Source organism: Haliotis rufescens, unplaced genomic scaffold (genome assembly GCF_023055435.1).
Source record: "Haliotis rufescens isolate VD_foot unplaced genomic scaffold, xgHalRufe1.0.p SCAF_61, whole genome shotgun sequence".
Lineage (NCBI taxonomy): Eukaryota > Metazoa > Mollusca > Gastropoda > Lepetellida > Haliotidae > Haliotis > Haliotis rufescens.
This window is the reverse complement of record NW_025964346.1, coordinates 834,851-906,939: the sequence shown is the minus strand read 5'-3', so window position 1 is coordinate 906,939 and position 72,089 is coordinate 834,851. Positions and strand designations below refer to the sequence as shown.

Below are 72,089 nucleotides of genomic sequence, written 5' to 3'. Positions count from 1 at the left end.
GTAGAACACGCATGTGCAACGGATGTGCAGCGCGTGCAACCTTTTGACCACGCGTGGAAGAGCTGAAGTTTGTCTTCCAATGTTTTCTTCCCAGTTGCTATAACGTTTCAGTCAAGGTCTAGTTATACATCATACTTGGTTAAAATCCGTGTTTATCGCTGACGACTTCCCGCTGTCTATATTATAGTGAACTTGACACGTCATGGTGAACTTTAATATTCATATCATTAAAATATGTCAAATTGCAAATAAAACTGTAATATAACTTATTAATATATACAATTTGTGGAAAATTCCACGTTGGGAAATGTCCTATACTCCTGGGAAATATATTTTGTCAGTGAGTGAGTTTACATGATACGTCACCATGGTAACAAGGGAAATGTGTCAGCTACAATGACCACCATAACTCCTGTTGACACTCTCACAATGTTCTAAATCCATCTGCCACACCTAGCGTGAATGTGCGTCATGCATGTGTTAATAAACCATCTAACAGAAATGAGCCATGTAATCATTGGCTCCGGGCAAATACCTAGCTGTATACTCGCACGCAAAAGAAACGCAAGTGGTTTTAAGCAAATAGATCACAAACACGGAACCATAAATTCATACGAGTTTTAACATGTAGTGAAGCCTGATGGTGTTATCAATATTTTTGGTTGCATTTTTGAAGCCCCGAGTAAAAACGCAACATAAAAAACGAATCGCCAAAACGCACCATTTCAATGAATATGTGGGCATTATGCACCCATTTCCCGCGAAATCGAAAATGCACGAACTGTCACGAACTGTTGTGGGTATAAAACTGTGGCCGATTCTTGGACCTACCACTCCTTGGTCAACAATGCCACGCCTTACTCAAATTCAGAGAAACCAGGCTATCGGACGTTTGGAAGCTGGAGAGTCTGTCCAAGATGTTGCCCGTCATTTCAACGTTAACATAACCACAATTTACCGACTCCTGCATCGATACAATGCTACACAGACCACAGATGACCTTCCTCGGAGCGGTCGTCCTAGGGTTACCACACCTCGACAAGATCGGCAGATTACCCGTCAACACCAGCGACATCTGTTCCTAACTGCAAGTGAAAGTGCTCGACAGACCATAGGAACACATAATCGACACATTAGCCGGGACACTGTGATCCGACGTCTCCGTTCCAACAACCTCAGATGTCGCCGACCAGCACGTCGTCCTGTTCTCCAACCACGGCATCGACAAGCACGACTTCAGTGGACACAGGGTCGTCGCATTTGGCGTCATCGTGAGTGGAGGATATCTTCTCTGATGAAAGTCGCTTTTGTGTCTCCCATGCAGACGGAAGAGTAAGAATTTGGCGGCGTCGAGGTGATCGTTTCGCTGACAGAAACGTTGTGGAAAGGGATCCATTGGGTGGACCTAGCGTCATGATATGGGCAGGGATTGGACTTAATGCGAGACTTGGACCCATGTGCTTTCTGAATGTTGGTCAAGGTCGGGTACACGGCGTCACTGCTCAGCGGTATATCGACCAAGTGATCAGACCCCACGTTGTTCAATTCTTTGCACAACATCAACAACACATTTTCCAGCAGGACAACGCTCGTCCCCATGTTGCCAGAGCTACCATGGCCTTTCTGCAACAACACAACATCTGTGTTCTACCGTGGCCAGCCCTCAGCCCTGATCTGAACCCCATCGAACACTTGTGGGATGAGGTTCAAAGGCGTCTGCACAATGTGCGCCCAGTCCCTACAACTGCCGATGAACTACGCACAGCTGCTCTGGATGTGTGCAGGAGGATCCCTAGGGCCTTCACAAATCGTCTGATCCACTCAATGTACAGGAGATGTGTGGCAGTGATCAATGCTAATGGTGGTCATACCAGGTATTGACTGACATTTTGGTTATTGACCCGAAACTATGTAAGCCCTTAACATTTGGATTTTTTTTATGTCATCTGCCTTTTAATCCATTAAACTGTCTTCAGTCAAATTTTTGTCAATCTTGCCCTTTTAGTATTTCTTGTCTTTACTGTTGAAAATAAAAAAACATGTATACTGCATACTCGACTTGCATTTCTTTTGCGTGTGAGTATATTTTTGTAGCCATAAAATATTCTCGTTGCTTGTGGATACACTGTTCACATATTAAAAAACAACAACTTATGACATGAATTGGTGCCTTGGTGTATATCAGGAACGAGTGTTGTTTATTACCACGCCATCCCGGTCACAGTTGTTTACTTCTGTTGGAGGTGAGATCAAAAGGCGCCGCCCAGCATGTATCAGACAACAGAGAAGTGTCGTCCGTTTCGCTTTGGACAACCACCCTGCCGGAAGGAGTCATCTAATAGGTGCGCAACAAAACTGTGTCCGGTCTACCATGGGTTTTGATGCGGTGTCAGTATCGAATGGTTTTTATGATAGTTGTGTAATTTGGTATTTCACGGATATTCTCACAATTTTCACGTCCATTATCTGTATCTTCTCAATCCCGATTGTCAAATCTCTCCCACGTTTGAAATTCGAGGCGATCGTGGCCATTGCGTTTATTTTCTACGTTGCCGAGCTACAGCTATGGGGAACAACTCACTAGACACTTCCCTCTCAAAAATAACGTCGTCCATCAAGTTGCGCGCTCGTTCAAATCTCAAGAAATGACGTCAAGATAGAACAATGTTGTATCGTGAAATAAACCACGCTTCGTTCTTCATTGTTCTTTGAGTATTTTTATTTTATTTTAAAGACCATTGACTATATATTTCTCCTCTCACTTTCCAATTTAATTAAGTTTAAAAAAGATTCAGTTTTTCCAAACTGTTCTGAAAAACGTTAACATAACCACAAGGTTATGAGTCAGTGGACTGTTACCCTGTGAGATCTATCACGAGTTTGATGCCTTCTCGATCCATGTTCAGTCAATTCCAATATCCTCCACCAGTTATTAGAAACAGTTAAAACACATTTCCACTCTCCTTTAATCCCACCCTCCGTGTACGCTAAATGTAAAACATATACTTAGTTAGATCTGTATGTAATCCAATCAATAATATAAAAATATATAATGTTCAATCATAACATAGTCCTGGGTGTGGGGAATTGTCTCTCCATTGGTAAATAACGGTAGGCAGTTGTCCTAGTTGAAATTGTTCGTGGAAAATACTACAACAAGTTGAAACAATAAAGTCACGTTACAAGAATTACTTATATCGGTAAGACAGTCTTGAATATTAACAGAATTTGACAAATATGTTTCTTTTAACGAGTTCATCTAGTTTTCTATATACCTTTCTGTACCAGCGAGTATACGAACTAATCCTTTATGTGGTACATTTAATTTCAAGTGTGGCTTGCTACTATCGTATGAATGTGTTACAATTTGTTGAAATATGTTACCTAGTAAAACGTATCTTACATTTATCTTTCCTTGCAGCGCTTTAGTATTGTTGTCGAACCTCGGTTATCCAGCACTTGCGTTTTCTCAAATGTTGTCCGGATAAACAGATTTCCGGATATCTGAATCCCACGTCAGTTATCTCCCCTACTCAACTTCTACGGAGGCACAAAACTGTCATATAATACATAAGATTATTCGAGTATTATGCACCATAAAAACCTACATTGTATCCTTTCAGAGCATTCAGGTAAATTTGAAATTTGCAATTAAACATCACTAGACTTGATAATTTAAGATTTAAATTGTGCTGCCTGTTCTGCTAGGTGTTGTTTAATTATACAGGGATTAACATTACCGTGTGTATTTCATCGTGAACTAATACCCCCTTCACATGCGCCTCTATACATATGTGTGTGTATATGTGCATACGTGTGTAAAAATACATACGTGAGTATACTTGTCATGTGAACGCGTTTACTCATGTCTGAGCACATTTGCATCATGTCTGGAGCAGGTGCAAATGTAAATATAAATTTAAATATGTTGTAATGTGAACGTTTATTTCAACGTAGGAGGATGATCCAATTAATATCTGTTCTTTTGCCAACACCAAACAAATTGTCAACAGTTGCCAACTTTTATGCGTATATACAGAGTTGAGCGGACGTTTTTTTCTTATGGTTTCAAGGAGTCAAAACTTTGTGTTCAAATTAAATCAAACACATGTTGCATCACGCGAAAGTTTTTTGTGAAGTAACTCTCTTCTCATTCAACTTTTATTGGAAAACAACCTGTTTTGTGTTGGGAGTTGTAAACAGACTGACGAATATGTGCCTTACACAATTTACAGACTTTATTTACACATCGAAGTTGATTGTCATGTGAACGCATAGTGAATTTACATATAGACACGTATGTATAGTTACATATGTGCACAATTACTTAATTTAGTAAATGTTGTGCATGTGAACGGGGTATAAGTCGGAAGTAGCAGTCAGCTGTGCAGACATTTTCTCTTATATAGTTTGATGTTGAATTGTCCAGCATGTTGTATGACAAACAAGTTAGCCAGACACAATAAGAAGTAAGAAAGTTGACACACTTGATATGGGGGCTAGTTGACTGAACGTCCATGGATGTTGCACTGGATCTGTCATCCGTTCACTCGTCCCGGACTAAAGTTAGCTGTTCCACACATCAATGATCAATCTCCATTAAAAACCCAAGCATTGACTAAATAATTACCCAGAGATGAGAACACGCCAAATGAGAACCACTTATTGCTATACCAGACGCCATCGTTCGGCACGCACATTATTTGGAGGGACAAGAACGGGTATGTCACTAATTACACCGTCAGCAAGACCCTGGCGACCAGGGGATGACGACAACCACCGCTGATAGGTGATGAGCTTTGGGACATTGACAACCTAAAGCTGTCACATTAGTTATTGTTACGTCATATGCAATTACGACCTTCAGGGATATTAATTACACTTGCGCAACAGTTACTTAGAAGGGGAATATCTGTTTTGAGCACATAAACTTAATGAGACGTACACGTATTTGTTTTGCGCTTAGGATTACACACGATTAGGGGAAGTGCATTTACACTTGTACTTTGAGTCAACAGAACTGTACACGAAGCTTCTCCTTTTGGATATCAATGTTACGGCCTCGTGCGTATTAAACGTCATGAATGTGTTTATTAAAGAAACATCTACATGTATGTCTCTAATCTTTGAAAGGCATTTAGAAGTGATACACACAAGGAAGAGAAGTTATGGATGTCAATTTCTTTATAACGAGGAACACAACGTTTCGGAGTATACTTGTATGCTTACTCCTTCACCATGTCCTTATGGAGAGAGAGAAAGAGGGAGAGAGAGAAAGGGAGAGAGAGAAAGAGGGAGAGAGAGAGAGGGGGGGAGAGATAGAGAGGGGAGAGAGAGTGGAGAGAGAGAGGGGAGAGAGAGAGGGAGAGAGAGAGAGGGGGAGAGAGAGGGAGAGAGAGAGGGGGAGAGAGAGAGAGAAAGAGAGAGAGTGAGGGAGAGAGAGGGGGGGGAAAGAGAGAGAGGAGAGGGAGGGTGAGAGAGGGGGAGAGAGAGAGAGAGAGAGAGAGAGGGAGAGAGAGAGGGAGAGAGAGAGAGGGGGAGAGAGAGAGAGAGAGAGAGAGGGGAGAGAGAGAGGGAGAGAGAGAGAGGGGGAGAGAGAGAGAGAGGGAGAGAGAGAGAGAGAGTAACTACGGTTATAACGAACTTAAAGGGAGAATATTGAAATAATCTAATATACCGAGATGTCAATCTGCTTAAACTGTTTAACAAACGATGACTCAATGCATACCCTGCAACAAATACTTGTATGATATAATATGATATAATTTACACCACCGTTATCCATTTGGCAGTTAATTAGAGATTGAATATTCTCTGGCGTCCAAGTTTCATAGGTTTGAAGTCTGTCATCCCCTATAAAGTTATCTCTGGACAGTCACTTTGACAACGTATAAAATTCTCTAAGAGTCAATCATTCCAACACCTCAGCGTTGTACAGTGAATATGTTTGCATGGCATCAGCAATCTCTGACCACACTGTATATTATATTTTAGTATTGTTAAAAATGAGCTTTCATATATCTGCATATTGTATTTTATATTGTACAACAGGGGTTTCAGCATGTTTTTACCACAAGAGCCATTTCTTTTGTACAACCGTTGGTTTTCAGAGAGTAATATTATGTGACCTTTTTAAATGTTTGGTATTACAACATATATTTGTAACTCGATGGTTGGGCCAAGTAGTTTCCGTCGAGTATGTTGGTATTTTGATCGGCAGATTTTGGTGGGCGTTCGGGGTAACATTTGTCATTCTGAACTCTTTACGCCATTTCAACATGGCTGATCACATTTCATCAACGTCCATGCACATAATAAGACTGAACTTATCCCGCCATGTAGATCTATTTTTATAAAAGATTATTTATGGCTGATGAATAGGTTAATGGAAAGCCCAAAGACCTCTTTTCAAGTGAAAATAAGGATTTCGGTTTGTCATAACTTCATAATTGCTATTTGATTAAGTGCAAACATACACAGTGTATTAAGCACATATATAACTGACTGCAAGGGTCGCCCATGTAATGTTCACGTTAAGGGGCGGTACGTCGACGGTTCTGGGTGTATTTTAATCCTACATTAAATAATTTCAGAATGTGACGTCACACCTATACTACCATTCGCCCAGTCTTCTTCTCCCTATCGATGAATGTTTATGTGCGAAAAAAACGACAAACCAATCAGAATGCGCCTTTAAGGAATTCGGTCAAAGGATCCCTAATTGAATTATTTTTATTTTTTTATTTTACACATGTCTGGCAACTAAAATATACCCAAGATACCCTAAATGTGTTCAATCATATTGTATGATGCCGTAAGTCCTGATATGTTTTAATAGCATATGGAATATGTATGATTTATTGGGGAAAAATACGTAAATCATTGCACAAAGGGGTGGCAATTCTTTTAGCTCTGCCCGTCAGCCCTCAGACAGACACCTGTCGTTTAATGGCCACGAGAGTCGCACGAGTCGCTATTCGGCTTGTCCCGGAATCACACGAGTTGGTCACGAATGTTTTATGTCATGCACGATGTATTTTTCAAACCAATACAATAGAGCTCCGCACAGCAAAACCGACAACAAAGCGCTGCGCGGAATATCTCGCTTCGCGTCTGTTTTTATTAGAGACAAATTGAAGAGAAAGCTTGTGTGTTTCTCATACGGATGAGTTACAAAGTATTAATCGCCAACTTAATTAGATTAGAAGCCAGTGTTTATCAAAGCGTATGTTGCGTTCCGTAACATTCGGGAAACTCAGCCGATTTTGTCTGGTCGGATTACAATCGTGACTATGTCGTGACAGATTCTGCTGTATCGGATCAAAATCGTAACAATGTCCTGTGTTGTCTGGGCGGTGTCCTGTGGATCGGGACGCTGTCGGGATGAACGGGCAAAATTTTGAGAAATTGTAGATTGACGTTTCTTGTCGATTGAGTCCAGATTGCGTCCAGATCTTGCGGAATGTGAACCGTCTTTGGCGGGAGAATCGGGACGCTGTTGGGAGAATCGGGACGCTGTCGGGGCAGATTTGGTCGTTTTTTACCATGCAGAAGATACAAATCGGATTGAGAATGGCAGAATCGGGACGAGTTCGGCTAGAAACGGCTGAATTAGGACGCTTCCTGAACAATATCTAATCGTTGTCGTGATTAAATATATGTTTTTACAAATTTCCCGCCACGAATTACAGGTTCTTGATCAGACTTTTGACAAATTTTAATCGGGATGTTCCTATCAAGAACGGCAGTAAAAATCCTGAATGTGTTACTGAGACCGAACGGGATCGAGAGTTTAAGCTCGCTGACTTGGTTGATGCATGTCAATCACTGGATTGTCTGGTCCAGTCTCGATTATTTACAGACCGCCGTCATTTAGCTGGAATATTGTTGATCGTAGCGTCAAACAACAAACAAACCAAACCTCCATGTCCAGCTTAAGATGGGTCAGCCGTTGGTCAAAATGTTGATCCCTCTGAAATGAGTGTTTCACGGATGTTACCCGCGTGGCGGACGATTCCACACATAGACCTGCCCAGCGCGCACGAGTTGCTTCACGCAGTGTCCATGCGTGTGAGGGAATGAACTTCTTGCGTTATATTGTCATTATTCAATACTATTATTAAAAATGAACACATATATAATATTGGCGAAATCTTACCAATACATAAGGGACGAGGAAAAAGTAAAAGTGATCCATCAGACTACAGGTGCATAATACTAACTTCAGTCCTAAGTAAGCTTTTCGAAAGAATGCTTCTCAACAGAATCGAAAAATGGACATCCCACAATATAGCCTTTCCCTAACCACTACCGTTTGGATTTAGGGAAAAGGTTGGTGCGGCGGTTCTCACTCTTCTAGAAAGTATTTACTATTTTAACGAAAATACTTTATCAGTTTATTGTGCTTTTCTCGATAACGAGAGAGCCTCTGATCGTGTTTGACTTTATCAATTATCCAAATTTGGTATCAATGGTAAAGTATGTAGAAATCTACGTTTATCTTACAATTCTATGAACTCATGTGTTAGCTTTGCCGGCTTCAAATCTGATGTTTTCCCTGTTAAACAGGGTGTAGGCCAGGGTCGTGTCATATCAGCATGGCTCTTTACTCTTTATATAAACGATTTGCTTCATGAACTAAGCAATTCCGGTTGTGGACTATGTCTCCCATGGGGACGATGCCCAGGAATACTGTTAGCAGACGACACGACCTTGATCAGCTGTAACACAACAGGTCTTGAAATGCTCCTGAACGTTGCAGAAAAGTATGCCAACAAGTGGCAGTTGAAATACAATGTGATGAAAAGTGCCGTCCTAACGTTTGGATGTAGAAACAAAACAGTGTCGCCTGAACATCCGTATATTGGTAAGATAAATTTACCGGTTCAAAGGGCAAATGTCTATGCGGGAGTATACATAAGTACTGCTAAAACTTCGGTAGAAAGAACGAGGTTAGTATGAGAAAAACTTTGAAAATTGACAAACGTAAACCATGATTCTGGCCTGAACTTTGATGGACTTATTCCGCTCTCGCCTCTGGCAACGAGAGGTATTACCCTGTGGCTTATAGAGAAACTATCCTTGAAGGAGTATGAAATGCTCGAAACAAGTCACCGTTATTGTTGTAAGAAAATCTAGGGTTTAATTAACCGTATGCCTAAAGAAACAGTGAGAGACAATTAGTGTAATATCCGTACAAGGACACATTGATCAACCAACTCTTTTGGTCCTCGCTAAACTATGTAATGCAGAATGAATGTATATGTTCAAGCAAATGTTTCTAGTCCGTCGTGGACAGTTTAGATATATAGCTATTTATAGCATGCTATGTCTTGTCTCCAAAAATGATTGGTCAGACGAAGTTAAATGATTGCATAATGTATTCAAACTTCAAGAAACGATTGTGGTCACAGCTGATGAAAGACAGAATTATAAAAAAAACGAAACACAGTTATTAAACAATTCGCTTCTGAGCAGATTATCTCCATCCAGATATTTCACAATAGGATCTGGGCGAGAAAATAGGTTATTGAAACTTGCTATAGATGGACCAGAATATTTTACTACTTCAGCTAGACGAGTTTCTATCTATCTATCCCGCTGCAACTGTTCAGCAGTCTGTCGCTGAGACAACACCAATTAATCTTCAAAGCTGACTACGCGGCCTAATTCCGTGTGAACATGTCCATGAAAATCCTCCCCAACACATCTCTTGCCCAACAACGGTAAGTTTGACGGTGAGCCATTAATCTATTGTACAAAACACGATGTTTAACTTCTCCGGTAATGGGGCAGACGTTATCAAACAATCATCCGTCAATCTGACATTACAGCATGTCATCGCGCCATCGACAGTGTTACACAAGTGTGCCGCAACATGGAGTGATTCAACCACGTCTTGAGGGTCATTGCCGATGGCTGTCCTTCTCAAGACATAGTTCACTGAACGTTTGCTTACATGACGTGTTAGGGTTGATTTACATCTTAATGACGACTTAATGATCGAATTTATATAATATTGAATAATTACACCATGGCTACATGAAGGTCAAGGGAACACATTTGTCGGATTCTGTTGTCAACCATCACTTGGTTGTCCTCACTCCAGCTTGATAACGGTGTAAGAATCTGCATCCAAACGTTGCTATAGACAATAAGCCAGAAGTTGTTCTCCATAAATTTGTACGTTTTCTTATTTGCTCATCAACTTCAAGAATGTCAATCAAACCAGGCAGTTATTTCTTGAAATTTTATTGTCTGAGAATAGGTTTGCAGTATTTAAGGTATCGATATTTTGATATGTAGAAAGTCAAGTAGGTTTTCTAGATAGACACAGCAATATCATTCACTTCGCCCTGGCATGTGGTAGAAGAAAAGATGTTTGAATAAATTCCGGATTAATGTGTAAATGTGTGACGATGATGATGTAGCTACAGCTGCAATCCGTCATGTGACGGCGGCCTGAAGACTACCAAGTCTGGACCAGTGGTTGATATCATGAGCATGGAACTACACCGTCGGGCATGGCCTCAAATAGAACGCTGGTAGAATAGACGTCTACCCCGAGGGGGCTTGTGAGAACAAGTAAATATAGGAAAAACTACTTGTGGTTGACAGCATGAGCAAAGGTTGACGTCAGTTACAGCAAGTGTCGCATTGTGGCCACTCGATACTCATTACAGACAGCTCTGAAGATAACCCTGCCCAAGGGGAACAACCCTTGTCAGGAGTAAACTGGTCCCACTGTTGATTTGCGCACAGCACTTTTAGCCAGCAGATATGGTACACATCGGCATCAGATCCGGATGTAGGTTTGTATGCATGGCGTCCCCAGTTACAAAATCTAATCAGTATGGAGACATGTCTGCTCTTGGATAGTATTATTTTGGCAATCCAAATAATAAACAACTTCTCTTTTGATGTAAATATATGTATGTAAATTTATTGTACCTAATAATGTCGATATATTTAATTTAATATCATAAATACAAATAGGACATTTTGGAGCTGAATAGTCACATGTTGTCCTCGTACAAGGGCATTGAAAACTGTTCATTGCCATGTCACATAAGGCGACAAGGTGGCGCAGCAATCACGACTCTGCATCTCCTCGGCACTGACTGGATAAGTGTACGAATTCTGTCCTGCGGAATTCTGCGCCGTTCTGCTTGTAACGCGTTGGCCAATTGTGGGAGTGCCTGCAGTCTTTCCTCACGTTGACGTACACGTCGATCGAGTTCATCCCAGAGGTGTTCGATTGAGTTCTGGAGATCTCGACGGCCAGGGCAAACCGTTGATGTTGACATTATGAAGGTAGTCTACCATGACGGTGCGGTGGAGCGTTGTCCTGTTGAAACAGCTCCCTCTGGCGGTCAATGATTTGAAGAAGGTGAGGTTAAAGAATTTGATACATGTATGGATTTGCTGTCAAATTTATCTGAACCACAACCAAGTCAGATCTCCTGGTGTAGGATAGATATGCAAAACGCTTATTTCGACGACGATAAATACTTTGTCTTCCTTCTCGCCGATGAAGATGAAATCGTGCTTCATCACTAAAACACACTCGTCTCCAGTTTCTCAAACTCCAAGGCTGTAAGGTATGGCACCAACGCAAGCATCGCTGTCGATGGAAAACAGTGACTATAACTGGTCTTCTGGTTCGGATTCCAGCCTCGCGAAGACTTTTCCTGACAGTCTGGTCCGATATCCTTCTCAAAACAGGGATGAATCCTGCGGTATCCGTTGTTGTGGCATTGCAATGACATAAGTGGAACAGTCGAATGTATCGATCCTGTGCAGGGGTGGTAACTCTTGGTCGGCCGGTTCTCGAACGGTCTGCAGTGGAAGTGAACTGTGTGTATCGGTCCCAAAGGCGGCAAATGTTGCTGTGGTGGACGTTGAAGTGGCATGCAACAGAAGACTGCGATTCCCCTCTTTTGATACGTCCTGTGGCGATGTTCCGATCGGCAGCGCTGAGTCTCGACATTTTCGAACTTGAACAATGCTGACAATTGAATGACAAATTATTGGCTTATGCTTGCCTTTTAATAGCGACTACCACGAGTTACGAATGCCATAACTTGCACGTGCATTTTGCTTTACTGTTTTCCTCCATGACATGTTTAAACAAGTGTGAAAAAATGCCGTTTAAGACATTGCAAATCGACAATGGCTGCGTTTTGATGCACCGTTTGTCGAATATCAGGCCAGCAACATTTTCCAATAACATATATCCAAATGATATAACGGATTTTTTGTGTAGTCAGGTTCAATGAAATGCATAGTTCTTGTGCGTTTCTTTTCTTTTTGGAAGAGTGTACGTAATGTAATATCTGAAACGTGCAAATTAACATCGAGGATACAATCGTTATACTCTATGGGACTGTCGTCACACAAAGTCACACAACATATGTGGTTATATAACAAATCAACGCATCTTTGTCGTGGACATCGTTACACAGTTATATTGACACACCCAACTGTCTCGATACAGTTATATTGACACACCCAGCTGTCTCGATACAGTTTTATTGACATACCCAGCTGTCTCGATACAGTTATATTGACACACCCAGCTGTCTCGATACAGTTTTATTGACATACCCAACTGTCTCGATACAGTTATATTGACACACCCAGCTGTCTCGATACAGTTGTATTGACACACCCAACTGTCTCGATACAGTTATATTGACACACCCAGCTGTCTCGATACAGTTATATTGACATACCCAGCTGTCTCGATACAGTTATATTGACACACCCTGCTGTCTCGATACAGTTATATTGACATACCCGGCTGTCTCGATACAATTATATTGACACACCCAGCTGTCTCGATACAGTTATATTGACACACCCAGCTGTCTCGATACAGTTTTATTGACATACCAAACTGTCTCGATACAGTTATATTGACACACCAAGCTGTCTCGATACAGTTATATTGACACACCCAACTGTCTCGATACAGTTATATTGACACACCCAGCTGTCTCGACACAGTTATATTGACACACCCGGCTGTCTCGACACAGTTATATTGACATACCCAACTGTCTCGATACAGTTATATTGACACACCCAGCTGTCTCGATACAGTTATATTGACACACCCAACTGTCTCGATACAGTTATATTGACACACCCAGCTGTCTCGATACAGTTATATTGACACACCCAGCTGTCTCGATACAGTTATATTGACACACCCAACTGTCTCGATACAGTTATATTGACACACCCAGCTGTCTCGATACAGTTATATTGACACACCCAGCTGTCTCGATACAGTTATATTGACACACCAAGCTGTCTCGACACAGTTATATTGACATACCCGGCTGTCTCGACACATTTAATTTTATCACGACGCATCTTAAAGAAACAGATGTAAATCCACATATTTTAAGATTTATCCTTCTTATACTTATACTTTGCGATGATTCGGTACATATTGACCGTTTGTGGAATATGTCCAAATACAGGCGAACCACTATAACTTGCTGTGTCTTGAAGTCTGGTGTGTGTTGAAGTCTGGTGTGTGTTGAAGTCTGGTGTGTGTTGAAGTCTGGTGTGTGTTGAAGTCTGGTGTGTGTTGAAGTCTGTTGTATGTTGAAGTATGATTTGTCATGAAAGAGTGAGTGAGTGAGTTTGGTTTTACGCCGATTTTAGCAATGTTCCAGCAATATCACGGCGGGGGACACCAGAAATGGGCTTCACACATTGTACCTATGTCGGGAATCGAACCCGGGTCTTCGGCGTGACGAGCGAACGCTTTAACCACTAGGCTACCCGACCGCCCCGTGTCATGAAAGAACAAATACATTCAGCAACATGTGAACTACAGGTGTATTTCAACTGTACGTCCCGGTGTCGTTGACTGCGCATTTAAGAATGCTTGTGTGAAGCCGTTTGTTTATAATAATCTACACTTGAACCATGTGACCTTGTCGAATGAAGGTCATAGTACCGATGCTATCACCTGGTCAGGAATCGGTTATCTACACGTGATAAGGTGAAAAAACTTCTTTCGCCGCTTTTAGCAACATTCCAGCAATAACACGGCAGGGTCACCAGAAATGATATCTGATAGAGTTGCATTGTTGCCGATTAAGGCCTAAAAAACATTCCTTCACAACGAGGAGTGTCGTCCCCGAGCAACAAGGTCACGTGACGGTCCATCCTTGTGATGTATGTCAGCTGTAATCTCCGCTTCATACAGCTGCAGCTGCAACATGCTGCCACAAGTGTCCACTCCTGCTTTGAACATGAATGAAAACATGATAAATCAGGAATGCGACATTGTAACACGCACGCCGTGCTGTGGTCGTATTGTGTCGACGGCGGGAGGCATACACATATTATATCATAAACCGGGCTGAAATAATCGTGCTGCCGTTGATGTTGTTGCGTAAGGGCGGGACATCAACAACTACATTCAGAAGTGTCCACGTTGTGTAGTAGAACCAGGCGTCCTAACGCTTAGTCTCTGAAAATATATTATTTTGATAAAAACATATAGCTCTATTTAAATTAAAAAGGAGCCCCAATGAGATGGGAAAGCCAGAGACGAATAACATCTGCATTAATTATCCATTAAAAAGCACATTCTAATATTAATCAAACAAAGGTTTAAATGACAGGCATATTCATTGGCCCTCTCGCCAAACTTTGTCCTCTCTCCATGACGTCTCATCAGATTGCTGCTGTCATCACCTCATGTGGCCTATTTTCTTACAGACATATTTTGATATTATTTATCACTTTGTTATTTGGAAGTCAGATTAACAAATTGCAAAATTTATCTGGAACACAAATAAAACTATCAAGGAATTTGAATTTGTCAGCTGAAGTCGTCTTATAAAATGACATCATATGTGTTGTACAAAACTCATGGAACTATATTTCCTAAACGACTAAGGTCTGACAGTGACTTATCGCCAAGTGCAACCAGAACGATACAAAGAAGCCTATTTCCTGACGGTATATAACATCTCTAGCTGGGGTTAGTATAAATTATGAATATTGGACACAGAATCCTGTACCAGGTCAGTCAAAAGAAAGAAACCCTTGTGTTTTACAATGAAGCCTTAATCATAGTTATGATGGAACATGGGCTGCCATGTGTGTTTGAAAACGTTAGGACCCTCAGTCAGATCAAGATGCAGGCAATGAAATACCAGTATTTACTAAAAAATATTCATAAGGAGCCTTTCGCCATGCAGTGGCCTCAAGGCAGGTGTAGCTAGACTTGCCTATTGAAGATTATAGACTGCGTCCACTGTGCTTGCTAATTATGAATTGACAGACGAAAATGTAAGAACAGATTTCTGATCACTTCGGCCAGACGTATATCAGGACCACAGTATGGACCTGTCTAGCGACGTGATCACTGGTCAAGGTGATGGTCCTTCGTCCAGGCGTACATCAGGACCCCAGTATGGGTCTGTCTAGCGACGTGATCACTGGTCAAGGTGATGGTCCTTCGTCCAGGCGTACATCAGGACCCCAGTATGGGTCTGTCTAGCGACGTGATCACTGGTCAAGGTGATGGTCCTTCGTCCAGGCGTACATCAGGACCCCAGTATGGGTCTGTCTAGCGACGTGATCACTGGTCAAGGTGATGGTCCTTCGTCCAGGCGTACATCAGGACCCCAGTATGGACCTGTCTAGCGACGTGATCACTTGTCAGATAGCGTGTAATCTACGGCGGGGACGTTGTCCAAAATATCAACCACTGGTTTGTCTCGCCAGTTCTTGATTCTGTACAGGTCGCCGTGACTGAATACTGTTTAACGCAGCGTACAATAGAACCTAAACGAAACACACACCAGTATGAAAACCAATACTTGCGCTCGTTCCTCACAGATCGCGACCAGGTCCTGGTATACCACACACCTGTCATCGCCTGCAAAGCATAAACATACGGAGAGTTGAACGATCCAATCAGACGTTCATGACAAGATGGTTCAATCTGCTGACAAACCTAAAGAAATCCGACACAAGATTCTAAATTTCTTATCTTTAATAAAGTTTCATCCATCAGAAGATTTTGTTTCTCCCTGTGTCCAAACCCCCCCCCCCCCCCCCCCCCCCCCCACACACACACACACTCACCCCCTCACCCCCTCACCCAACACACTTTCCACGAGTGCAGATTTAATGCCTCACTCGTTTCTGACAATGTGTAAGTATTCCTTGTTCTTGTGTTACCTCCGGCAGGTGGCGCTTTCGTCGGGATGTACATTTCCCATTTGCATTTTATCACCAGGAAAAGATTATATTATATTTCCTCTGGGGCAGTCGGGCTCCTCCGTCCTGGCACACATCACTCCAACATACCACAGACGGAATATGTGTCACCACAGTGTGTGTTAGTTCATGGTAATGGGGGTCAGTGGACACTCTTAACTCACTCACTAACTCTCAGGTTTAACGAAAGTATTCAGATGTATTTTTGATTATTCATCTCGGTGATTTTTTTCTGAACGGGAAATAGTTCAACTTCTTTATTATGAGAAACATAACATTTCGGTGTATGTGTTTTCTCCTTCAACGGGTGAATTCACCTGATGTAGAAGTAAGCATATACATGTACTCCGAAACGTTTCTCATAATAAAGAAGTTGACATCCATAAATTCTCTCTTTTATGTATCACTTCTAAATGTAATTCAAAGACTCGCCCAGTTGTTCAACGTGACGAACGGCTGAAAACAGTGGTAAAAGTTCTCCCTCGACACACCGAACACCTGGAAAACAGTGGTAGAAGTTCTCCCTCGACACGCCAAACACCTAGGAAACAGTGGTTGAAGTTCTCCCTCGACACGCCAAAACCTGGAAAACAGTGGTTGAAGTTCTCCCTCGACACGCCAATCACCTGGAAAACAGTGGTTGAAGTTCTCCCTCGACACGCCAAACACCTGGAAAACAGTGGTTGAAGTTCTCCCTCGACACGCCAAACACCTGGAAAACAGTGGTTAAAGTTCTCCCTCGACACGCCAAACACCTAGGAAACAGTGGTTGAAGTTCTCCCTCGACACGCCGAACACCTAGGAAACAGTGGTTGAAGTTCTCCCTCGACACGCCGAACACCTAGGAAACAGTGGTTGAAGTTCTCCCTCGACACGCCGAACACCTGGAAAACAGTGGTAAAAGTTCTCCCTCGACACACCGAACACCTGGAAAACAGTGGTAGAAGTTCCCCCTCGACACGCCGAACACCCGGAAAACAGTGGTTGAAGTTCCCCCTCGACATCCCGTAGTTCAAGGGTCATAATTCTGTAATTCTGTGGTATCTGGGGTCGACCAAATTGGACCCTGCACGACTAATTGGCGCAAGCCCGGACGCTATATACACCGTTCTTGGCAAAGATTACGCCGCTTATTCCAGCAATATCACGGCAGGGGACATCAGAAATAAGCTTCACTCATTGTACCTATGTTGGGATTCGAACCCAGGTCTTCGGCGTGAACGCTTTAACCACTAGGCTACCCCACCGCCCCTTCTGAAATATTGTTAAAAGGCGTAAAAACCATTAAAACAAACAATGTAATGCTTGTGTTGTTTTTTTTGTTTGTGTTTTTGTTGTTTAACACCGCACTCAGCAATACTCCAGCTATATGACGGCGGTGTGTAAATAATCGAGTCTGGACCAGACAATCCATTGATTGACATTATGAGCATCGATCCACGCAATTGGGATACGATAATATGCATCAACCAAGTCAGCGAGCCTGACCACCCGATCCAGTTAGTCGCCCCTTACAAGCACAGTCACCTTTTACAGCAAGCATGGGTTGCTGAAGGCCTATTCTACCCCGGATCTTCACTGTATGTTTTCTGCCTGGGGAATATAGGATATTGTTTAGGACAAGGGGTCCTCCAACATCGCTAGTCTCTCATTAATCTTTCATTTCCCAACTCGACGGATGAACCTAAGCCGATGATACAACGATATCCAGTAAGCCGATGCTACAACGATATCCAGTAAGCCGATGATACAACGATATCCAGTAAGCCGATGCTACAACGATATCCAGTAAGCCGATGATACAACGATATCCAGTAAGCTGATGATACAACGATATCCAGTAAGCCGATGATACAACGATATCCAGTAAGACGATGATACAACGATATCCATTACGGGTGAAACAAACCAGCCTCGGCCAGGACTGAGCTGTCAGTTTGACACAAATATTTGTACGACGCAATTCGTGTTATAGAATTGTTTTTGTTCAGACTAGCTATTTTTTCAATATTGGTTTTAAAGAATCTGGTATCACGGCTTGAGCTCCACAGACAGGTTTGCTGACGTTGCAGCAAACTCGATAAACAAGTAATGAAGTAAACAAGTTTTGTGTGAAAACATAGTTTAAATACTTTGTAAAATATCACAATAACAAGTTCATATGTTGTTGTTTTCTAAATTCGCTAACCATTCGGTAAAACTTAATAATTTTACTTAACATAGTCCATGATATTGATTAATAAAATAGTGTATCAAACATTTTATATTTATTGTTCACAAATTCGATACACAACGCGGGAAACGAATATTTTATTTGCAGATTATTTTGATTACACTCCCGCAATTAACTGTCTTTATTTACCTGCCATGCAAGGTGCACAGTCGGATATCAAGATATTCAGTGGCACCTTAAATAATCGTCCATGATTCAATTCTTTTTTTAAGTCGTTAAGTACACAGATACATATACATAAGAAAAAAAAGAAGTAGAAAAAATATTTTAATTATGTGTCACATGTTGGTTGTGTACACATTAGACATAAAAACTTGCATAAAATGCATACATAAAAGGCCTATGAGACACAATGAACAATGAAAAACATTATATATATATCATAGAATTATAACTTACAAGATTACAATTTTAAATAATATAATGTTGCCTACGTGCAAACATTTTTGAAATAAGTGCGGCAAGAGGTTTTATATACGTGTTACAGTTCATTAAGAACACTGTCTGCTCCACAGGAGAGAATGAAATAAATATAGGATCAGACTTTATAATTCTCAAACATAAATCATATCTTAAGTCAGAATATAATGGACAGTTATTGAGAAAATGTATCTCATCTTCTACAGCTTTGTTATTACATAATTTACAAATTCTATCCTGTAAAGGCGTGATAGGTTCAGCAAATCTACCAAATTCAACTTGTAAGGGTAATGTGCCGCAGCGTAACTTGCTTAAGATACTACGATGAGAACTGTTCATAATACATGTAACATAGGATTCAGCAGACAGCGAGTGTTTGAATAATCGATATGTACGAAGCTTATTTCCATTTTGTAAACCTCTATCATTCCACAATTCTGAATACCAATTATGCTCATCTAACGGTAATAACTTATATTTTAAACGGGTAGAATCTAATTTGGTTAAATGCAGACCATCAGAGACAGTTAGATCTAAAGTATTAAGCAAAGCCAAAACATTGTTTACCCAGGATTTACGGAATTTTGTAGACCATTTTCTAATCCAACAAAGAAGTCGATTGGGATCGACCGCTTGAATTCGCCGCCAAAAACGAAACGTTTCAATATGCTGTTTTGTAAGTGGGCTCGTCCACCCCATTTCGCCACAGACTGATAAATTAGGAGTTTGGTTATTAACCGCAAGGAAGAAACGAGCAGCTCTGTTTTGAACAGAATTAATACAGCTGAATTGCTTGAGGCCCCAGATAGCCGAACCGTACGAAAGTATAGGCTGAGCAAGATTATCATACAGTTTATTAAAAACTGAAAATGATATACCACCCGGTAACTTATATTTACAGATAAGAGCACCAAGAGCTCTATTTGCTGATGTTGCCAATTCCTTAACAGAATAAGTGATATCCTAATGCTCATGAAGCCAAAATACTAAATATTTCCAGGCGTTAATAATGTCAGTGTGAGAAGAGCCAATAGTAAAGATAAATTCCGATCTTTAAACAGATGGGGGCCTGAAATGAACAACCTTACTTTTTTTCACATTTACTTTTAAACGCCATTGTGCTGCCCAGCGAGAGATAGTCTAACATGCGCTGTAAGAAATTTCGTCTGGAGCAATCAAAGCTACGTCGTCCGCGTAGAGTAAAATACTTAACATATTATCGTCCACCTGAATACCACATTTAAGTTTATTAATTTCCTCTGCGAGATCGTTAATAAATACCGAAAACAATGTCGGAGATAACACACATCCTTGTCTAACTCCAGAGTGAATGAGTGAGTATGGTTTTACGCCGCTTTTAGCAATATTCCAGCAATATCACGGCGGGGGACACCAGAAATGGGCTTCACACATGTCGGGAATCGAACCCGGGTCTTCGGCGTGACGAGCGAACGCTTTAACCACGAGGCTACCCGACTCCCCCCACCCCCCCCCCCCCCCCCCGACATTAAAGAAATACCTCGATAACTTAACGGATCGCGTGGATTGGTATCTGTTTTTTTAATCGGGTTAAAAATGCAAGTGCGCCAAGTTTCTGGACATGTATTGTTTTCAAAGCAAAAAGTAAAAATACTTAAAAGAATGTTGGTGCAAGTGCTGTTCCTGAGCGCCTCAACTGGGAGTAGGTCAAGGCCGACTGCCTTTCCACGTTTTGCACGTGCAATAGCTCGCTCGGGTTCCGCACGTGTAATTGGAAGATCCAGGTCAGTAGTATCAAGTATCCAGTCATTTATAACCCTGTTGTTTGCGATCTCATTTTAAACCGAACTCAAATGGTTATCATCCAAATCCAAGGAAGAGCTCTCCACAAATAAGGACAAATAATCGCTTTGCCATTTATTCAAAACCGTGGTTTTCTAAAAATAATACACTACCGTCGCAATACCAAACCTACCTATAGTCTTCCACAATCTACGCGCGTTGCCTTGATTATAATTGTCCAATAAACGTTGCTGTTCAGCTTATTGATACGAACGTTTATGTCCACTAGAATTGTGTCAAAATATTTATGTTCCTGAGCAAAATTGTGCTTCAAAACTTTCTTTCGGACAGATGTACATTTAAGATAGCATTTTTCAGTTTCGCATGCTTTGTCCCATTGCTGTTAGAGCTCTAAACACCAGTGAGGTTGACGAACCGATTAAGATTTGTAAATAGATTTTTTTCAGAAGTGAAAGCAACACTGTCTAATTCTGAATACATAATCGACCAGAGAATATGTAAATTATGTAACCTAAATAAGATAGAAGATGAGAAACACTCCCTTTTGTACTGTCCAAATTATCAGAACGAAAGGCAGATACTTCTTCGAACACTAGACCTCCAAATCTGCCAAAATGATAATAAAATCCTAGCAAATATCCTGAACCCCTGTCCTGAAAGTGCAAAATATGTTTCACAAACTATCTCCGACATGTTTATTAAAAGAACCTCTCTTATAGACAACATCAAGATATGACCTTATGATTAGTATGTCTTATCTGTACAGTATCACCATCATTAAATTAAGTACACGCTGCCAGCCACCTCATGATATATATATATATAAATGTTTATACACTATGAATGAAATAATATGTAATATTTATATATATAATGTACATTATGTATATATACCTCTCATGTTGATAGTTATATTTAATCTATATGCAGTTAGTTTGTACCCTGCCCTACGAGGGTGTTCCGTACAATAAAAAATTCTTGATTCTTGAATTCTAAATGATACAAAATCTTCATAACCTGTATTACTTCACGGGTAGTAGCATAGGGTCAGCAGCGCGTGTAATCTGTGTGTGAAAGCTTGACAACCCATTGCTCTGAACAACGCTATCAACCCCAACCCCCCCCCCCCCCTCCCTTGATCCCGCAGGGACACACGGCCGCCTTGCCTCTGTGTCTCTCACCCCCTCAGTCTGTGTAGACGGTCAGGCCGATTGTCCACGTTTTCACCCGAGGCGAAACAACAGCGCCACAATTAGTGTGAAGAAACTCAACAACAACGGCCAGTACTTGCGGAAAGGTCGCAATCGACTTTCGTTATGGCGAAACATTCTCCTAAATAATCTCTTATACACTTTACAGTGAAGATCACACACAGAGGCTGAACTTCCGTCAGTCAAGCGAGTAGCAAGCGCCAGCCAATCATAGTTCGTGGAAGATCCACGTGACATTGTGAATAAACATCCTATGTAAGGCGGTTATATTTAGCACACACACACAGGTAGCTGGCACTTAGCGAGGTAAAATGACGGCCATAAGGAGAGGGACAGTTGACGGTGCGGGCACATAAATGTTTGACAGACGGGTGAGAAGTCATCAAGATACATATCCCTCCATTGGGACTGAGATCAGTGGGACAGTCAGCGACCTGGGAGTACCGCGAGGTAGCTACAAGTTGGACTGACGACATTGTCAGCGGTTCATTGATCAGCGACAAGCCGGACATACCTGAGCGAGATGTTGTGAGAGTGAGAGTGAGATTGTGTCACTTATCAAGTATACGGACGATCAGACCCACTCATGATGAGTATATTCGGTTGGAGGAAGAGTTTGGCGATCAGCGAGTCGGACCCGACTTACAAGGTACGGTATCTGGGGAACGTTCAAACGGCCATGATGAAAGGCGACGGTTGTGTGGACAAGCCCGTGTCAATAATATGGAACAACTACATGCGGAGTTCCCACCCTGGCCTCGAGATGAAGCTCGTCGTCACAGGCTCCGGACTCAAGGCGTACACGAAGGAGCAAGGACTCACGGAGTACCGAGCACACAGGATCTCGTACTGCATCGCTCATCCTCAGTACCCGAGGGTGTTCGTCTGGGTGTACAGACACGAGGGGAAGAAGATGAAAATGGAGCTGCGTTGTCATGCTGTGCTGTGTAAAACTGAACTGAAGGCTAAGTCCATGGCACTCCAGCTTCACGAAAAACTCTCCTTCGCCCTTAAAGAGTTTCAGAGAGACAAAGTTCGGAAACAGAACTCCCGACTTGTGTTGCAAAGAACCAATTCCCTGCCCAAAGCGGGATCTGTTCTCCCTTTGAGGAAACAGATGTTAAGCACAGCTACAAACTTCAAACCCCCCGTGAGTAAGTCAAACACCGCTCCCAAACTTGGCGCTATAACGGAGGACTTCGAGGAGTGTGAACACGAGGAGTTTTGTGTGTGTGAGGACTTGGGGGAGTGCGACGAGAACGACAACCTGGAGAGTGCCAGTGAGATGGTGGCGGCGTTGACGCTCCACTCCGACACAGCCTCCCTCCATACACTCAACCCCGAGTGCCTTACAGACCGCATCATTGACGTCGAGATCGGCAACGACATCGACGAACTTCGTCAGAATGAGGAAATTAAATTATGTCACGGAAACACGGACTCCGATGAAGAAAGTGCGGAGTCTGGGTTTCACGACCAGGATCAGGACCCGAGGGAGGGGTTGGGACTTGTGGAGGAGGGGGAGGGAAGCGTCTGTGAGCTACCCTGTGGGGACACGCCAGAAGACGATGGGGATAGCACCAACTTATAATGGATACAGAGGTAAGCAATCAGGATTTATATCTTGTGCTCCTTCTGAACGAAACACTTATGTCACATCGCAGATATGTCACCAAATATTTTAATACCCACTGCTCATATCAGGGCTAGTTGCACGGTGATTACAGGAAGGTTGCACGGTCATTTCATGGAAGTTGCACGGTCGTTAATGGAAATTGCACGGTCGTTAATGGAAATTGCACGGTCGTTAATGGAAGTTGCACGGTCGTTTCATGGAAGTTACACGGTCGTTTCATGGAAGTTGCACGGTCGTTTCATGGAAGTTGCACGGTTGTTACGTGGAAGTGCACGGACACATACATTGTAGCTGCTGTCAATGGCCTTGTGAATGGATGCTCACAATGTTGACCACTGTCCTGACTCCATGACACGCAGACCGATGTGGACACAAAGGCGGTGACGTCCCCTGCCGTTCAGCTGCAGGTCCTACAGTGAATGTGACTTACAAGACACAGTGACTTACAATAACTGCCCCCTCCCCCCCCCCCCCCCCCCTCCCACTCCTAGCTCCACACCCTATCCCCCTGGACAACGGGCGCGGTTCCCGAGTTGTGTGTGTGACCTGTGTTTTCATCTTGCTCGGATGATGGGATAGGTGCTCATACTATCAACCACCGGTTGGATTACGACCCCTGTGATGCGGTTGATGTATTGCCGACTGGGACGTACAGGAACATTCCTAGACTTTACTTCCGTGTTGACACTGCTCTTTACTAATCAAATAATATCGACATCGGTAGCATAGCTGTAATTTATCACACCGCAATCGCCATGTAATTATATCTGTAAATAAACAAGTCGAATGTGATACTACTTGTAATATTTGAAATATGTTTAGGCATCTACACTGCCTAAGTCGGCACATGTATTCAGTTTCAATTCAGTAACAATTTCCTTGTAACCAGGCAAGACTTAGATTAGTCATGATTATATATATCGTGTTAAACATGAATGATTTGTGAATGTGTCAACAGAGATAGCGACCTTCCCACATTCAACAGTAGTTTAGGCCTGATTGCCGGTGAATCATATCAATACGGTGTTGTTGCATGTGTTGTGTAGCTGTCTATTGAAATAGAAATGGCTATTTCCTGATGAATAGTCATTTCCCGCAAAGGTCTTTATCTGCTTGTTGCAATATTCAGGATTTATACTTCCTCAACCGGATAATTGTATGGCACCCTCTTTGCACTTGCAATCTGTCTGAGTAACTGTATACAGACTAATGTAAGCTGAGACCTTTGGCAGCTCTCTCATTGCACAGGGGGAGTTAGATTTATGGTTTGATGCGAGGCTAAGCGTTGTAAGAGAGCCGTCTTTGGGGCGATGTATTGTGAACAAGATTGGTGGTGCACGCTCACCTTCACGTGGAACGGGCTGTGGCAATGGTGGCGTGCGATAAGTGCCGATATTTGCTTCTGTGCTAGTCACGTGATACTGCGAGTATCGTATCGGCAGGTCATGTATCGATGTTAAAGTATGTGTAAGGGTAGCTTGTAAATTGTAGTAATATTTATTGTGAGACTTTTTTCTGCTCGTATGTGACATTGTGTCAAGACAATGTTTATCAAAGTGCTCAGTCTACTTATTGTTGCCACTGTTGACTACTGTTCACAGCCTTTGATGGTGGATATGTTTCCTGAACGTGCCGTGTGTCGACCTGTCATATTTCCTGTATCGTCCTGTCATATTTCCTGTATCGTATCACGGCCTTATAATGAAGATACATCGTATCAAGGCATTACAATGAAGATACATCGTATCAAGGCCTTACAATGAATATATATCGTATCACGGCCTTAAAATGAAGATATATCGTATCACGGCCTTACAATGAAGATGTTCCGTATCACGGCCTTAAAATGAATGTATATCGTATCACGGCCTTACAATCCAGATACATGTTGGTATATGTTGCCCATGCTATCAACCACTGGTTTACTCGACCAAGACTCGATCGTCCACTGCCGCCGTAGTAAAGCTGACAAAAAATGCTTCCTGCTGACAAAAATATTGATTCACCCACACATAAACAATTACTGATTTTGTGAAATAGTTTGTATAAATGTATAAAATCATAGCCGCCATATTATGTCTTTCAGTGTAAACGTATTTGTGCTCGACCTGTAGATGCAGCCACGCATTTTCTGGTAGTCATCCTGTGGGTAAATAGTGCTTGTGTGGGGCTGGATGTTAAACAAATACATCAGCTGAGCGATCCTAGACCGTTTCCTTTCATACACTCCGCCCCATCATGGCTACAGTGTGTGGAGGCCATATCTGGTGCCCCCCGCCGCGACACTGCCGCGATATTGCTTACAAGCGGCGTAAAACAACACTCACTCACTAATATACTCCGCCGCGCACTTGTTTCTACCTACATAAACACGTACGACCCAGTCGTCTTTCACCACCGTTCACAGTTTAGAGTTACATCCCCTTGGAGTGCCAGGATCTTATATTTATAGGATCGCGTGTTCGAATCCTATTTTATCTCTGATTCTGTCCTTGGTTTGTCTGCACCATGATTGTGGGTTTCACTAAAGTGGTACATGTCTAAGGTCTGCTTTCCCGTCATATAAAGTTGACGCGCTGTGGTGTGACTGAAACATGGCGCTGTGCAGAGTTGCGTCCCTTGCGCACGCCATAAACCTATGATTGCGGGTTCGAATCCCGGTTCGCCCCGATTATGTTTCTAGGTTTGTCAGCACCATACCCGTGCTCGTGGGTTTTACCAAAGTGGTAAACGTGTGAGACCTGCATCACTTCGGGATTTCCTCCCAAATTAAGCTGACACGCCGTGATATAACGGAAACAATGTTAAGAGCGGCGTTAAACCCAACTCACTCACTCACTGAAACATGGACTCGTTAATTACCTTAATCACCCTACACGCTATGCATTCTGGGAGAACCTCTTGTAAGGAAGATTTATGACATATCGCGTACTTGTTCAGTGTGGACATTGCGGAAAAAGTTTTGACTCTTTAGGTATTCTCGTGTATGGAGTTGAAGATACATATTTTCATGTTGGCGTCTTAATAACCTATTTTGAAATCTGTTGTAAGTCACACGACTGCATGAAGCTTGTGACTCTTATCGTGCAACCGAAAGTGCGGTTGCCCTGGCTGCATGCAACCTGTTCATGCTGGAACCATTTGAATAAATGTCGGTGATCAAATCGAGACTAAATCATGTGTTAAACTAGCCAGTAATTTGTTTGCCTGAACTTACGCCCTGGGGGTGACCTTGAGACAACGTGTAGCCATATAATCTGGGTGTGCAATCTGGGCGTGCCGCCGTGAGTATAATAATGATTGTTTATGTCAATGTATCCTAATTACCTACACGTATTGGTGCCTTTGATGGGCGAAATCTAAACAATGGTTGATATAACGGTATCCGCTTTTGGTGACACCAACCTATATTTAGCTCATGTGATCTATACAGAGTTATGCCTCTTAGCCGGGACAGGATCCACTGATCGAAAGTCCGAATCTTAGATCATCGTCAATGGTCTGTTCTGACCTAATTAGCGGTGTATGTTTGTATTCTGGCGGGTGTCTGCTTCTGGGGTCATTGGAACGTGACCTTGGTCTACACGGGGCTCCTCGTTGAGGGGAAATGAGATGCGGAAACTGTCACAGTTTTATGTTTACGTTAGCAAGTTTTAATAAAATACGACCACACCGAACCAAGATGTCGTCGTTATGTCGTATGTCTTCTGTCTGCCATGACATCCAGTGTACCACACGTGTAGTTTATCATTTCGAAAGTTTAATGTTGCTTTTAGAGCCCCGGACGTCAAGGACGGCAACATCCCTGGCGGCAGACGCCATTGTGGCACGCGGTATGTCGACGAGGGGGAATTGTTGATGAAGGGAGTTTATGGCGTCATTCGATCTCACCCGTCGACTGACGAGTCATTGTGATCTCCCCCCTCAGATTCTGATGACTAACGGTCGGTCGGACGGTCGTTCGTTCGTTCGTGAGTGAGTGGGCGACTATGCTTGTCGTAAGCGGCGACTAACGGGATCGGGTGGACAGGCTCGCTGACATGGTTGATACGTGTCATCATATCCCAGTTGCGTGGATCGATGCTCCGGATGTCATTCAATGGATTGTCTGGTCCAGACTCGATTGATTTACAGACCGCCGTCATATAGCTGGAATATTGATGTGTGTGGCGTTAAACAAAAAACAACAACAAACAGTGAGTGAGTGAGTGAGCAATAATACACGTTAATATTACATGAGCTTCAAACTGTTACAACGTGGCGAACCCGGCTTAGCGTAGTGACGAACGAACACTTCAACCATTTGGCTAACAAACTTCGTTTTCAACATGCCTTGGAGGTGGGAGAAGGGAATGTGCGTGTGCGAGTGTTTCGCGGGTCGGTGTGTGTGTGTGTGTGTGTGTGTGTGTGTGTGTGTGTGTGTGTGTGTGTGTGTGGGGGGGTGATGTAGTGGCGGATGTGCACACGAGTCGTAGTAGTAATTTAGGACCAGGCAAGTACGGGGGTCAGCGAGCTGCGATGTATGTATTCTATGGGGTAGAATATTCACTGACGGTTTAATGTGTAACTTTAAAAGGGGTGGGAGGTCCTGATAGGCCACGTGGTGCAAACCAACTCTCTTCTTCAGAAAGTAAATGTTGTATTGAAACGTAATAGGTAGACGTGCTGTTACATTGAAACATGTCCATGCTGAAATCTGTATTGTTATTTTAGACTCAAGGCAAATGTAATGCAAAAGCATTTATCGCGGATGTAGTGTGAGGCTCTATCAACAGTTATTCAAACCTTGCATGAGATGCATGTTCACAACATACATGTAGACTAATATATCTGCATGGAACGCGGAGCGGCAGTGTGAACAACAAAACAGGTGATTTGAGGTATTGAATTATTCAACAACACATTCAGGTCACAGTGTTCGGCGACGTTGTTAAACTTTGTCACTCGAGCGTTTGTTTCCTTGGCTTGCTGCCCAAACCACGCTCAGCTATACGACATATCAGCTCCTTGAGGTGAGCGGAGAATTTGAATCTGATTCAGATAATTTTTACCGATAGTGTCGCGTGTTTATGAGGAGTTAATTTTATTCTTAGGAAGCTTAAATATTAATGAGGGTCTTAAACTGCGGTTTTATACATCTCCATATCAACTCCGCGAGGCGATGTTGCGGCAACCCGGTGCGCCGAGTTGGGTCCTGTTGTGTGCAGGATCCGTTGCTACTTGCTGAGATTATGACCCTTGGATTATCAGCCTCGGTGTCACAGCTCGTGGGTATCCCCAAAGTGGTAGCTGTCTCCGACCTGCATCACCAGGCACATTCCAACTCCATCAGGTTCACAGTCATGGTGACACTTGTTTCTGAGCATAACTGTTCACAGCTACTCTCTGAGTATCTCGGGCGGTAGGGTAGCCTAGTGGTAAAAGCGTTCGCTCGGCACGCCCAAGACCCGGGTTCGATTCCGGCATGGTGCTTTGTGTGGAGCTCATTACTGGTGTCCCCCGCCGTGATATTGATGGAACATTGCAAACACGACCTTAAACCATACTCACTCACTCGCCATGTATCTATGTAATGCACCAACAACTGCTGTATGTTAAACAGGTCCACAAGAGAGGCGACTATACTTGCCGTGAAAGGCGACTATACTTGCCGTAAAGGTCGACTGTGCTTGTCGTAAGAGGCGACTAACAGGATCGGGTGGTCAGGCTCGCTGACTTGGTTGATGCATGTCATCGTATCCCAATTGCGTGGATCGATGCTCATGATGTCAATCACTGGATTGTCTGGTCCAGACTCGATTATTTACAGACTGCCGTCATAAAGCTGGAATATTTAAACAACAAACAAACAAACAAACAAACTGTAACCACCCTGAGTGCCACACGAAGCACCCGTGTCGCTGATGAATGCTGCATTGTTCCCACCTGTTGGCGTCTGGGTCATTGAGTGCACGTTTACACACAACTTAAGTCCCCTTGTCCAGACACACGTGGTTACAGTGTAGAACTACCCGTTTCCTCTCGAAATGCATTATCTAATAATCTATCATTGCACCAGCAGTCCAAATGCTTTTATGACTAGTTAACTGTTTGTGGCCTGCACGACAGTAGACACTGCGTGGTCCAATCGGCCCGGTGTTGGTGGGTTGATTGGTTGATTTTTGTTTAACGCCGCACTCAGCAATATTCCAGCTATATGACGGCAGTCTGTAAATAACCGCGTCTGGATCAGAGAATCCAGTGATTGATATGAGCATTGATGCATGCAATCGGGATACGATGACATGCTTCAACCAAGTCAGCGAGCCTGACCACCCGATCCTGTTAGTCGCCTCTTACGACAAGCATAGTCGCCTTTTACGACAAGCATGGGTTGCTGAAGACCTATTCTACCCCGGATCTTCACGGGTCCAATAGGCCCTGGGACCTCTCACTATGACACGCAACACCTGAATTTGGCGATCAGCCAGCACGAGATTGTGACCTGGCTTACCAAGCAAGAACGATGTAAATAGAAATTATATATTTATATATACCGATTATGTATACATATTAAATGGCGAGATTATTCATCTCGTGTAGATCTGACACTCCCATGTTTATGAACGTGTTACAAGTAGGTGGACACATTGATATATATTACAAGGACGGAACTGTTGTGATTAGATTATATGGGTGTGTTATACATGAGAGGTTTCACAAAGGGATCTAAGCGACACGTTTACGTAACTCCCATATTTAAACAAAGGCAGTGGAAGTACGTTTATAACGAACACGCTTATAACGAACACGCTTATAACGAACTGACGGATGTCATGAACCATTTTTGGTCCCGTCCATTTGCAGTATATATGCTGAACATGTGATTATAACAAACTACGGTAATAACGAACTAAATTTAGTTGTCCCTTTGAGTTCGTTATAACCGTAGTTTACTGCAGATACAGATATACCACTCTCTCCCATCACTCCAATAGGAGTGGCTCATAGTTCCCCTGAGTTATATTTGACCTACCTTTGTATGAAACAATGAGGTGAGACTTCAATATACAGACAGGCCGGGTCTGGATTGTCTCTTTATGTTACAAAGTTAACAGGTTTTAAGTTTTCCTCTAGCAACGCCGAGGAGTACCTGGTGTTCAAAAAGATTTAAGTAATATAAGTACCTACCCTTATCACTCACAAGCGTTTTCAAACACCCCCCCCCCCCCCCCCCCCCTCCCCCGCACCTCCCCCCTCCAAACTTAGCCTTAGCCGTCAAACTACACACATTCCCCGACACTTCACCCTCCCCTCCCTCCCCACATCTATACAAAATAATAACTGTCAAGTAAACACACACGTTGACTTCGCACACTATGCAACTCTCCTATTCGACCCAAACTCTCGCCCCCCCCCCCCCTTCCTCCCGACCCTGGAGCACCCACGGTCTTAAACTTCGGGCGAAGAAACTAGCCTGCAGATCTCTAGCCCTAAGCCTGTCACATAGTAACCAAAAAATACACCTGTCGTCACAACAGGAAGTGCGCAGGACTTGTACTCTCTGCTGACATCAACGTGTCGGCTATCTCACGGTCACGTGACGTCAACACCTGTCCCGCCGTGTTCGGGTTTGTGGTAGCGTTGTTAGACTTGTTTTCATATTCATAATGCTGAAACGCATGTATTCTTTTTTAGGTTTGTCCATCTAAGTGCTTTGAGAGTTGACACTAAAGCATCGGAATCACAGGGGAATCAATGGTAATCAATGTGGAATATCGTTGTCAATGAAGCGGGGAGACAGAGGCCGGGTCACGTGACAAGAGTAGATCACCCACGAACACTGTTTAACACTGCTAATCGAGAACGGAGAAAACTGGCATTCCGACTTAGCTTTAGTATTGTGTTTCACGTGCAACATTGAATTGTCTGATGGAGAAGGGAAAAACGAGAAATGTTTTTTTTAATGATCGCTTTCCTTACTAGTAAATAGGTTCGAATCCCTGATCGCCCCGATTCTATTTCTAGGTTTGTCAGCATCATACCCGTGCTCGTGGGTTTCACCGAAGTGGTAAACGTCTGAGACCTGCATCACTTCGGGCTTTCCTCCCACATTAAGCTGACACGCCGTGATATAACTGGAATACTGTCCATAGCGGCGTTAATCCCATCTCAGCAACCACGCTTGCCATAAAAGGTGAATATGAGTGTCGTGAGAGGCGACTAACGGGATCGGGTTGTCCCGCACGCTGACTTGGTTGATGCAAGTTATCGTATCCCAATTGCGTGGATCGATGCTCATGGTATAGCTGGAATATTGCTGAGTGCGGCGTTAAACAACAAACAAACAAACAAACTAATCCCACCTCACTCAGTCCCATGTATTTATCTGTCATGAACGGACGGTAGTGGTAAGTGTCCTTGCGTAAGTCGGTCAAAACGCGCACCAATCGACTAAGGCGCCGCAATACGATGTGGAGAGTTGCGTCCCTTTGGCATACCAGTAACCTCTGACCGTGGTTTGAGTCGTGATTCGCCCTGGTTATGATTCTAGGTTTGTCAGTACCATAACCGTTGTCGTGGTTTTCACACAGTACCTTCATCACCTCAAAGCGGCGTTAATCCAAACTCACACAATTGCGCAACTCCGGCACCAGAGATAATTTTTCTACTTGACCATCGTATGTATGTTGCATTGATGTTATCTCATAGCGAGACCATCGTATGTATGTTGCATTGATGTTATCTCATAGCGAGACCATCGTATGTATGTTGCATTGATGTTATCTCATAACGTGACCTCGTATGTATATTGCATTAACATGACCTCGTATGTGTATTGCATTAACGTGACCTCGTATGTATATTGCATGAACATGACCTCATATGTATATTGCATTAACTTGACCTCGTATGTGTATTGCATTAACGTGACCTCGTATGCATATTGCATTAACGTGACTCCGTATGTATATTGCATTAACATGACCTCGTATGTATATTGCATTAACGTGACCTCGTATGTATATTGCATTAACATGAACTCGTCTGTGTAATGCATAAACGTGACACTCGTATAAATGTTATATTAACGTGATCTTCGTATGTATACACCAGTAAGGCCATATATGTGTATATTGGACAAACGTGACCTTCGGATGAATATACCATCAACGTGACATGATCCATTGAATGCTTGATTCTGTCGTCCATCAGATGACGCACATGCTATTACATGGGTTACGGTACTGCTGGCAAGAGGCACGGGGTGATTAAGTCACATCAGTGCTCTTACGTCAAGTCCGTTTCTCTCCGACTTTTGTATGTGGTAATTCCCTGACACGACTCTAATCTTACAAATAGCCACGAGGAAAAGAGGGCATGTTGAACCAGACGTAAGTGGCATTGGTAGGAGTACAAAGATTTCATGACGCCATATTCATCTCAGTCTATATATAAATGCAGTGAAGACTCTTGATCTGTGGAGACGGAGGGTCAGCGGAGTGATTGCTTGAGCGTGGCAGATCACCCAGACGGGTACTATAGGTACACAGTAGGTGGCCCGTGCTGTGGTTTTTATTGAGCGTGGCAGATCACCCAGACGGGTACTATAGGTACACAGTAGGTGGCCCGTGCTGTGGTTTTTATTGAGCGTGGCAGATCACCCAGACGGGTACTATAGGTACACAGTAGGTTGCCCGTGCTGTGGTTTTTATTGAGCGTGGCAGATCACCCAGACGGGTACTATAGGTACACAGTGGGTGGTGCGTGTTGTGGTATTGCTTGAGCGGGGCAGATCACCCAGACGGGTACTATAGGTACACAGTAGGTGGTCCGTGCTGTGGTTTTTATTGAGCGTGGCAGATCACCCAGACGGGTACTATAGGTACACAGTAGGTGGTCCTTGCTGTGGTATTGCTTGAGCGGGGCAGATCACCCAGACGGGTACTATAGGTACACAGTAGGTGGCCCGTGCTGTGGTTTTTATTGAGCGTGGCAGATCACCCAGACGGGTACTATAGGTACACAGTGGGTGGTCCTTGCTGTGGTATTGCTTGAGCGGGGCAGATCACCCAGACGGGTACTATAGGTACACAGTAGGTGGTCCGTGCTGTGGTTTTTATTGAGCGTGGCAGATCACCCAGACGGGTACTATAGGTACACAGTGGGTGGTCCTTGCTGTGGTATTGCTTGAGCGGGGCAGATCACCCAGACGGGTACTATAGGTACACAGTGGGTGGTCCTTGCTGTGGTATTGCTTGAGCGGGGCAGATCACCCAGACGGGTACTATAGGTACACAGTGGGTGGTCCGTGCTGTGGTATTGCTTGAGCGTGGCAGATCACCCAGACGGGTACTATAGGTACACAGTGGGTGGTGCGTGTTGTGGTATTGCTTGAGCGGGGCAGATAACCCAGACGGGTACTATAGGTACACAGTAGGTGGTCCGTGCTGTGGTATTGCTTGAGCCGGGCAGATCACCCAGACGGGTACTATAGGTACACAGTGGGTGGTCCGTGCTGTGGTATTGCTTGAGAGGGGTAAATCGCCCAGACGGGTACTATAGGTACACAGTGGGTGGTCAGTGCTGTGGTATTGCTTGAGCGGGGCAGATCACCCAGACGGGTACTATAGGTACACAGTGAGTGGTCCGTGCTGTGGTATTACTTGAGCCGGGTAGATCACCCAGACGGGTACTATAGGTACACAGTGGGTGGTCCGTGCTGTGGTATTACTTGAGCCGGGTAGATCACCCAGACGGGTACTATAGGTACACAGTGGGTGGTCCGTGCTGTGGTATTACTTGAGCCGGGCAGATCACCCAGACGGGTACTATAGGTACACAGTGGGTGGTCCGTGCTGTGGTATTGCTTGATCATTGCTGAATGTCACTGGTCCGACAGTATATGTCGATGTCTCCATGACAGGAGACAAGCGCGACGTCGTTTGTGGCACTCCTGCCGACGTTGGTGTACACGTTTGTCGTGGTTGTGAAATGAAGACAGCTGAATGTCGGTTATCGTGGAATACCTAAATCTAAGATCTCAAATCTTTGAAGAGGCATGTCACGATTTAACGGCTATTGACTTAAGCTTCGTTTGGCTTGAGACGGTAATCTCAGTTTAACCCAACCAAATACACTTACACTGAAATTATCGACAGGTTACGTAATATTTTCAAAGTCAAATATTTATTTTACATTAATAATGTATGTCTAAATGCGTTTCATGTAGCATCATACAGGTCAACGACCATTGTTCCAACTCCCTGGACATGTTGACGAGTGAGAGATGACCAGTATTACGTATCTATGCACGGAGTGGACTTGACAACATGGACAACACGCGTTAAAGACTTGAAGTCGACAGTGAAGACACATCCCTGGGTACTTTATGTGTACTTTTCTCGCTAATCACTCTCACTCCTACAGTCGTATTTCAACATGGCCATCTTAATGTCCAGGTAGACGATCCTGGCTACATATACAACGTTCCTATCTTCACACGTGTATACAGTGAAGACATATGAGTGGAAATATTATTGTGGTAACCCTTGTCAGACTGTGGGGCCATAAATAAAGCGTGACAGTAAGGGCGTCATGTACCCATACAGCGCTCAGTCGCCGCCCCAGGTCACCACGCTCTAACCACGGCATCACCACGCCCTTACCACGCCCTCACTACAAGGTCTGACTGTGGACCATTGACCTTCAGATTCGAATAATTATTTAAAACATTTACACAGAGAGATTGACGAGACGTGATGGAGGCGGGTAGCTCAGTGGTCCAAGCGTTCGCTCATCTCGCCGATAGCCCGGCTTCGATCCCCGACATTGGTATAATCCGTGAGACCCCTATCTGGTATCCCCTGCTGTCATATTGCGGGAATATTGTCAAAACGGCGTAAAACCATCCTCAGTGATTCCAACCTTGGATACACGTCACTATTCTGCATAGACTATGTTTGTTTGTTTGTTTGTTGTTTAACGCCTCAGTCCGGGAGATGATAACGTCTAATCATAGTGATATTTGTTGATGTGTTTCCTTCCTCTATTTACAGTTGCCGTTTCGTAATCCATGCCGCAATATAATATTTCCCTCACAACGATCTACTGATTATGACACTTTCAGTTACGAAATATGAAGTCTGTTCTAGGTCAAGGTCAAGGTCAACCTTTGTTTATGATTTCTGAGAATGTATTTAGTCGAGTTGTCCTGAAATATTTATTTGTGAATTTGTTCGTACGATCACAGGGTGTAACAGATGCTCTGGTTTCTTATGTACATTCATGTTTGTTTGGATGCAGAGAACTGTAAGTGTAGGATAAGATTCATCTGCAGCGCGCGGGGGGAACGTGCCCTCATTAATTACTCGCCATATACCGGAGGTGCTAGGACGGCCATAAGGACGCTCGCCTCTGGCCACAAGATGGTGTGTAACCTTTATACATTTATATCCCATTAGCCTGATGCGAAATATTGAAACACTCACGACCTTTCCTTGACCCGACATGGTTGTGGCGTCAGTTCGCCATTAATTCATTACACCATTACAAATATTCGGCTGGCTTTGTAAGTCACGTGACTTTATGTGAACTGAATGTTTGGGATTGTACTTGTTGAGGTTGGTATAATTGTCACGATTAATCCCCGATCAGGGCTGTTAGAACAGACAACACGTCCACGATCGTGTATTGTGATGAATTACAACCAGTTATCTTTGAATCGTGTTAACGAATGCACGTGAGGAAGTATATTTTGCGTGACGTCACAATGGCTGTTGACAACGTGATTTTCATCATGTAACAACTTTATTTTTACAAACCGATTTTAAGAACTACACGACGAATACAACAATACACGACACTTCTGTACAACATGGTTTAGATCCATTCATCTGTCATACAACATATGTCCATACTACGTCCCGTTAGTCCGGAACCCCGGGAATCCGGGCGATGACGAATTTGGGACGTCTCTGTCATCGGGAGGGGCTACTCAGTTCCCATTGTTCTTTAAAGAGGAAATGCTCATGATGTCAATCACTGGATTGTCTGGCCCAGACTCGATGAAATACAGCCCGGCGTCATATAGCTTGACTATTGCTGAGTGCGGCGTTAAACAACAAACAAGCACACTTTAAAGAGGGACTTGTCAGTGCTGATTGGCCATCCCAGCCTGGTTGCTCCGCGACCCGTATTCAGCTTGTATGAGGAGAAAACCTTTGCAGCTGAGGATAAAACGGATTCCACAGGTGCACGTTAACAGAGGTTATTAACTACAAGGTGTAACGCTGGGCGGAGCACCAGACGTGGAGTATGGGCGCCATTTAATACGGACAGTGTCATTTGGATTAACAGAATGTCACTGGCTGTGTATTTTATTGCATTCCAACCAAGGAAGTGAAACATTCCAAAATAAATAATCCATCCCAAAGTCTATAGGAAAATACATAACACAGTAGGTTCACTTGTTATGTTCAAACAACATGGGATATAAGTGTCATTGGTCTCACGTCAACAAAGTCTTGTAGCATTGGCAGGGGGACACCCCCCCCCCCCCCCCCCCCCACACACACACACACACACACACCCTCCAACCCTCGTTGCTATGGTGATAGACGAACAGGAGTCGGTAAGGTGGTCTTAAACCGTCACACAATGATACAAATACTTATTTTGTTTCGCTATGTTTGTGATGGTGAGTGAGTGAGTGAAGATGGTTTCGTGATCATGTGATTCGATAACGTCATGTTCGGTCTGGGTAAATTACATATTATTTACGTAGAACACATTAGCTACTGAAACAGTCGGAACCCCTTGTAGGATAGGATAAATATAGCTTTAACCCGCCTTGAAGCAGATTTGCCTGGTACAACGATGATAGCTACGTGGTGAAGTAGTGAGGACACTTCAGTCGACATGACCCACTCACTTTGTGTTATCAGCTCCAATACATTTTGACTTTTCACATTTCCTGAGTCTGGTGAAGATAAGGCTGAAGGACGCGCTCCATTTCTATTCTATTCTCGGACATCATGTGCCGTGTCAAGACGAGACACCTGGTCTCTCTCTCAAATGTTGACAGTTATTGGCCTACTGCCTGCTAACTGGCTGCCATAGTGTTTCATTGGAGGGAGCGAGTACTGTTTTACGCCGCTTTTAGAAATATTCCAATTTCACTGCGGGGGACACCAGAAATGGGCTTCACACATTGTACCCATGTAGGGAATCGAACCGGAGTCTTCGGCGTGACCAGCGAACACTTTAACCACTAGGCTACCCGGCCGTCCCTGTTTCACGGGAACTAATCGGGGCGGTTGGGTAGCCTTGTGGTTAAAGCGTTCGCTCGTCACAACGAAGGCCCGGGTTCGATTCCCCACATGGGTACATAGTGTGAAGCTCATCACTGGTGTCCCCTGATGTGACTTTGCTGGAATATTGCTGGGAGCGGCGTAAAAACATACTCGCTCACTGGCACCATGATTAACTGGTATAGCCAAATGGTACAGGGTTCGAATCTCTGATTCATCCGGATTATGATGCTTTGTTTGTTGGCTCTTCATCCTTACTTATCGGCAAACACGTGACCCGAGTCACTTTTGTCTCGTCTCGACCATGAACGCCGCCATTAAACCTGACTCCCCACCAGCTCTCTCCGCCTCTGTTACACCATTCTTTGATATACCACGGCCGGTGAACCAGAACTACACCTTGCATCATGCTTATATTTTATAATCGAACCCGGACCTTTCGCATGACGAGACAACGATTTGACCACTCGGCTACCTCTTTCCTTGGATGTACTGTCACGTGACCGACATGGGCGTCATCCATGCCCATCCTCTCTCATCCCGGATGTTAATCATGCGCCATGACTCTAGTTATTTAATGTTCAAGGAGTTTTGAGTAAATGAGAAAGTGAAGTAAATTATGTATCTTAGACAAAAGACAAGCTAATGTATGGGATTCTAGACACGATAACCATTACATCTTTCCGTGACTGTCTCTTGGATTCCTGATCTGGTTGATTCTTGGAACACGATGCTCATGGCACTCGTTACCAGTGAGGAACTGAAAGTAGGCCTGCTGATTGGTCAGCATAGACATGAAATACCTTGTGATTATTGCTGTCTATGTGAGTAGAGTATTGCTGTCTGAGTTAATGTGATATTGCTCACTATTGCTTACTGCTGTCTTAGTGAGGATGCCGACGAGCCGACGAGGGTGATTTGTTGAAACTATCCCCGTCACTCACTCACTCACTTGTGTTCTCACACATTTCCTCCTCGCCCCCCCCCCCCCCCCCCCCCCCCCCCCTGCATGTCGTCCCCCTACCCCCATTCGTCCCCGTGACCTGCTGTAGTTGCACAACAACGCGCAGGTCTGACGGAACCCCGCGGTCAAGCGTCGGTCAAAGTCGCCGGACACGCCGGATGACGGATTGCCCATTCCGAAACCTTTTCTGACTGATGACGTCATCGGAACCATCTGAGTTGCCCCCAGTCCACAGAAAGCCCACTTGCCGCTGTCACAGTGTAGAAAAACTGACAACTGTGTTAACGACTACATGTTTAAAACCTGCTTTTCCAACATCCTAAAGTACTTGATCGCGGACCAGATACAAGTTGTTTTGACAGTAAGATTGAATAGTTCTCTGACGAGATGTAGGTGGCTGAATGTATGTCTGTGAGTAGGTATGTTGATGTGTGTTTGTGTTTGGGGGTAAGCTAGATGTATATGCGAGTTCATATAGGTCGGACGGCCTCATCCAACCCAGTGCGACTGGTATGTGTGGATGTGATCAACACCGAGCCTGGCCATCAGGCATGTTGTTTACGGAAGCACGTCACTCGTCTGGACCCTTTCGTCGAGTCCCTCTTTGGAAATCTCAGGCAGAATAGGTCAAGAGCATATCGCGATGTTCACCCCACGGCTTTCCGGGTTTCCAGCCTCTGGTCTGTTCAGCCCTGGCTGTCCACATTCTGCCGTGGTCAGCTGAATCGTTGGCGACCATGGAGGATCATCGCGGCCCATGTATCTTAGTCTCGACCAGACAAACCAGTGATTGAAAGTAAGATCAATGGGGTCTCAGGGCAGATGAACTACACCGTCCGATCATCCGATCCCATTTTAGCGACTCTCACAGCTGAAATGAGGGAACGTGACAATGCTGCACGTGCACCACGCGTGACGTGTTTTATGGGACTGATGACGGACCGAGGTCCACCACGAGAATGTACAGACTTGCTTTGAAATATGAGCTAAGAGAATCTGTGGATGTTCACTTAGACCTGAAGTAAACAGATGTGATTTATGATCCCCATTGTTGTGTGGAGGTCGGAACAAAACACTTCCACCCACATGAGCGTCCGCTCAGCAGTCGCCTACCCACATGATACACTTACACTAACGTTTGACACGACGGACCAACACACTAGTCGAGGTTTATTGGACGCTGACACTTTGATGGCAGTCCTTTAAACACGTGATTTGTTTTCTTCCCGTTTCCTTGACAGTATTACATTTGCCTGCTGCGCAGTTAGAACGGCGCCTTTGAGAGAGAACTCTGGTCGACTTTGACACATGACATGTCTGTGGAGCTCCCTGGAGTCGTGGAGCTGGCGTGTGTTGCAGTTTCTAGTTATAATGTGATATTATTGTATGAAACACATGGAATTCGCAATTAGGCATATGATGTAAAGTCGTTACTAAATGAATGCGACTATGGGTATGTTTGGCAAAATCAATGCGTACCTACCAATCGAGATTCCTTTTTGGTATCTATACGCCAAAGACTTAAGGATAACTACTTACATGGTCATCGCATGTTTTAAGTTCAGAAAAAAGCAAATATTAAAGCTTTTTGAGAATACTCTGTGTTTGATGTCAATTTTAAAAGATTTAGAATTAGTTTAGCACAATTTAGATGCAGCTCTCATAGACTTGGGATCGAAGTAGGCAGACATAGAAACATAGCCAGAGAATTGGGAATATGTGAGCAATGTGGTTAAATGTGATTTAAGATGAGTCTCACGTCCTGTTAGTCTGTCCAATATACGACCATCTAAGAAGTAAATATATTGATCTGCCTTTTTGTGTACAATCTACTCAACAACAAAATATATCGATCATGTCAACAACTGATGAAGATACTCTAAACCAATCTATCAATGTTCATTTATCATGCTATGTTAATGAATATGACCTGTTAAACGGATCTGTAACCACTCCCGAAAACATAATTGTACTATGGGCCTGAGGCCTTTCAGTATGGATTAAAACCTATCCTTATCCTCATCCTCATCCCTATCCTCATCCTTACATCACAGTCGAATATGGACAACAGGCCGATAAATACTGGAAACTGAATGAGTGTGTGTAACATTGGTTGAAATTCATTGTTGAATGAGTTTGAATCTGGACTTTTCACCGCGTATGAATACATGCAACTATGTTCAACGAGTATTTTATTTTCTCAGTCCCACATTTGACCCAAATGTGCATGAGAATGTGTGTGTAACATCATTGGTCGAAATACGTTGTTGAATGAGTTTGAATCCCGGAAGGTTTTTGGACTTTTCACCGCGTATGAATACATGTAACCATGTTGAAGTATTTATTTTCTCAGTCCCAAATTTGTCCACATGTCATGGCGAAATGGATACCACAATACTTAGATATAAAGTTTGGTCGATATTTGTCAGGAGAGTTTCGATTTCGATTCTTTTCCCCCCATTGTGTTTATTTACACAGGTTCTGGACATCGACGCAGCAAATCTCAAAACACTGAAACTGATCACTGGCTTGTAGTCTCTGGCAAGGCATGTGAATAAATTACTAGGTCTCTGTGAAGAACGGCGTATTTGAATAAACACTTTCAAATATTATGTTAAGTCACGGACCTGAGTTAGCCTTGGTATTATCTCTTGTATTGCTAATTCAGAAAGTTGTATGTCACATGATAAAAAGTGATTGCGTTTCGAGAACAATATACCACCACTTGTGAACGCAGCGTTCTACAATGTACAGTCGTGACATTGATCTTCTCGACAGCTGTGAGGTATACACTGTATCTGGTGTGTATTGACCGCAGCATGTGTTAGTGTAGCAGCTGGCCAGATTTCCACAGGGTAGTCTATTTACTGACTCATAGCATAACATACGCTCAGGTACACGTGCGGCATACATTTGAGTGAAGGAGTATGGTTTTACGCCGCTTTTAGCAAGATTCCAGCAACATCACGGCGGGGGATACCAGAAAAAGGCTTCACACATTGTACCCATGTGGGGAATCGAACCCGGGTTTCGGCGTGATGAGCGAACGCTTTATCCACTAGGCTACCCCATCGTCCCACAGATTTTAGGATTGTTTTACTGATGAAGAGGGATGGGTAGTCTAGTGGTTAGAGGATTCGATTCCCGACATGGGTACAATGTGTGAAGCCCATTTCTGGTGTCCCCCACCGTGATGTTGCTCGAATATTGCTCAAAGCGGCGTAAAACCATACTCACTCACTCACTCACTGATGAAGAACTTTGCTGATTGTTTTGGTAGGTTGGTATTGATATACCTTTGTCACAGCAAAGCACAGCACAGCATTGCACAGCAGAGCACAGTATACCACAGCAAAGCACAGCACAGCACAGCACGGTGCAGCAAAAGGCCTCAAGAAAACCTTTTCCTTTATTGTAATGAAAGGCGTGGCCCTTTGTGTTCTGCCAAATCGCGGTGCCATCAAATCCTTACATTAATATTGACAGCACCATCTTGACGTGTATAATTAGATGTTGCTGCTGCTGTCCTGCAGGTGCGTGTCGCGGTGATCACATCACTAGACATGACATCGTTAAGAGACTTGTAGCTTTGGTATGCGGTTGCAGATTATGACATTTTGATTAATTGTTCTATTACTTTCTCCTTGAGAGCACTTGCTTCGCTGTACGCCTCTCGCGATCACATATCAAATAACGACGGTTTGTGACAGCAGAAATGTTTCACTGTCGCCAGTGTTTATGTTGTACAGGTCGGTGTTCTGTTTGACTAGGACCAGACGAACATTCTTATGCGTGAAGGAGTTTAATCGATTTTCCTATCTTGAACATTTCAGTGTTTGACGGTAGGGTAGGTAGGGTAGTCTAGTGGTTAATGCTTAGTGCGTCACGCCGAAGGTTAAGGTTCGATGCCCCGCACTCTCCCGCCGTGATATTGCTGGAATATTGCTAAAAGCGGCTTAAAACCATACTCACTCACTCACTCCGGTGTTTGACCTGTGTTGTTGTGAAGTCAAACAGTTGTTATGTTTGAACATGTGGTCTCTGTCTGATTTAGTGGAGTCTGTTTCTGGTTTGGCCAAACGTTTCAAAGCGATAACAAGAACTATACTCTCTCGTCGATACAGGTGGCTCTCACTGTTGTAGAGAACACGTTGTATTGCTGTGCTCTACCCCTTGTCGTGTACTGGTCGCGACAAGATGGCCCCGTGGGTGAAGGTGCTACCGTTATGAGTTATCTCCCTTAGCTACCAGGATCCGATGGTCATGGGCTGACTGGTGGCATCATCACTGTAGACGGACAGCCACAGTTTACTGCGGGGATAGACGACCAGTAACCTATGCTAGTTGTAAGAGGCGACCGAATAGATCGGGTGGTCCTGGTAACATCGTACCCCGACGGCATTGATCGTTGCTCGCCATGTCGATCACTGGACAGCCCGGACCGGAATTATTTACAGGCGTACTGGAGTATTTCTGGGTGTGGCGGTAAACAAGGCGATAAACAAACAATCAGTAGTAATGTACAGACAGGGTCTCCCTGAGGTTGTCGTGGGAACCAGTCTCGCATTATAACAGGTTCCTCAAACAGATACATGAAGCGAACTTCAGGACAGATGTCGTTGCGAGACTTTACTTTAAACGCACAGCCGTCTTCGCCATCTGTTGACAAACCCAGTCGACGAGATACTGATCCTGGGCTCACTACCGACTTCCCAGTCGCCGAGTCACTTCTACCCATCCCCTCCAACAAGTCAATACCCTCATCAATGGCATACAGGCCAAAGAGTCCCCCTTTGTATATACAGCCGCTTATCTGGTGTATCGACAGCTTGTTGGAGGCAAATAACCCCCCTCGCCGCGAGACGTGTGAGGAAGTGGTCGTTTGTTTGACCAGAATCGTCTGTGTAAACAGGGACTAGTTCTTGACGCGCAGTGATCTCACAAACACAGGAAGTACATCGGTCGACCATTAAGTCCGTGGTTTGAATGATGGACTAATGCGTTAGTTACGGCGACTGTCATGACGTCACAACGCTGATTGATTTGACACGATCGTTCTATCCTTATGAGTAACAACAGCATGTCACCGGCTATACGCTTTGTCTAATTTATCTCTTGTCTTCTATATTTCTTTGAATTTTCTACTTTCATCAGTTCTTATTGTACTGGTCATCCTATGTCATCTCTAGTATATTTTGAAACACTATATGTATATACCAAGGAGGGGGTGTCCCAAGGTGGATAACTTGTTCGTCATCCTTTTCCATTTGTGATAAAATATATTTAAACTAAACATACGTTTTAAGTAACATGAGGGCGGTCGGGGACCCTAGTGGTTATAGCGTTCGCTCGTCACGCCGAAGACCCGGGTTCTATTCCCGACATGGGTACAATGTGTGAAGCCCACTTCTGGTGTTCCCCATCGTGATATTGCTGGAATATGGTTTAATCGCGGCGTAAAACCATACTCACTCACTCCCTTTAAGTAACATGAGAGTGATGGGCAGGATATTGGTATTAGCTCGTCACGCCCGATGCTTGGTTCAAGGTGTAGAATGTGTGAAGTCGGGTCTAGTGTATCACCGGAACAGTTGGCTGTCTTCAGTGAAAATATTCTCTCTAACGTTGACATCTCCTGCGTCATTTTCTATTTTGTCACTTAAAAAATTAATGAGAAATATATAGAAAACCCTGCTCGGCACTCGGAACTACTCGGGTAAAAGTTACCTGATCTTCGCGAATGAATGCTGTAGGTTCGCCAAAGACCCTGGATAAACATCGTTCATTCACCGGGGACAAATATACCGTAGTTCCTCGTTGGTTGTTCTATATATCTACGAAACATACATCCCACAGCCGCGACTCAGTTAATGAACATTCGTCCAGGAATTCATTCCCTGGGGGTGTAAAAGTTCGTCAGCCGTCTGGTGAAAGGACGAGAAATGCATGGAGTCGTTTAATGGCAGACACAAGATTCATATGATAATGTCTCTCTGCCGGGAATAATCGGTGACTTTGACTGGTGTGATCTGTAACAGATGATGTGGCTGTGGCTTGTAGGATGCAACACGTGCAGTATGTGTGCGTCAGATGATGTTTCCGCTTGTGGATGTCAAATGTATTTGAGTAGTTTCAAGGCCGATCGGTGGGATGGAGTAGCCTCGTGGTTACAGCGTTCTCTCGTCCCCCCGAAGACCGGGTTCGATTCCCCATATGGGTACATAGTGTGAAGCCCATTTCCGGTGTCCCCCGCCGCGATATTGCTGGAATATTGCTAAAGCGGCGTAAAACCATACTCACTCACTCAATCCAAGGACGATGCGACGATTAGACAAGGTGTTTCCACGAGTAACGTCTCGTGGGGATTATGGCTAAGAATCGGTCCCCCAACCATGCTGGTCGATGACGTGTACCCCGACGGTATGGATTGTTACTCATGAAATCAATCACTGGATTGTCTGGTCGTGAGTCGATTATATGCAGGCTGCTAGAATATTGCTCAGTGTGGCTTTAACAAAAAGCACACGCACAGTAATAATGTAAGAGTGCAGGCTGAGCCATGACACGGAGAGAGGACGTTTGTTTCAAGTCGGCGTGGTCAGTGAAGCATGAGATCCGCCCCCAGTATTCATTGCTCAAGACACACACACTTGTCCATGAGTGTTTATACTTTGTGTGGCGTGGAAATATCTGCCTCAACATTCCTGCAGACAGCAATCCACTCCTCAGCCGTCGGGATATAGGTCAGTGTATTTTGAGGAGAGGTCAAATAGCTTCTTGTGATAAATGGCTGTTGTTTTTAACTGTTGCGTGTATCACCATCTCTGGGACTGCTTAAGTCTTAAAACACCTACATGTTTAATACAACCCTTGTTTTGTAATCCTTGATACAGACACACTTTTCATTATTTTGTCACGAATGTTAAGTCGATATGTGATGCTTTTGACCCAGTTGATGAAGTGAAGTGGGAACACGAGGAGATGTCGTTCACGTTCTATCTCCAACCAACCACAATCTTACCGACGTATGCAGGACATTCTGACCATGCCCATCAACATCTAACGCACCCTCCCTAAAAAAAAAGAAAAAAAGAGCAAACCCAACAATAAAGCAGTCAGGTGCGCGTCAGAATATAAATACTAGAAGCGATGTATATCATGTGTTACATAATCGGTTCCATGACACGTGTTATACACTCGTGGGGCGGTGTTTGTGGTTATGCGATGGAATATAAATCCTGATAATGTTCTACATGATTTGGCACATAAACGGTTCCATTACATGTCTTGTACTCTCGTGAACGGTGTTTGTGCTTATGCGACAGAAATTCTGCAGTTAAATGCAACGTTGAGATTTGTTGCTTAATAAAAATAGACGTTATTGTTAGTGTGAGCGTTTGTTTAGTTACTCAAACATCACTTTGAAACACCTCTGTCAAACACATCTGTCAAACACGGCTATCAATTAGCTCCTTGCAGGGACAAATGAATGTTTGCTTGTCTGTAAGAATGCGACCCTCTTACCATCCACGAGCAGTTTCGGCGACAATCAAACAGAGCTCGTTCACGAAACGTGGTGACAGACTGATGCTGTATCTGATGTAACATTTCCCCCAGTTCATGAATTAGGCTGTGTGAATATTCTGTATTCAGTATAGATGTAGGCCATCGACCCATGGTACACTGTTTAATGCAGTATACAGCTCTGATCAGCTACACCTAACACCGTGTAGAACTTACCATCATTATCACTGACGTTTTCCAACATTCATACATAAAATAGAGCAGCTGAATATTTCTCATTTTAAGAGGACCTGAGTATATTACATGTTCCTGTGACGGGTGGATATTATGTGTCTTAAGTAAGTACACTGATCTGAGTTCGTACCTTTACAAGTCATGGGCGGTCGGGTAGCCTAGTGGTTAAAGCGTTCGCTCGTCACGCCGAAGACCCGGGTTCGATTCCCGACATGGGTACAATGTGTGAAGACCATTTCTGGTGTCCCCCGCCGTGATATTGCTGGAATATTGCTAAAAGCGGCGTAAAACCATACTCACTCACTCACTTTACAAGTCAGCAACAATTGGTACCCCGTCTCTCCACCTTAGAAACGACCATGGTGAAGTGGTAGAGCATCCTTCTGGAGATCGGAAGGTCCGGGGTTCGATCCCCGGCCGCGTCATACCAAAAGACGTGAATACATGGCAGTTGTTGTTACCCTGTCTGGCGCTCGGCATTGAGGGGCTAAAACAAGGACTGGTCGGCTCAGAGTCAGTATACTGTGTCTGTGTGGGGTATTCATGTTAAACTGCGGCATGGTATCTCAGTGAGCTAGCACTATACATCGGCATCATTCCGGACTAGTACAAGCAGCCACACCCTCACATACGTGCATGCACGTTGCTATATAAGTGGAATAATCTTGGACGCGACATTAAACCCTATATCACCTCACCTCACCTCATTTTACAAACCTTCAGTCTTTGTCTCCAGGTACAGATCGACATGTCAATACATGCATCATGTAACCTGGAGCGGAACTGTGCAGTAGTATACCTGAGTTGTGAGGCCTTCTGTCAAGTTTCAAACTCCGACCAGGTGGTTCACAGTTCACCTGGCACGTAGTTCCACGTTGATGCTGGCTTATTAGAGGTTTCAAATAACAATAACAACTTCTGATTGAAAAGGATGATTTGACGGCTGCGGAAGCAAATATTTATAAATAAAATACTTCTTTCACTATCATTGAGGCATTTTGAAATAATGATCTGTACAATTACATGTAACAATTGGAGAATTGTGGCTAAGACAATATTGAAACATGCCTACTTGAAAGTGCGGCTACCTACATAAAAGTTATTAAAGCTAAATAAATACTTCTATGGAGTAAGCAAATACTCTCTCTTGTTATTGAGTACTAGCTGTTCATTTGATTGTAAACCTGCAGGGACATTGTGATACCAGGGTCCATCAGTAGTTCCACTGATTGCAGAACTGGGGTGACATTGTGATACCATGGTCCACCAGTAGTTCCACTGATTGCAGAACTGGGGTGATATTGTGATACCAGGGTCCATCAGTAGTTCCACTGATTGCAGAACTGGGGTGATATTGTGATACCAGGGTCCATCAGTAGTTCCACTGATTGCAGAACTGGGGTGATATTGTGATACCATGGTCCACCAGTAGTTCCACTGATTGCAGAACTGGGGTGATATTGTGATACCATGGTCCACCAGTAGTTCCACTGATTGCAGAACTGGGGTGATATTGTGATACCATGGTCCATCAGTAGTTCCACTGATTGCAGAACTGGGGTGATATTGTGATACCATGGTCCCCAGTAGTTCCACTGATTGCAGAACTGGGGTGATATTGTGATACCATGGTCCATCAGTAGTTCCACTGATTGCAGATCTGGGGGACATTGTGATACCATGGTCCATCAGTAGTTCCACTGATTGCAGAACTGGGGGACACTGTGATACCATGGTCCACCAGTAGTTCCACTGATTGCAGAACTGGGGGACATTGTGATACCATGGTCCATCAGTAGTTCCACTGATTGCAGAACTGGGGGACATTGTGATACCATGGTCCATCAGTAGTTCCACTGATTGCAGAACTGGGGGACATTGTGATACCAGGGTCCATCAGTAGTTCCACTGATTGCAGAATTGGGGAACATTGTGATACCATGGTCCATCAGTAGTTCCACTGATTGCCGAACTGGGGGACATTGTGATACCATGGTCCATTAGTAGTTCCAGTGATTGCTGAACTAGGGTGATATTGTGATACCATGGTCCACCAGTCTTTCCAGTGATTGCAGAACTGGGGTGACATTGTGATACCATGGTCCACCAGTCTTTCCAGTGATTGCAGAACTGGAGGGACATTGTGATACCATGGTCCACCAGTAGTTCCACTGATTGCTGAACTGGGGTGATATTGTGATACCATGGTCCACCAGTAGTTCCGCTGATTGCAGAACTGGGGTGACATTGTGATACCATGGTCCACCAGTCTTTCCAGTGATTGCAGAACTGGAGGGACATTGTGATACCATGGTCCACCAGTAGTTCCAGTGTTTGCAGAACTGGGGGACATTGTGATACCACCGTCCACCAGTAGTTCCACTGATTGCAGAACTTGGGTGACATTGTGATACCACGGTCCACCAGTAGTTCCACTGATTGCAGAACTGGGGTGATATTGTGATACCACCGTCCACCAGTAGTTCCACTGATTGCAGAACTGGGGTGACATTGTGATACCACGGTCCACCAGTAGTTCCACTGATTGCAGAACTGGGGTGATATTGTGATACCACCGTCCACCAGTAGTTCCACTGATTGCAGAACTGGGGTGACATTGTGATACCACGGTCCACCAGTAGTTCCACTGATTGCAGAACTGGGGTGATATTGTGATACCACGGTCCACCAGTAGTTCCACTGATTGCAGAACTGTGGTGATATTCTGATACCATGGTCTATCAGTAGTTCCGCTGATTGCAAAACTGGAAGACGGTCCATCAGTTGTTCCACTGATTGCAGAATTGGAGGGGCGGTCCATCAGTTGTTCCACTGATCGCAGAACTGAAGGGGCGGTCCATCAGTTGTTCCACTGAACGTCACCTTAGAGCAACAATGGCGAAACCTCGATGGCCCGATGAACCCTGAATTCTCCAAGGGGTATGACAACTCGCTCTATGAAATAAACTTTTTTTTAAGAAACCTCTCTGTGTAAACGGTTTACACGCCCCTGAAAGCCACGCTGTCGGTTAAAGCATCTCGGCCAAGTGATGTGGGAGTGTTTATGACATGCACATGTTATTGAAGCAATATATGTCTGATGGCATTTGTTTGATCTTGAGAAGTCTGTTTTTGTCTCTTCTCCGTCACATTTGTCAACGATAAGAACTTACATCCCCCGGGGCGTTGTGAGCGCCGGGCGTCATCCTGCACCGACTGCCGCTCCTTGAGTCCACTGAGTAACCTGATATAACCACACTAATGTAACCACTTCGACACAACGTGGTCGTCACTGCATTCTCTGTAACCACTTGGACAGAACGTGGTCGTCACTGCATTCTCTGTAACCACTTCGACACAACGTGGTCGTCACTGCATTCTCTGTAACCACTTGGACAGAACGTGGTCGTCATTGCATTCTCTGTAACCACTTGGACAGAACGTCGTCGTCACTGCATTCTCTGTAACCACTTGGACAGAACGTGGTCGTCACTGCATTCTCTGTAACCACTTGGACAGAACGTGGTCGTCACTGCATTCTCTGTAACCACTTGGACAGAACGTGGTCGCCACTGCATTCTCTGTAACCACTTGGACAGAACGTGGTCGCCACTGCATTCTCTGTAACCACTTGGACACAACGTGGTCGTCACTGCATTCTCTGTAACCACTTGGACAGAACGTGGTCGTCACTGCATTCTCTGTAACAACTTCGACACAACGTGGTCGTCACTGCATTCTCTGTAACCACTTGGCAGAACGTGGTCGTCACTGCATTCTCTGTAACCACTCAGCCGGAAATACTATCTGACCGTGACCTACAGACACATGCTACCTTCACCTTTCAGACGATGAAGGGGGGCACGTGTGGCCCAGCCGTCTAAGGCGCCACGATTCGCTGTGCAGAGTTGCGTCCCTTGGGCACGCCAGAAACCTATGATTGTGGGTTCGATTGTGGGTTTTGTCAGCATCATACCCGTGCTCGTGGGTTTCACCGAAGTGGTAAACGTCTGAGACCTGCATCACTTCAGGCTTTCCTCCCACATTAAGCTGACACGCCGTGATATAACTGGAATACTGTTAAAAACGGCGTTAAACCCAACTCACTCACTCACTCACTCAGACGATGAAGTTTAGTGTCGTATGTGGCGATCCTGGCTGATCTTTTAGTATTCTCTTTAGAAACTACACATACATCAGACCATACATTTATATACCGCTGGTGTCCAGGTACTAGTATCTGCTCAAAGAGGTTTTATGTGATCCCCGACCAGTGGATGCGTTTGCATTCCAATTATCATTCTCAACTCCCTTGGGAGTATATAACCTCAGCCGCCCAGGGGGCGCTGGAGGGTTTTTACTAACACCTCACATATCGGGTACCCACTCCCTGATGGGTGAACAGAGGCACATGTGAACAAAGTCACATGCCCAGGGACACTACACATTTTGACACTTGTGTTTCGGGTGTCTGTACGTATTCGTGTTTCCACCATCTGGTCATCTGCCATCGGACGAGTACGTTTCATTTTAGTGCACAGGGTGTATGTACTGTACACTAGGGGTAGTGACAACACTGTAAAGACCTGTAAACATTGTTGTTCCCAAGGCTGAATAACAACCCGGTCACTTGCGGATACGATCTCAGCACCTGGTGCTTGCTAGCACGGTGCTTTTGACCGCTTGCCCACTCCGCCCCCGTATATGTTGGTATACTCAGGCTGGTGTAATGAATGATGGTCTTATTCGCTCACTATTCACCGGGTTTGTTTGTTTGTTTGTTGTATTACTCCACACTAAGCAATATTCAAGCTATATGACGGCGGTCTGTAAATAATCGAGTCTGCATCAACCAAGTCAGCAAGCCTGACCACCCGATCCCGTTAGTCGCCTCTAACGACAAACAAAGTCGCCTCTAACGGCAAGCAGGGGTTGCTGAAGACCTATTTTAACCCAGATGCCCCTGTATGTTTCTAGGTTTGTCAGCACCATACCCATGCTCGTGGGTCCGAGGCCTGCATCACTACGGGTTTTCCTCCCACATTAAGCTGACAGGCCGTCATATATACTGTTCAAAGCGGCGTTCAAACAGCGATCGAAATATATATATATGTTATAATGATAACATAACAAAATCTTTAAAATGTCAAATTTCTACTGGTCCTTATGATACCTTAACTATTGGACGGTTTGGCAAGGACTACAGAACTAGTGCCAATTTCTAACGCTGGCTAAACTCATCTCACTCATGTTGAGTTACAGTTTACATTCCACCCAATGTCCGTGTTAGGAGTATAATTCTGACCAATCATCAATCAGCTGTTTGTACAGGCGCATCTGAACACGTCACGTGACACGACGCGCTGTCATAACGGGATCAAACACTGGGCAACAAATCCCCCTGTCACCACATGGCTTTGCAACCAACATTAAACACCCGCTTCTAGCAATTGTCATCACATTACGTTCCGAATTCATTTGTCAATTTGGTAAACATAGATATTCATATTTTGCGACAATATGCCGCAAAGCTACTGCTGGTGATCTGGAAATGTGATAGTTTGTTGCAAGACAGATAGGATTGTCCGTGAAAGCGACAGGCATTTGCATTATACTCAATCAAACGCCTGACAGAGAGGTTGTTGAGTTAGATAATAACCAATGTTTGGAAGACGCTGAATGAAAGCTCAGAACCGTGAGTTTTTTCTCTGGAACTATTTCTCAGACAAATACGGCCGTTGTTGCTCTTACAGATATTAAAGCATAAAATATATGGTGTCAATCTGTCGGGCATTCGGTGATTACGTGGCAAAATAGATATGAAATGATCCGAGGGTCGCAATAGCCTAGAAGTGTGTACACACCTCTCCCATTGTTTACACAGTGTGTCAACACCTTTGAGTTACGACATTAGCAACATCACGTGATCGGCTGCATATACTGACGTGAAGAAATAATGGAACGCCAAGGTGTATGTTCCGCCAGCAATGTTCTTTCGTCATCTGAAAAAACCCGCGGAAATCCTTGTCTGTCAGAACATGGCTAGTGATTGAGCGGATTTATCGTCACAGTTTCCGTGTTGCTTTATATATGTCCATGAGTATATGAACAGTCCCGCAGACCAACAGAACCAAGCAGACAACAGCAGTGAGTGACAGGCGAGTCTGCAGCACAAGGAGTTTTACGTATTGGAGAAAACACGCCTCCCAGGTTTTGTTTGAAAATGTAAACACGACGGAGGGGATTTCCCGACTCCCGAATGTTTATATTTTTAACCAAACCCAAGGGTTAGTGCTTTCTCTGGTTTATGAACCGACAAAAGAGTTTAGTTTAAACCAAAAATCCAATCTCCATGTGGCGCGTAATAACGGGGCAATTGTAAAAACATGTTCGTGTGCAGGAACGGGACTGAAAGCAGTCGCTCCACGTGAATTTCGTGCTCGCGTCGCGGTTTTATTCCACGTGGTATGTGAGGTCATAACGTAAAATTGGACAGAAATTATCACCCGTTCCGGTGACAGTGAAAGAACAATGGGTTACAAAACTTTACACGTTATGTGAGACTGCAGGTTCGATTCCCGTCATCTATACTGACAGGTTTCGATTTTAGAGTTGGACATTTGAAACACAATGCCCAAAGTTGATCGGTTACACAGCTCACCAGGTCCTACTTGGAAAAAGTAAAACCTCATACCAGAGATAAGGTCTTCAAGCACAACGTAAAACCTCCCAAGTGGTTATGACGAGATAGGAAGATGGCTTCAATACAATAGGCTAAAGTGGCAGTAGGTTTATAATAAATGACACAAGGTTTATTGCGGTGCCATTTGTTCACCATCGTGAGAATATCAACGTTGTCATGCTCAATAACATTAATTCGTTATTTATCAAAATCAAATGCACAGTGACACAAGCCCCAGCAAGTTGAACGACCAGAGTTGTATGTCCAAGTTCAGTATTTTAGGTCTGTGAACATTTCCTTGTCCTGTCTGCTTTGTCGCCGTCAGTGGAACTCATGCACGTATTTCCCAGTTGTTCGGATGAATTGAACCCTGAACCCTGAACCCTAAATAATCACCCCGTTGAACTTCGAGAGGTGGAATCTATAACCGTTCACGCTCCAAGTCATAATCAGTTAAGCGAAACACAATTAGCTTCTCTGCAAGGGGTTTCTACGAACTATTGAAAGCAAGACAGACAACCTGAACCCATACGGCTCAGCCTACTCCATATGGATTTATTAAAAAAAGGAGACTCGGTCATTGTTCTAAACCCAGAACTAGGATTTCTGTCCAAGTTGAGTTTCTCAGACACACAGATGCAATGTAATATAGTACAGTACCATGCAGTGAGGTACAGTGATATCTGGTATAGTGCTGTGCGCGAAAATAAAAAATAAAATGGAATGATGCTTACTCGAAAATTAATCTGTGTTCACTCACTAACTTCCAGTGGTATCTATGATAAACGTCGCAGTAGCTGACGTAATAACACCATAAGCGGCCTTCAGTTGACCTTCCCCTTGGTATGTTAAACCTGTCAATGTACTTTAGGCGTCATGCTTCGCCGGCAGCGGAGCATCCATGCAGAATATATAACTCTCAGTTCGATTACAGTTTGGAGAAATTTACGAGGTCAGAAAGTGGCAATACAAGGTGACTTGAATCTGCCATCTTGTTTCGAGTATTTTCACAGAAGATGTTGTTCACAGAAGATGTTGTTCACAGAAGATGTTGTTCACAGAAGATGACGTGTAGCATCACAGATACATACATGTCCATGGGGTTGACAAACACGCAGATCGTTTCATGGCGACCTGCCACTGTGTTGCTGTTGATGTTGCTGTGGAATAACGAGTTGCTCAGTCGTCCCTAAAGAACATTCACAGACTGTGTGCGTGCGTGCGTGCGTGCGTGCTCGCGTGAGGTGATTGTTTCGTAGTAGTTGAAGCGATCGCTTGTCAGAAGACACTGGTCCATTCTCACAGGGGTAATTTTTGTTAGTAGTGCATTAGTAGCAAAGTACCACTCACGAGGGCTGGGACGAGTCCACATTTACTACCCGGATAAGGACCCCCCACCCCCACCCCCAACCCCTCATCCCCCTATTACCCGACCCTACCCGGGTACCCGCTGTAGGTCTCAGGAGATGTCTCAAAATGTCCGATCGGGAACATTTTTAGAATAGCCCTAGCAAATGGTATTCAGATACATGTATTAAACAATCTGGTCATTCATACACTGAAGTTGAATTAAGTTATATCTTTATTCAACCATATGAAAAATCACAAGGAATGAGTGCATAGTAAGAAAGAAATGTGAACATTAGTGACTTGTAGTGTAACCATAGAGTTCTAGATAATTTTTGTCAATAAACAATATATCACGTGACTAACAACGGGTCCGGGTAGTCCTGTGGGTACCCTGGGCCTACTCAGTACCCACCCGACCCGGGTACCCAAATGTTGGTGTAACTACACAGCGAGAAGCTCCGTGCATGATTGATGTCATCTACTCAAAACAAAAATCTCAACAATGTATAGGTACAACGCAGTGTCTATCAGTATACACCGTGATACATCAACGTACATACACTACGCAGTGTCCTACACTATACACTATACACCATACACCCTGATACATCAACATATAGACACTACACAGTGTCCTACACTATACACTATACACCATACACCGTGATACATCAACGTACAGACACTACGCAGTGTCCTACACTATACACCGTGATACATCAACGTATAGACACTACGCAGTGTCCTACACTCTACACCATACACCGTGATACATCAACGTATAGACACTACACAGTGTCCTACACTATACACCATACACCGTGATACATCAACGTACAGACACTACGCAGTGTCCTACACTATACACTATACACCATACACCGTGATACTTCAACGTATAGACACTACGCAGTGTCCTACACTATACACCATACACCGTGATACATCAACGTACAGACACTACGCAGTGTCCTACACTATACACTCTACACCATACACCGTGATACATCAACGTATAGACACTACGCAGTGTCCTACACTATACACCATACACCGTGATACATCAACGTACAGACACTACGCAGTGTCCTACACTATACACTATACACCATACACCGTGATACATCAACGTACAGACACTACGCAGTGTCCTACACTATACACTATACACCATACACCGTGATACTTCAACGTATGGACACTACGCAGTGTCCTACACTATACACCATACACCGTGATACATCAACGTACAGACACTACGCAGTGTCCTACACTATACACTATACACCATACACCGTGATACATCAACGTACAGACACTACGCAGTGTCCTACACTATACACTATACACCATACACCGTGATACTTCAACGTATGGACACTACGCAGTGTCCTACACTATACACCATACACCGTGATACATCAACGTATAGACACTACGCAGTGTCCTACACCATACACCGTGACACATCTGTCTGTTCAAGTAAACACAAATAACCAACCTCCATTTCCAGTGAATAGAATGTGATTCGAGAATGCACATAAGCCAGAATCCACATCCCAATATTTTTAAATGTAGTAAAATTGACAATGCATCACTGAACACATTTCCTTGTAAATCCGCCTTGTTGACAAAATGGGTTGACAAAGTCATTTATCTCCATCGCCTACTGGGCGCCTAAGGTCAAGGTCACCCGGTTCATCTCACTCCCACTGGGGTAATGAGTCAATATTTTACGTGGTTATTTGTCAGTGTTAATGTGTATTTTGTTGCTGTGTTATTCCGCTATGGCTTCAGGGACATGGCTTGTATGGGGTTCCCCAGGATTTGACAGGTAACTGATTGCAGCATACAGCGGCAACCATCAGTAGAAGATACAAGACTCGCATGTCACTGTGTTGGTAGGTCATGGTGGGGATATACAAGTGAAGTGTGGTCGCTGGCCCTGGTGGCCACAGTTGTCTGGGGCGCTGTTCGGAGTCCTGCCCCGGACACAAGTCTACTTAGTTACAATTATTTGTTTGTCAACGCCGCACCATGGTTGTAGAGGTGAAAGTCATAGCCCTGTGTCAATGTGTACTTCCGTACAACATCAAGCTTACACGCAGTAACAAAAAAGTGTTTTTTAATCTGTGATCGAACTAACTGGACTCCCCCATTGATGCTTAATGCGCAACACAAACTCCATACTCTGTTGGTGCAGTAAACTCCATACTCTGTTGGTGCAGCAAACTCCATACTCTGTTGGTGCAGTAAACTCCATACTCTGTTGGTGCAGAAAACTCCATGCACTGTTGGTGCAGCAAACTCCATACTCTGTAGGTGCAGTAAACTCAATACTTTGTAGGTGCAGCATACTCAATATATGAACACTTATCCTCAATAGATGTGTTTGGAGGTCTTGTGTTAAGCCCATCAGTTGGACGTTCATAGGGAGACTGTGTTTGGAAGTCTTGTGTTAAGCCCATCAGTTGGACGTTCATAGGGAGACTGTGTTTGGAGGTCTTGTGTTTAGCCCATCAGTTGGACGTACATAGGGAGACTGTGTTTGGAGGTCTTGTGTTTAGCCCATTAGTTGGACGTTCATGTGGAGACTGTGTTTGGCTGTCTTGTGTTAAGCCCATCAGTTGGACGTTCATGTGGAGACTGTGTTTGGCTGTCTTGTGTTAAGCCCATCAGTTGGACGTTCATGTGTTTGGCAATAAAAAGCAACATACATCCCATTGACCTTGACGGTTAAGGTCACAGTAGTTCCATGACTGGTGATTGAACCCATACCACTGCGTCAGTATGCGGGCCATGAACTCTCGAAATACTTTTAGGTCTGTTTTTATAGGGCTCCGATTTGGTTATTGCGGTTGTTTTTTTACATAAGTGAAAACAAATATCAAAATTGTGAAAAATGTAGAAAATCTGAAGCATTGGTATAATGTTCGTGCCTTTGTCTCAAGCATAAAACTTGTGCAAGAAATTCTCTCAGAATCTTATCAGAAACACGGCGTGACGAATGGGCAAGTTTATATCTATAAGGGCCGTACGCGCAAATATTCTTTTAATGAGTTGATTAAACGTCAGCAACCGTCTTCGCGAGGCACAAGATACTTCTCAAGTAAATAACACATACTCTTACTAGTCTTCATATCGAACAGCTGCGCTGAACATTTTTTCAATAATTTCGAAAAAGATACAAACCCGCGTGTTCTTAGAATCCATTTTAAAATCAGGAAGACTTTAACTCATTATTAGATGGACCCGTGAAAATCCGGGGTACAATTGATCTTCAGCAAACCATACTTGTCTCCCTCCGTGAAGATCCGGGGTAGAATAGGTCTTCAGCAACCCATACTTGTCACCCTCCATGAAGATCCGGGGTAGAATAGGTCTTCAGCAACCCATACTTGTCTCCCCCCGTGAAGATCCGGGGTAGAATAGGTCTTTAGGGCCAATGCTTGCCGTAAAAGGCAACTATGCATTTCGTAAGAGGCGACTAACAGGATCGGGTGGTCAGGCTCGCTGACTTGGTTGATGAATGTCATCAAATCCTTATTGCATGGATCGATGCTCATGATATCAATCACTGGATTATCTGGTCCAGACTCGATTATTTACAGACCGCCGTCATATAGCTGGAACATTGCTGAGTGCGGCGTTAAACAACAAAGAAACAAAACCTCCATGTTCAGCTTAAGGTGTTTAAGAACTTTGTTTCCAACTTTGCCACATTCCTTATAACCTTTCCTTTAGATTTTGTCTTGAAAAACTGAAATCGAACAACATATATAAGTGTTTGCAGTTTGTAATACTCCGATCAGAGATCGTCCTATTGTTCATCTCTGTCTTAACATTCCCGACATCATCGCCTGGAAGCAGAAGGAACGGGATCCCCGCTAGAGCCACAAGTCAGCCCAGTCAACGTACTGTTGGTTTGCGTCATGGGCGGAGTCAAGGCCAGTCGCCTAGCAACAGCCTGACCTGCAGCTCTGTTGAGACTCCAGAAGGTGACATGTCCCTTACCCCACGGAAGCGTCATCCGTCACCAAGATGCTTTGACCGTTCTGATTGGCTCGTAAACTTATTGCCAGTCATTTCCCCCCAGGCCAAGGAAGAACATCCTGAAGGGTCATCTCAAACGTTTCATGACATAAAGCCATGCGTCATTTGTCACACAGGCAGATGTGTTATGAAACTAATCCAAGCTGGCCTTAATGCTGTATAGCTTCTAAGGCAGGGCGCAAGGCTGTTGTTTAAGATAGAATCGTTTTGACATGCCCCCAGTTGACAAAGTGATCTGTTTTCTGCCGCTGTCCCTGTCTGTCAGCGTTGTCACTTTGGTAGCGATTTATCTAGCCTACAGAAGGTGTTGACAGGTGCGATGTGGGCAGAATTATTCCCAGCTTGCACTGCAGGCATTTGTGTCTGAGCAGATACCACTGCACTGTCTTTGTGTCTGAGCAGATACCACTGCCCTGTCTTTGTGTCTGAGCAGATACCACTGCACTGTCTTTGTGTCTGAGCAGATACCACTGCACTGTCTTTGTGTCTGAGCAGATACCACTGCACTGTCTTTGTGTCTGAGCAGATACCACTGTGCTGTCTTTGTGTCTGAGCAGATACCACTGCACTGTCTTTGTGTCTGAACAGAGCCCACTGCACTGTCTTTGTGTCTGAGCAGATACCACTGCACTGTCTTTGTGTCTGAACAGATACCACTGCACTGTCTTTGTGTCTGAACAGAGCCCACTGCACTGTCTTTGTGTCTGAACAGATACCACTGCACTGTCTTTGTGTCTGAACAGATACCACTGCGGACATATATGTCTGCACAGATACCACTGCAGGCAAATGCCTGAACAAATACCACTGCACTGTCTTTGTGTCTGAACAGATACCACTGCACTGCCTTTGTGTCTGAACAGTTACCACTGCACTGTCTTTGTGTCTGAGCAGATACCACTGCACTGTCTTTGTGTCTGAGCAGATACCACTGTGCTGTCTTTGTGTCTGAGCAGATACCACTGCACTGTCTTTGTGTCTGAACAGAGCCCACTGCACTGTCTTTGTGTCTGAACAGATACCACTGCACTGTCTTTGTGTCTGAACAGATACCACTGCACTGTCTTTGTGTCTGAACAGAGCCCACTGCACTGTCTTTGTGTCTGAACAGATACCACTGCACTGTCTTTGTGTCTGAACAGATACCACTGCGGACATATATGTCTGCACAGATACCACTGCAGGCAAATGCCTGAACAAATACCACTGCACTGTCTTTGTGTCTGAACAGATACCACTGCACTGCCTTTGTGTCTGAACAGTTACCACTGCACTGCCTTTGTGTCTGAACAGATACCACTGCAATGCCTTTGTCTCTGAACAGATACCACTGCAATGCCTTTGTGTCTGAACAGATACCAGCGCACTGCCTTTGTGTCTGAACAGATACCACTGCATTGCCTTTGTGTCTGAACAGATAACACTGCAATCTATTTGTGTCTGAACAGATAACACTGCAATCTATTTGTGTCTGAACAGATAACACTGAGGGCATATATGTCTGAACAGATAACACTGCAATCTATTTGTGTCTGAACAGATAACACTGCGGGCATTTATGTCTGAACAGATAACACTGCAATCTATTTGTGTCTGAACACATACCACTGCAATCTATTTGTGTCTGAACAGATACCACTGCACTACACTGCCTTTGTGTGTGAACAGATAACACTGCGGACATATATGTCTGAATAAATACCACTGCACTGTCTTTGTGGCTGAAAAGATACCACTGCACTGCCTTTGCGTCCTTATTATGGGGAGTCTGAACCATCCGCGGGTGTACGGGTCATCCATTGCCTCTGTCACTGTCAATGTGCAGATTTGCGTCCCTTAGTCGTTGCAGGATCGTCTGGTAGAGTGAAATCCCATCAACATGAACATTTTTAATGCCGTGGCCCTGATGAAAACCTTTAGTCAAGTCTGGCCGTGCCACCGTATTAAGCGCCGAACCCAAACCACACACTCATGATATGTCACATTGAAACTATCATTATTACTTCCCTTGGGCCATGTGACTCCCCTGAGTGACCGACCACATTCTTACAAGATCGCTTACTAAGAATTAATGAGTTGTGTCATATCGCAAAACAGTACCCGGCCCCAAGAATGCGTTAACAATAATATTGCTGACATCTCGCGATAACATGTCATGTCATTCGCTACTTCTGGAGTCTATTCCTGTACATGTCGGCGTATATTACATAAAGAAGTAACTTTATCGTTTTATTGAAGCAACACCGGCTCGAATTTTACGAGTGATTTAAATAGCACAAAGCAATGTCACCTTTGAATACCCTTGTACAATACCGTAACCTTCAACATACCCGTGTACAATACTGTAGCCTTCAATATACCCGTGTACTTTACTGTAGCCGTCAACATACCTGTGTACATAACTGTAGCCTTCAACATACCTGTGTACATTACTGTAGCCTTCAACATACCTGTGTACATTACTGTAGCCTCCAACATACCTGTGTACATTACTGCAGCCTCCAACATACCCGTGTACAATACTGTAGCCGTCAACATACCTGTGTACAATACTGTAGCCGTCAACATACCTGTGTACAATACTGTAGCCGTCAACATACATGTGTACATTACTGTAGCCGTCAACATACATGTGTACATTACTGTAGCCGTCAACATACCTGTGTACAATACTGTAGCCGTCAACATACCTGTGTACAATACTGTAGCCGTCAACATACATGTGTACATTACTGTAGCCGTCAACATACATGTGTACATTACTTTAGCCGTCAACATACCTGTGTACATTACTGTAGCCGTCAACATACCTGTGTACAATACTGTAGCCGTCAACATACCTGTGTACAATACTGTAGCCGTCAACATACCTGTGTACAATACTGTAGCCGTCAACATACCTGTGTACAATACTGTAGCCGTCAACATACCTGTGTACATTACTGTAGCCGTCAACATACATGTGTACATTACTGTAGCCGTCAACATACATGTGTACATTACTGTAGCCGTCAACATACATGTGTACATTACTGTAGCCGTCAACATACCTGTGCACATTACTGTAGCCGTCAACATACATGTGTACATTACTGTAGCCGTCAACATACATGTGTACATTACTGTAGCCTTCAACATTCCTGTATACAATACTGTAGCCGTCAACATACCTGTGTACATTACTGTAGCCGTCAACATACATGTGTACATTACTGTAGCCGTCAACATACATGTGTACATTACTTTAGCCGTCAACATACCTGTGTACATTACTGTAGCCGTCAACATACATGTGTACATTACTGTAGCCGTCAACATACCTGTGCACATTACTGTAGCCGTCAACATACCTGTGTACATTACTGTAGCCGTCAACATACATGTGTACATTACTGTAGCCGTCAACATACATGTGTACATTACTGTAGCCTTCAACATTCCTGTATACAATAATGTAGCCGTCAACATACCTGTGTACATTACTGTAGTCGTCAACATACATGTGTACATTACTGTAGCCGTCAACATACCTGTGTACATTACTGTAGCCGTCAACATACATGTGTACATTACTGTAGCCGTCAACATACATGTGTACATTACTGTAGCCGTCAACATACATGTGTACATTACTGTAGCCGTCAACATACCTGTGCACATTACTGTAGCCGTCAACATACATGTGTACATTACTGTAGCCGTCAACATACATGTGTACATTACTGTAGCCGTCAACATACATGTGTACATTACTGTAGCCGTCAACATACCTGTGCACATTACTGTAGCCGTCAACATACCTGTATACATTACTGTAGCCTTCAACATTCCTGTATACAATAATGTAGCCGTCAACATACCTGTGTACATTACTGTAGTCGTCAACATACATGTGTACATTACTGAAGCCGTCAACATACATGTATACAATTCTGTAGCCTTCAACATACCCGTGTACAATACTTTAGCCTTCAACATGCCCGTGTACAATACTTTAGCCTTAAACATTCATGTGTACAATTCTGTAGCCTTCAACATACCTGTGTACATTACTGTAGGCTTAAACATACCTGTGTACAATTCTGTAGCCTTCATGGTACACGGACGTAACCGTGATTTTCATAATATTTGTCGTTGATACTGAATTAGATTGACATATCTGATTACCCCTATCAAAGTTTGAATAGTATGTATACACGTGTGTGAGTTTTGAAACATATATATATATATATGTAACGCACACATGCACGTATAACACTCAGCCCGCGGTGTGGCCCGCATGTGTCTGTGTGGCAACACTTGCAATCTTACGTGTTGACCAAACAACTATATTTATGGCGACGAGGGGTTATTTTTAGCTTCCTCTGTCATAATCCTGTCTCATTGCTGACAGGCGGACGTCAACCTTAACATACAGCTCCTTAACCCACAAGAGAAGGATTAGCCGAGACTGACTGACTTGGTTGCCGCCACATTGAGGCTGTCTTGAGTGATGTGCTCCAGTGCATGGCTCGGGGTCAATGAAACATGCTGTCTGTAGTTCCTTGATGTCAACATGGCGATAATATTAGCTGCTCGTGAAGACGTGTGGGTACTGATGCGTTCTCACTCACTCACCTTTTCGCGAACGCCTTGATTCATAAACATGCTCGCAATATCAGTCACTGGTTTGTCTGGTCCATACTAGATCATGTACAGGTCGCCGACATGTGACTTGGTCATTAAAGACACCAAGCCACACGAGAAAATAGAATCTTTGGTTTGCACCACTACCAGGGGATCCTGGTACGTGAAGGGAGACTACTCTGTACAGTACGTTGCGGTCCCTCTGATAACCCTGAACACTGTCAGTGTGTATACAGACATAGTTATGAAAACCAATTATATACACAGCCACTTACTTGTTCAGGCCTTCTTGTTATTTACATGAAGGGCCACAGCAACAAAAAACTTATCATTGGGTTTTCGTGGCTTCACGTATCAGACGAAATCTATCAGTAAATAATTGATAAGAGAGAACTCTGGCTAGTGCGGACACCTGATTGAATAGAGAGAACCCTGGCAATTGCGGACAGTTGATTTGATATAGAGAACCCTGGCTAAAGCGGACAGTTGATTTAATACAGAGACCCCTGGGTAATGCGGACAGTTGATTAAATATAAAGAACCCTAGCCAGTGCGGACAGTTGATTGAATACAAAGAACCCTGGCTAGTGCCGACAGCTGATTGAATAGAGAGAACCCTGGCTATTGCGGACAGTTGATTTGATACAGAGAACCCTGGCTAAAACGGACAGTTGATTTTAATACAGATAACCCCGGCTAATGCGGACAGTTGATTGAATACAGATAACTCTGACTAGTGAGGGCAGTTGATTTAATACAGAGAATCCTGGCTAATGCGGACAGCTGGGGCGGTGGCAAGGTCGTCCCTTGCGTCGGCCAGTCTCAAGAGGAGGATTCGAGATCCCTCACATCCCCGTCGGCGCCAGGAAGTCACGCACATCCACACACAGTCTCAGTATGTCAACACACTGTACACTGGCGTTACAGCAGCACCATTGGGCGTGGCCTCACTTAACTCTCACATTCGATCACGCGGCGTCCCGAGTTCCATCACGTGGTGCCTTTGACGTCACATCTGACCACAAGCATGTCTTAGAATGGACGCAGATGTCGACTTATTCCCACTAGCGTTGATGCTTGTTGCGAGTCGTCCATAGCTGATATATGCTGATATATATCAGTCCTCGCCAGATATATCAAGTCGTTCTGGCTGAGACGTCTATTATGACTGTGTCCTTTCTGTAATGTTTTGAAACGAATGTAACACATGTTATATTTTGGATTACACCTTCTTCGATAAGTAGAGAACATCGTACTGGGACGCCTCCGTGGTCTAATGGTAGAGCGTCCGGCCGGAGAGCGGAAGGTCCGGGGTTCGATCCCCGGCCGCGCCATACCAAAGACGTTAAAAGATGGTACTTGCTGTTACCCTGTCTGGCGCTCATCATTATGGGGCTAAAACAATGCCTGGTCGTCTCGGTATCAGTATACTGCTTTTGAGTGGGGTATTCATGTTAAACTGCGGTATGGTATCTCAGCATGTGAAGATCCGGGATAGAATAGGTCGTAAAAGGCGACTATGCTTGTCGTAAGAGGCGACTAACGGGATCGGGTGGTCAGGCTCGCTGATTTGGCTGATGTATGTCATCGCATGTCAATTGCATGGATCGATGCTTGTGATGTCAACCACTGGATTGTCTCGTCCAGACTCGATTATTTACATACCGCCGTCATATAGCTGGAATATTGCTGAATGCGGCGTTGAACAACAAACAAACATTGTATCTCAGTAGACTAGCACTATGAAAAATCGACATCTGTCCGGACGAGTACAAGCCGTCACACACACACACGTGCAAGCACGTCGCGATATAAGTCACCTCACCTCATCTCACCTCACCTCACCTCACTTCGTCTCACCTCACCTCACCTCACCTCACCTCAGGGGCGGTTGGGTAGCCTAGTGGTTAAAGCGTTCGCTCGTCACGCCGAAGACCCGGGTTCGATTTCCGACATGGGTACAATGTGTGAAGCCCATTTCTGGTGTCCCCGCCGTGATATTGCTGGAATATTGCTAAAAGCGGCGTAAAATCATACTCACTCACTCACTCACTCACCTCACCTCACCGTTTTGGCGGAAGTTGCGTCAGGAAGTAGCATCATTCAAGACATGTCCCTCAGCCTGAAGTGCTCCAAACACGTGCGATATGACTTGTAATTTATGCAAAACACTGTGAACAGTGGACAATGTTTACGTTGTGAATACCGCACACAACAAACTGTCTGGTAGAATCACTCAGGAGTGTTATGTTATGTATGTTCTGGTGTCTGGCATGAAGGAAAATATCAAAGGAATGAAGTGAATGTATTTCTTGCTTGTTTGACGCATGTTGTTTTGTCTATTTTCAGATCGCAATCCTACCTTATACAGTGTCCTTGACGTTGTGCCTGACCTTGACATTGACCTCGACGTTGTGCCTGACCTTGACCTTGACCTAGACGTTGCGCCTGACCTTCACTTCTGTGGGATAATGGTTTCCTGTCCTCAGCGACAAATGTTGCCACAAGTTACAGGAACCATGTGTTGACCATGAGAACATGGAGATTACTGTTCCGTGAAAGGTGTGTGGCTGCTGTCGAAACGGGGGTAAACGCACAAATAGTATACGTTGTACACAGGAGACCACAGGAGACCACAGGAGACTATAGGAGACTATAGGACCGGGGCGAATGTCGTCCACAGCAGTGCTTGTGAAATGCTCTAACAACTTACATGAGTGCTTACCTGGGACACGTGATTGACAGTTGAAATGTACACGTTGCACAAGGCGAAGACGTGATTGACAGTTGAAATGTACACGTGGGACAAGGCAGAAGATGTGATTGACAGTTGAAATCACGCACGTGCGAATCTGTGTGCCTCTATTGTGTGTAGATTGTTAAGACTTCAGAATTGTACATATGTCATGTCTGGACCAACTGGCCCTGGTGATTCATCTGTGAGCATTTGATTGTTGACTTGCCAAAATATTTTCATTTGTGGATTTTCAACTGATTTTCATCAGAGATAGTTTTGATACTCTGCATCTGTATATAATATGAATGTAATGTTTATTTGTTCATTGTTCATATGTATATTTATTTTGTGTAAAATATTCAAACATCGTTATTATCTAAAAGGCAATATGTTGGTTTGTCTTTCGCAGTGTTGTATACCGTTGTTCATCTTATTTGAAATCTCGAATTTATATGTACCATATTTTAGATTGTTTATAGGTTTTAATCCTTAAGGAAAAATAAATTTAAGGTAGATGCACGGATACGTCATAAATCACGCTCAGTCTGGGGAGTGGTATATTTAATCTTTAAATAGTTGAAGCCGTTTGGAAGCCTTTCATAAACTGAATATTTGACACATATACATTAAGTAACTTATAAGTAGTTATCTATTTCATCAAGGTCATCATGATGAATGTGACATTTCTGTCTACGCAAATGGATTAATGGCTGTGCTCAATTGCTTAACACTGATTAACACTTAACTTTCAAATCAAAAGGTTTTCGAACATAACGCTGTGATTTTGAGTCGTTAATACTTTTGTTTATTATTTGTTTACTCTCACTGTATAACGAAAGCAGATTTAGCTATGAGAACTATGTACTATGCATGTAGCGGGTAGACAAGTTTAAACATGGCGCTTGTTTCATGATCAATGTGTTCTCTATTTTCTTGATCCATCACAAGGTGTGATCGCAATGTCCATTTGCTTGCAAAACTAACATGTGATGCCATTTGTTGATGTTCGCCCTCAAGGGTTGTGATCAATTAATATATTCTGTATTTGTAACGTGTGTACATATTCTGGCCCTGTGCAATATAACTGAACTTGTACACAGCCAGTTAACGAGTCTGTACATATTGGTGGACAGCTCTCTGTGGGGTGGGAGAGGAAGTATATTTTTATAGCTGTCAAAGAGCAGAACTCGGATGATAAGTACAGTGTCATTGATACAAAGATGCTTATATGTTCATGTAATACAGTTCAAGATCTTAGCTCCGTGGCCATACGGTTATGTGATGGTAAAGGTTATTGCTTCACTGTGAGTTGAATGATCGGTTTCATTAAGAGGGTATAGATAAGGGGGGTGTGTGTAAGGTCGGGTACATCAAGAGGGTTTTGATAGTCACGTATTTATTTGTATTCACATAATAATAATTTCTTTCCTAAAAGCAAGTTTAGATTTCATTTTCAATATTCTGAGATACAGGTCATCAATAAGGTCCGTCCATGACAGTTTTACAAGGATTATGTGTTAAGGTTTTCCACCAAAAGCCTCAGGGGCAGTAACTCTTGCGTCAACCGTGGAACTCCGTTCATCGCGACGGTTCACTCCAAGGACTGAACACTTTCATACTGTTCACTTGTTGACATGTCCATGATTGTAGGTTTACGGAGCAATGGAATAGGTCATGATTTGTAGGTCACAGAGCTATGGAAAAGGTCATGATTTGTAGGTCACGGAGCAATGGGGGAGGTCATGATTTGTAGGTCACGGAGCTATGGGATAGGTCATGATTTGTAGGTCACGGAGCAATGGGGGAGGTCATGATTTGTAGGTCACGGAGCTATGGGATGGGTCGTGTTTAAATTTGTAGGTCACAGAGCCATGGGGTAGGTCATGATTTGTAGGTCACGGAGCAATGGGGGAGGTCATGATTTGTAGGTCACGGAGCCATGGGGTAGGTCATGATTTGTAGGTCACGGGACAATGGGATAGGTCAGGATTTGTAGGTCACGGAACAATTGGATAGGTCTGATTTGTAGCTCACGGAGCCATGGGATGGGTCGTGATTTGTAGGTCACGGAGCCATGGGGTAGGTCATTATTTGTAGGTCACGGAACAATTGGATAGGTCTGATTTGTAGGTCACGGAGCCATGGGATGGGTCGTGTTTATAGGTCACGGAGCCATGGGATGGGTCGTGATTTGTAGGTCACGGAGCCATGGGGTAGGTCATGATTTAAAGGTCACGGAGCCATGGGAAAGGTCATAATCAAAAGGTCACGGAGCCATGGGGATAGGTCATGATTTGTGAATTTGATGTTCTGGAACCACTGGCTAACCTCTCGTCGGTTGTCAACGTGTTTGTGTAATATGCAGGTGCTGTATCTCCCCATTTATCCCAGTCACTACAGAAATAAGAGCCAGAAACACCCCTTTGCCTTATCAAAGTATGGCAAGCCTGGGCTGATTTCACTTGTTTGACTCACACAGGTGCTGTATCTCCCCATTTATCCCAGTCACTACAGAAATAAGAGCCAGAAACACCCCTTTGCCTTATCAAAGTATGGCAAGCCTGGGCTGATTTCACTTGTTTGACTCACACAGGTGCTGTATCACCCCATTTATCCCAGTCACTACAGAAATAAGAGCCAGAAACACCCCTTTGCCTTATCAAAGTATGGCAAGCCAGGGGTGATGTCACTTGTTTGACTCACACAGGTGCTGTATCACCCCATTTATCCCAGTCACTACAGAAATAAGAGCCAGAAACACCCCTTTGCCTTATCAAAGTATGGCAAGCCTGGGCTGATTTCACTTGTTTGACTCACACAGGTGCTGTATCACCCCATTTATCCCAGTCACTACAGAAATAAGAGCCAGAAACACCCCTTTGCCTTATCAAAGTATGGCAAGCCTGGGCTGATTTCACTTGTTTGACTCACACAGGTGCTGTATCACCCCATTTATCCCAGTCACTACAGAAATAAGAGCCAGAAACACCCCTTTGCCTTATCAAAGTATGGCAAGCCTGGGGTGATTTCACTTGTTTGACTCATACTGGTTAGTTGCTGTGTGTGGGAAAACGTGTTCTTGTATTGAACGAATTGTTTCGAGGTGTATAACAACATACATGACATATGAAGTGTACAATGGCATGTCAGTTTGAGGATTATCTATCGTTTGAATTGTGTACTGATGCCAGACACTGACACAAGGACTGTTTTATACAGGTGGTCCCTGATACACTGACACTAGGACTGGGTTATACAGGTGGTCCCTGATACACTGACACAAGGACTGTGTTATACAGGTTGTCCCTGATACACTGGCACTAGGACTGTGTTATACAGGTTGTCCCTGATACACTGACACAAGGACTGTTTTATACAGGTGGTCCCTGATACACTGACACTAGAACTGTGTTATACAGGTGGTCCCTGATACACTGACACTAGGACTGTGTTATACAGGTTGTCCCTGATACACTGACACATGGACTGTGTTATACAGGTTGTCCCTGATACACTGACACTAGGACTGTGTTATACAGGTTGTCCCTGATACACTGACACTAGGACTGTGTTATACAGGTGGTCCCTGATACACTGACACTAGGACTGTGTTATACAGGTTGTCCCTGATACACTGACACTAGGACTGTGTTATACAGGTTGTCCCTGATACACTGACACTAGGACTGTGTTATACAGGTTGTCCCTGATACACTGACACTAGGACTGTGTTATACAGGTTGTCTCTGATACACTGACATTAGGACTGTGTTATACAGGTGGTCCCTGATACACTGACACTAGGACTGTGTTATACTGGTGGTCCCTGATACACTGACACTAGGACTGTGTTATACAGGTTGTCCCTGATACACTGACACTAGGACTGTGTTATACAGGTTGTCCCTGATACATTGACACTAGGACTGTGTTATACCGGCTGTCCCTGATACACTGGCACTAGGACTGTGTTATACAGGTGGTCCCTGACACACTGACACTAGGACTGTGTTATACGGGTGGTCCCTGATACACTGACATTAGGACTGTGTTATACAGGTTGTCCCTGAAACATTGACACTAGGACTGTGTTATACCGGCTGTCCCTGATACACTGACACTAGGACTGTGTTATACTGGTGGTCCCTGATACACTGACACTAGGACTGTGTTATACAGGTTGTCCCTGATACACTGACACTAGGACTGTGTTATACAGGTTGTCCCTGATACACTGACACTAGCACGGTGTTATACAGGTGGTCCCTGATACACTGACACTAGGACTGTGTTATACAGGTGGTCCCTGATACACTGACACTAGGACTGTGTTATACTGGTGGTCCCTGATACACTGACACTAGGACTGTGTTATACAGGTTGTCCCTGATACACTGACACTAGGACTGTGTTATACAGGTTGTCCCTGATACATTGACACTAGGACTGTGTTATACCGGCTGTCCCTGATACACTGACACTAGGACTGTGTTATACAGGTGGTCCCTGATACACTGACACTAGGACTGTGTTATACAGGTGGTCCCTGATACACTGACACTAGAACTGTGTTATACAGGTTGTCCCTGATACACTGACACTAGGACGGTGTTATAGAGATGGTCCCTGATACACTGACACTAGGACTGTGTTATACAGGTGGTCCCTGATACACTGACACTAGGACGGTGTTATAGAGATGGTCCCTGATACATTGACACTAGGACTGTGTTATACCGGCTGTCCCTGATACACTGACACTAGGACTGTGTTAAACAGGTGGTCCCTGATACACTGACACTAGGACTGTGTTATACAGGTGGTCCCTGATACACTGACACTAGGACGGTGTTATAGAGATGGTCCCTGATACACTGACATTAGGACTGTGTTATGCAGGTGGTCCCTGATACACTGACAATAGGACAGTGTTATACAGGTTGTCCCTGATACACTGACACAAGGACTGTGTTATACAGGTTGTAACTGATACACTGACACTAGGACTGTGTTATACAGGTTGTCCCTGATACACTGACACTAGGACTGTGTTATACAGGTTGTCCCTGATACACTGACACTAGGACTTTGTTATACAGGTTGTCCCTGATACATTGACATTAGGACTGTGTAATACAGGTTGTCCCTGATACACTGACACTAGGACTGTGTTATACAGGTTGTCCCTGATACACTGACACTAGGACTGTGTTATACAGGTTGTCCCTGATACACTGACACTATGACTGTGTTATACAGGTGGTCCCTCATACACTGACACTAGGACGGTGATATACAGGTGGTCCCAGATAAACTGACACTAGGACTGTGTTATACAGGTGGTCCCTGATACACTGACACTGACGTAGGATTTAATTCAACATATACCACAAACTAATATTTTTGATATTATTAACCACCATACCCGTGATCGTTGGTTTTGTCAAAGTGGTAAAAGCCTGTGACCTTCATCACGTCGGTCTTTCCTTCCAAATTAAGGTGAGACGCCGTGATATAACCGGAATACTGTTAAAAGTGGCGTTAAACCCAACTCACTCACTCACTCACTGATATGTGTTTCCATATGTTGCAGGTGTAAAGTGTTTATGCCTATAAAAAGTTGAAAATAAATGTTGATGTGAAACGTTAACTTATTATTCGGAAGTTCTATCAATATAATTTTCTAGGAATCGGTTAAGTTATGGTATGGCTACCGGTGTCCGTGTAGTTCACACTGTGTTAAAGTACTTACTGGTGGGGTTGTGTACACGTCATAAAAAAACTTTAAAAAATGTAGTTGAATGACCTTTGTACCAGAGAAGTAAACGTACTCCGACTGACACACTAGATTTGTTGATACAATGCAACTTCGATTTATTGTTAAATCTGTTCACAAAGAGGATATATTGTTGCAATAAAATTATCAGATAATTTGTCCTTGTTTGTTTCATTACCTGTACGGGGGGCGGTGGAGTAGCCGCGTTGTGAAAGTGTTGACCCATCACAGCGAGGTTCGAATCCCTACATGGACATCATGTGTCCGTTGTGGTGTTGCTCAGGACACAATGTCCACTACACACCTTTTGTCT

General features: G+C 44.0%; 1 protein-coding gene across 2 annotated transcripts; it reads left to right on the top strand.

The window, feature by feature from the left end:
- The first annotated feature begins 22,159 nt into the window (after positions 1-22,159).
- Positions 22,160-68,978, top strand: LOC124114446 (protein FAM43A-like). Of its 2 annotated transcripts, XR_007218832.1 has the most exons (3): positions 22,160-23,505; positions 65,613-68,365; positions 68,480-68,978. XR_007218832.1 is itself a non-coding variant. In XM_046475009.2 (2 exons), exon 1 carries the CDS (start codon positions 22,490-22,492, stop codon positions 23,492-23,494), a length of 1,005 nt encoding a protein of 334 aa, XP_046330965.1. In that variant the 5' UTR covers positions 22,160-22,489; the 3' UTR covers positions 23,495-23,505; positions 65,613-68,978. The 2 variants fall into 2 exon arrangements, 1 of the variants encoding a protein (XP_046330965.1); XM_046475009.2 differs by having other exon boundaries at positions 65,613-68,978.
- The last annotated feature ends 3,111 nt before the right edge of the window (positions 68,979-72,089 follow it).

What these genes read in the sequence shown, in the direction of transcription:
- LOC124114446 (XM_046475009.2), top strand. Translation starts at nt 22,490, where the DNA reads ATGATGAGTATATTCGGTTGGAGGAAGAGTTTGGCGATCAGCGAGTCG.